This window comes from Salmo salar, chromosome 06 (assembly GCF_965601325.2).
Source record: "Salmo salar chromosome 06, fSalSal1, whole genome shotgun sequence".
NCBI lineage: Eukaryota > Metazoa > Chordata > Actinopteri > Salmoniformes > Salmonidae > Salmo > Salmo salar.
Window position 1 is genome coordinate 49,233,077 of NC_138296.1, and position 72,089 is coordinate 49,305,165.

Genomic DNA, 72,089 nt, shown 5'->3' on the forward strand with positions numbered 1-72,089 from the left:
CCCCATCTAGGATCTCCAACCAGGTCCAGTCCTCTTGGTCCGTTGGTGGTGGTAGTCCTGTCACAAGGGTCGTCTAAAGGGGACCAAGGCGCAGCGTGTAAAGTTCTCATATTTCCTTTATTAATGATAACACTTAAACAAAATAACAAAAACGACAGCCAACAGTTCCGTCAGGTACATAGACAAAATGGAAAACAACTACCCACACCAACACAGGAAAAACAGGCTGCCAAAGTATGGCTTCCAATCAGAGACAACGATAGACAGCTGCCTCTGATTGGAAACCATACCTGGCCAAAACATAGAAAACAAAAACATAGAAATAGAAATCTAGAAAACGCCAAAAACCACCCAAAACACCCCCCTGTCACGCCCTGACCACTCTACTACCACTCTACTACTCTCCGTTACAGTTCTGTCTGCTCTGTCACTGTTCCCTGTCTCCAGTCCCACGTCTCGTCAGTCCTGCTACCCTGTCCTGGACCCCCTACTCTACTGCTTCCTTGGATTCCTCTCTAGACCTGCTTACCCAGCCCCATCTCCCCTCACTCCAGCCTCAGCCTCAGCACCTGGTTCCCTGCAACCCGCCCAAGGTTTCCCTGGCCTGCACCCCGTCTTCCTTATGTTTTTCAATAAATACCTTGGTTACCTTATCCCAGTCTCCTTGTCTGAGTCTGCTCTTGGGTTCACCTGCTCCGCACCTCATAACAGGTAGAGCACAAAGCTTGGAAGAAAACATATCTGTGGTAAGGGGTGCTGGAAGTGCTGCAGATACATTATAGAAATGTTCCTAATTATACAATTACTCCTGTCTGTACAGAAATAAATGAAATCATTGAAATACTACACCAAAGAACATAATTTAGCCACAGATGATCAATAACTTCTTTTAAAAAAATGCTGTTGATTGTGTTTTGTCACATCATCAGTGCATAAAAGCCTACAGTCGGTAATCCGGCAATTGGGCAGCCTGCGGGAAATATCAAACTGCTGATTGTTGATTTGTGGCTGTCAATGTGACTGTCAATGAACAGAAGGCAGCAGTTAAAAGGTCTTTCACAATATTTCAAAATACAAAAAACTGTGTGTATGAGTGAGTGCCACTGGAAAGTTGGTGGACTATAATTTTCTCATATTGTGCAATCTGTACGTCTATTATTTTTCCTTAGCCTATATGCTATTAGTTGCATTTAAGACAGGGTTGTTCATTTTATTGATCTCAGTATGTCAGAGTGGCCTGTCATTTTGATCATTTGTGTGATATTTAAAAACATACTTATAATGTCTCCATGTCATGTAAAATTATGTAGAATTGCATGAAATTATTTTACAAAAGGCATTTTTTCTCGAACCTGCAAATACAATGATATGCAATGCAAGGACTGAGCCCCGAGTGTTATGAAACTCTGATGCCACTGTTGGTGGAGCTGGGAGTGAGTCAGTCATGTGGTAGAGTAGGAAGCTAGCTAGATAATCACCCAGGCATTTCCTTAACAACTAATGAGGATTGCAAAGCAGCGGGAAGAGTTCAGGGTCATTCCACGTTAATGAATGGCTATGTTTCCCTTACCATGCCACAGGGGTGTGTTTTTCTAACTCATTCTATGAATAGGAAGGGGGGGCGTGGGGAGGGGTAGAGTTGAATGATCCCGATTCCAGTTGTCTCTATTACATGCACCATCACCCACCCATTTGCCCACCTTCTCCTGAAAGTGCAAAGTTAATGTCGTGTCCCTTTTAGAAGTGACTCCAATAACTATTTTAGACAACTATCAAATATCTCTCCTATTAACATTTGAGACTGTTAATTCCGCTCCTGCTGCTCCTGACATCTAAAAAAAATAACATAACAATTCAGGGTTGATGTTGGAAAAAGGAAACGGCGTCTGGTGTTGTCTATCAACAAACAAATCTTATTTTGCCATCCAGTGTCACTTCTGGAAAGGTTTCATCTGCTCCCGGTGGACCATACATATCCAAAGCTGCCGCAAATAGGCCTAGGCTATACAGAGATTATGAATTAGATTAACGTAAGAGTTAGTTGTTACTTAAAGTTGTTTTCTTAAACAACCTATTAAGGATCAAACCTTTTTCCGCCTAAAATGACATACCCAAATCTAACTGCCTGTTGCTCAGGACCTGAAGCAAGGATATGCATATGCTTGATACCATTTGAAAGGAAACACTTTCAAGTTTGTGGAAATGTGAAATTAATGTAGGAGAATATAACACATTAGATCTGGTAAAAGATAATACAAACAAAAAAACATTTAATCTCTGGGACCCTCAGGATGACAAATCAGAGCAAGATTACTGAATGTAAGTACATTATTTAACTCAGAGGTGAATGTATCAAACCAGTTGCCATGATAAAAGTTTTTTGTTGTTGTGCACTCTCAAATCAAATCAAATCAAACTTATTTTTATATAGCCCTTCGTACATCAGCTGATATCTCAAAGTGCTGTACAGAAACCCAGCCTAAAACCCCAAACAGCAAGCAAAGCATGTGAAAGAAGCACGGTGGCTAGGAAAAACTCCCTAGGAAAAACTCCCTAGAAAGGCCCAAAACCTAGGAAGAAACCTAGAGAGGAACCAGGCTATGAGGGGTGGCCAGTCCTCTTCTGGCTGTGCAGGGTGGATATTATAACAGAACATGGTCAAGATGTTAAAATGTTCAAATGTTCATAAATGACCAGCATGGTCAAATAATAATAATCATAGTAGTTGTCGAGGGTGCAACAAGCACGTCCGGTGAACAGGTCAGGGTTCCATAGCCGCAGGCAGAACAGTTGAAACTGGAGCAGCAGCACGGCCAGGTGGACTGGGGACAGCAAGGAGTCATCATACCAGGTAGTCCTGAGGCATGGTCCTAGGGCTCAGGTCCTCCGAGAGAAAGACAGAAAGAGAGAAAGAGAGAATTAGAGAGAGCATATTTAAATTCACACAGGACACCGGATAAGACAAGAGAAATACTCCAGATGTAACAGACTGACCCTAGCCCCCCGACACATAAACTACTGCAGCATAAATACTGGAGGCTGAGACAGGAGGGATCAGAAGACACTGTGGCCCCATCCGATGATACCCCCGGACAGGGCCAAACAGGCAGGATATAACCCCACCCACTTTGCCAAAGCACAGCCCCCACACCACTAGAGGGATGTCTCCAACCACCAACTTACCGTCCTAAGACAAGGCCGAGTATAGCCCACAACGATCTCCGCCATGGCACAACCCAAGGGAGGGCGCCAACCCAGACAGGAAGACCACGTCAGTGACTCAACCCACTCAAGTGACGCACCCCTCCCATGGACGGCATGGAAGAACACCAGTAAGCCATTGACTCTTATCCCCTGTAAAAGCGTTAGAGGCAGAGAATCCCAGTGGAAAGAGGGGAACCGGCAAGGCAGAGACAGCAAGGGTGGTTCGTTGCTCCAGCCTTTCCGTTCACCTTCACACTCCTGGGCCAGACTATACTTAATCATAGGACCTACTGAAGAGATAAGTCTTCAGTAAAGACTTAAAGGTTGAGACTGAGTCTGCGTCTCTCACATTGGTAGGCAGACCATTCCATAAAAATGGAGCTCTGTAGGAGAAAGCCCTACCTCCAGCCGTTTGCTTAGAAATTCTAGGGACAATTAGGAGGCCTGCGTCTTGTGACCGTAGCGTACGTGTAGGTATGTACGGCAGGACCAAATTGGAAAGATAGGTAGGAGCAAGCCCATGTAATGCTTTGTAGGTTAGCAGTAAAACCTTGAAATCAGCCCTTGCCTTAACAGGAAGCCAGTGTAGGGAGGCTAGCACTGGAGTAATATGATCAAATTTTTTGGTTCTAGTCAGGATTCTAGCAGCCGTATTTAGCACTAACTGAAGTTTATTTAGTGCTTTATCCGGGTAGCCGGAAAGTAGAGCATTGCAGTAGTCCAGCCTAGAAGTAACAAAAGCATGGATAAATTTTTCTGCGTCATTTTTGGACAGAAAGTTTCTGATTTTTGCAATGTTACGTAGATGGAAAAAAGCTGTCCTTGAAACAGTCTTGATATGTTCTTCAAAAGAGAGATCAGGGTCCAGAGTAACGCCGAGGTCTTTCACAGTTTTATTTGAGACGACTGTACAACCATCCAGATTAATTGTCAGATTCAACAGAAGATCTCTTTGTTTCTTGGGACCTAGAACAAGCATCTCTGTTTTGTCCGAGTTTAAAAGTAGAAAGTTTGCAGCCATCCACTTCTTTATGTCTGAAACACAGGCTTCTAGCGAGGGCAATTTTGGGGCTTCACCATGTTTCATTGAAATGTACAGCTGTGTGTCGTCCGCATAGCAGTGAAATTTAACATTATGTTTTCGAATGACATCCCCAAGAGGTAAAATATATAGTGAAAACAATATTGGTCCTAAAACGGAACCTTGAGGAACACCAAAATTTACAATTGATTTGTCAGAGGACAAACCATTCACAGAGACAAACTGATATCTTTCCGACAGATAAGATCTAAACCAGGCCAGAACTTGTCCATGTAGACCAATTTGGGTTTCCAATCTCTCCAAAAGAATGTGGTGATAGATGGTATCAAAAGCGGCACTAAGATCTAGGAGCACGAGGACAGATGCAGAGCCTCGGTCTGACGTCATTAAAAGGTCATTTACCACCTTCACAAGTGCAGTCTCAGTGCTATGATGGGGTCTAAAACCAGACTGAAGCGTTTCGTATACATTGTTTGTCTTCAGGAAGGCAGTGAGTTGCTGTGCAACAGCTTTTTCTAAAATTTTTGAGAGGAATGGAAGATTCGATATAGGCCGATAGTTTTTTATAATTTCTGGATCAAGATTCGGCTTTTTCAAGAGAGGCTTTATTACTGCCACTTTTAGTGAGCCGTTTATTATGTTCAACATAGGAGGGCCAAGCACAGGAAGCAGCTCTTTCAGTAGTTTAGTTGGAATAGGGTCCAGTATGCAGCTTGAGGGTTTGGAGGCCATGATTATTTTCATCATTGTGTCAAGAGATATAGTACTAAAACACTTTAGTATCTCCCTTGATCCTAGGTCCTGGCAGAGTTGTGTAGACTCAGGACAATGGAGCTTTGGAGGAATACCCAGATTTAAAGAGGAGTCTGTAATTTGCTTTCTAATGATCATGATCTTTTCCTCAAAGAAGTTCATACATTTATTACTGCTGAAGTGAAAGCCATCCTCCATTTGCGAAGGCTGCTTTTTAGTTAGCTTTGCGACAGTATCAAAAATAAATTTCGGATTGTTCTTATTTTCCTCAATTAAGTTGGAAAAATAGGATGATCGAGCAGCAGTGAGGGCTCTTCGATACTGCACGGTACTGTCTTTCCAAGCTAGTCGGAAGACTTCCAGTTTGGTGTGGCGCCATTTCCGTTCCAATTTTCTGGAAGCTTGCTTCAGAGCTCGTGCATTTTCTGTATACCAGGGAGCTAGTTTCTTATGACAGATGTTTTTAGTTTTTAGGGGTGCAACTGCATCTAGGGTATTGCGCAAGGTTAAATTGAGTTCCTCGGTTAGGTGGTTAACTGATTTTTGTCCTCTGACGTCCTTGGGTAGGCAGAGGCAGTCTGGAAGGGCATCAAGGAATCTTTGGGTTGTCTGAGAATTTATAGCACGACTTTTAATGCTCCTTGGTTGGGGTCTGAGCAGATTATTTGTTGCAATTGCAAACGTAATAAAATGGTGGTCCGATAGTCCAGGATTATGAGGAAAAACATTAAGATCCACAACATTTATTCCATGGGACAAAACTATGTCCAGAGTATGACTGTGGCAGTGAGTAGGTCCAGAGACATGTTGGACAAAACCCACTGAGTCGATGATGGCTCCGAAAGCCTTTTGGAGTGGGTCTGTGGACTTTTCCATGTGAATGTTAAAGTCACCAAAAATTATAATATTATCTGCTATGACTACAAGATCCGATAGGAATTCAGGGAACTCAGTGAGGAACACTGCATATGGCCCAGGAGGCCTGTAAACAGTAGCTATAAAAAGTGAGTGAGTAGGCTGCATAGATTTCATGACTAGAAGCTCAAAAGACGAAAACGTAATTTTTTTTTTTTTTTGTAAATTGAAATTTGCTATCGTAAATGTTAGCAACACCTCCGCCTTTGCCGGATGCACGGGGGGTATGGTCACTAGTGTAACCAGGGGGTGAGGCCTCATTTAACACAGTAAATTCATCAGGCTTAAGCCATGTTTCAGTCAGGCCAATCACATCAAGATTATTATCAGTGATTAGTTCATTGACTATAACTGCCTTGGAAGTGAGGGATCTAACATTAAGTAACCCAATTTTGAGATGTGAGGTATCACAATCTCTTTCAATAATGGCAGGAATGGAGGAGGTCTTTATACTAGTGAGATTGCTAAAGCGAACACCGCCATTTTTAATTTTGCCCAACCTAGATCGAGGCACAGACACGGTCTCAATGGGGAAAGCTGAGCTGACTACGCTGACTGTGCTAGTGGCAGACTCCACTAAGCTGGCAGGCTGGCTAACAGCCTGCTGCCTGGCCTGCACCCTATTTCATTGTGGAGCTAGAGGAGTTAGAGCCCTGTCTATGTTCGTAGATAAGATGAGAGCACCCCTCCAGCTAGGATGGAGTCCGTCACTCCTCAACAGGCCAGGCTTGGTCCTGTTTGTGGGTGAGTCCCAGAAAGTGGGCCAATTATCTACAAATTCTATCTTTTGGGAGGGGCAGAAAACAGTTTTCAACCAGCGATTGAGTTGTGAGACTCTGCTGTAGAGCTCATCACTCCCCCTAACTGGGAGGGGGCCAGAGACAATTAATCGATGCCGACACATCTTTCTAGCTGATTTACACGCTGAAGCTATGTTGCGCTTGGTGACCTCTGACTGTTTCATCCTAACATCGTTGGTGCCGACGTGGATAACAATATCTCTATACTCTCTACACTCGCCAGTTTTAGCTTTAGCCAGCACCGTCTTTAGATTAGCCTTAACGTCGGTAGCCCTGCCCCCTGGTAAACAGTGTATGATCGCTGGATGATTAGTTTTAAGTCTAATACTGCGGGTAATGGAGTTGCCAATGACTAGGGTTTTCAATTTGTCAGAGATAATGGTGGGAGCCATCGGCGTCTCAGACCCCACAACGGGAGGAGTAGAGACCAGAGAAGTCTCGGCCTCCGACTCGCTTAATGGGGAGAACCGGTTGAAAGTTTCTGTCGGCTGAATAAGCGACACCGGTTGAGCATTCCTACAGCGTTTCCCTCCAGAAGCCATGAGAAAAATGTTTATACTAACGTTACTATCTGTACTTACTGGTGGCACAGACGCTGTTTCATCCTTTCCTACACTGAAATTACCCTTGCCTAACGATCGCGTCTGAAGCTGGGCTTGCAGCACAGCTATCCTTACCGTAAGGCGATCGTTCTCCTGTATATTATAAGTACAACGACTGCAATTAGAAGGCATCATGTTAATGTTACTTAGCTTCGGCTGTTTGAAGTCCTGACGAACCATGTCCAGATAAAACCTCCGGGGTGAAAAAGTTGAGTGAGGGAAAAAGTAAAAATATACGGTATTGAAAAAGTAAAAAACCGTCAGGTAGCAAAGTAAGATCAGCAACAAAACGCACAGCAGCGTAAACAAGTCTGCTCAAATTCTCCTCAAACAATAGCATGGTATTTTTTCACTGTAATAGCTACTGTAAATTGGACAGTGCCTTTAGATTAACAAGAATTTGAGCTTTTTGCAAATATAAGACATGTCTATGTCCTGGAAAGTTTGGTGATACTTACAACGTCATGCTAATCACATTAGCGCACATTAGCTCAACCGTCCCGGTATAGGGACACCGACCCTGTAGAGGTTTTAAGCTAAAACATTTTGTGTGACCCTTTTGAAGTAGCTTACATTTTTGCTACATTTGTAACATCTGTCCCCTACACTAGAATAAGTGGTGACTCGAGAAACACTGGAGATCTTCAAGGAACCTCTGGAGTTCCCAAAGAAACCATTGTTAGTAAATGGTTCATATTTGCGCCTTTGTTTAGTTGATGGGTTCATGGGAGGAACCTTTAATGGTTCAATGTAGCAATGGGTTTCTTGAGGAACCCTGGAGTGGGGGAGTGGCTTAGTAAGGGTGTGGCTTTTTTGGGGAGGGGGCACCCGTTAGAGTAAATGTCATTCCTGTTCATCTATTCTGTTGTATTTTCATCACATGTTAAGTTTGAACACTGACAGTTTTGTAGCTTCAATGAGTTCCTCAAGAGCCTATGGAAATCCCAAAGTTGGAATAGTTACCACTTTATTACTGTATGTAATCATCAATGTTAATATTATCAATGTTATATTACAATATGTAATATGGATAAATATTCAATGGACATTTACATTTGCAGTGTACAAACTTAATATGATGAACAGAAATGACATTTACGCGGGTGATGATAAATAATTATCTGAAAGCCCGCCTCCAATCTAATAAGATGCCACCTCTACAATAAATTATTAAAAAGGAAAACATTTTCACCCCTCCCATCACTAAAAGGTTCCAGTTTGAGCCTTTAGAGATGGGTTCTTTTAAGGCCCTTTAGGAAACTCTAGGAACCTTTTTAAACTGGAAAGCAACCCAAAAGTTTCTTTCAGGCACTTTTACTTCTAAGAGTGAGTGTAAGGTGTATCATAGCTTCACTCCACAAAGTCAATTGTTACTGTACTGTAAGTATTTTATATTTTCTATATGTTTTTTTTAATATTTGCCCCTAATTCGTAGTAGACATGTGGTTGGGTTATAAATGGTGTCATGTTTTATGGCTGCCATTTTTACGTCTCATCAGAGCGGCGGAATGGTACCTACAGTGTGTACCATGCACTAGCTGGTTGACTTCTGACCCTAATTGCCATCGGAGATCTAGGACTGGGCACCAGCTGGTCCCAGAGGGGGCATACCCTCGTACCCTCTCCTCTGATCCTCTCACCCCTCCTCACTAACACCCCCCCCCCTTCTCTCTCTCTCCCTCCCGACTATAACTCACATTAGAACGCTTGATCCCTTTCTCTTTCCCTCTCCACACCCTAACCTTCCTCCCACTGGTCTGCCCCCCTTCCTCACCTCCCTCCCTCGTTCCCTCCCCCTCAGTCTTACATCAAAACACCTGTCTCCTCTCATGTTGCGACTCCCGGGAAGCTGCTGGGACTCTGGTTTGGAGAAGATTCCACGTGTTGACAGGACAAGCCCTGCCAGTGCTTCACTAGTTTCACTACATTGGGCGAAATCCACGCCACCCCCCCAATCACATACACACAAGCATGTATGCACACTTACACACTTACACACACACGCATACACTTACACGTCAGCGTAACGCTATAAAAACGTAAAGTACATCAGTGGGGCCGTGTTCCCACCCATCCAGGAGATCTACTAAAACAGTGCCATAGGAAGTCCCGCAGCATCATCAAGGACCCCACACACCCCAACCACAAGCTGTTCACTCCCTCATCCTCGGGGAGACGGTATCAGAGCATGAGGTCTGATACCAACAGGCTTAGAGAAAGTTTCTATCCACAAGCCATCAGACTGTTGAACACTTGAACTGACCATCTGTACTCACTCTCCACACCCTTAGCACACATGCAATCACACACGCACACACATCATAATTGCTGTTACCAACCTCTTCTATTGCACAGACTCAGATTTAATACTGCACAATTTAAACATTTCCCCCCCCAATACCTTCTTTCTCTCATACATGTGTAAATATTGTACTTTAAATTGTGCCTTCCTGCATTATACTTACGCTAAAATATTTATTATAGTCTACTGAGCCATTTACTTTATGTTCGTATTCTTGTCTTTTGTTCTTTCTTATTCTTGTTACATTGTCGAGAAGGAACCTGACCGTAAGCGTTTCGTTGGATGGTGTATACCATGTTTATTCTGCACAAACCACTAATAAAACTTGAAACTAAACCTTGTCCTAAGTGAGTTTAAGGAAAAGTCTCACAGCTCAGTGACTGTGAAGTTAAAACATATAGACTACTCAAACAAAAGTTACACTGAATTGGCTTTCTCTAACCCTTTATAGAGCACTTATACATTACATATTTTGCAATAGATTCTTTAAATTAAATGATAACATGATAATGGCACCTTTTTTTGTATTTTGAAACACATTTATGACACTATCAGATAGTTAGACTAGTAAGTTATATAAGCTGGCAGTTGTGATGTGATAGAATTTGAGTGAGCCTCTATTTTGCTCATTATGGTCACCACACCCAAGCCCCTTCCCTCCAGTCATCACAAGCATGTAGATAACATCTGTAGCTAATCTCCTTGACCTCCTGGTCTGTCATAGGGCCAAGCTTGGCATGTGTAACAGGGATTGGTCAGTCAGTGTGAGGAGTGAATGGGTGTAACATTATAGTCGTGGTCCCACTCCTGGTCTTGCAAACTAAAGAGAGACATGCAGAACACACAGACCCTCGCTGTCTTAAGGTCGTTACGCACCGATGACCCCTGACTTGTGCTGTATGCTTGGAACTTGGTGAGGAATAGTCCGGCAGACACTTCCAGCCAGATGCCCCATTGCCCCCGCCAGTCTCCTAAAGGAAGGGCCTGGTTAGAGAGAGAGAGACCAAAAGAGAGAGTGTGTGTGTGTTTGTGTGTGTGTGCGCTCATGCGTGTGTCTGGGGAAGAGGGGAGGGGTTGTGCTTGGTTATTGGAGGGCAACTGCTCCAAACCCAACGGGTTCTGATTACAGTACTGCTGCTGCTGCAGTTATATGCCTGCTGGGTGAGACGTCCTGAAGGCACAGCTTTAATGTTTTTCATGTGAAGTGAACACAACCAAAGATCAGCACTTGGAACACAGCGTTCTGTTTTGTTTTTGAAACGTAATGCTGCATTGATAGTGTTGGCAGGAAACAAACTAAATGTTCTACCACTGTTTAATTATAAATCATGTTTCTCTTGAGTTGAGTTATACATTCATCATATGCATAAGGTATTTTTACAACATTTAGTGCATCTGTCACGTCCTGACCAGTGAAAAGGGTCATTTTGCCATAGTAGGGGGGTTGTTTTGTGTGTTTTGGGGTTGTTTTGTTTCTAGGGGAATTTGTTCTAGTTTTCTGTTTCTATGTTTCATTTTCCATGTGTGGCCGAGTATGGTTTCCAATCAGAGGCAGGTGTCTTTCGTTGTCTCTGATTGGAAGCCATACTTAGGCAGCCTGTTTTCCTTTGGGTTTTGTGGGTGGTTGTTTTCTGTTTAGTATGTTAGGATACCTGACAGAAATGTTTGGCTGTCTTTTGTTTTTTCTTTGTGAAGTGCTTTTTCATTAAAAAATAAAAGATGAGCACTCAACACGCTGCGCCTTGGTCTGTTCACTACGACGCATGTGACAGCATCTTGTATACTGTAAGTCTTTTACATGACAGATAAAGCTATGGTATGGCTGTGAGAACAATCTAATCAATGTCTTTGAGGCACGATAATAAGGTAAAAGAGTATTTATGGACTGTGAACTAAGTCCTAACACTATAGGTTTAAATAGATATCTGACTGCTGGTTAAGCACCACCCACAGGAAATAGAAAAATGAACAAAAGCTTGGCCTTCCCTGTAGCTCAGTTGGTAGAGCATGGTGTTTGCAACACCAGGGTTGTGGGTTTGATTCCCATGGGGGGCCAGCACAGGGAAAAAAAAAAGAAAAAAACATGTATGAAATGAAGTGTATGCATTCACTACTGTAAGTCGCTCTGGATAAGAGCGTCTACTAAATGACTAAAATGTAAATGTAAAATGTACATCTCAGAATTCACAAATGCTTAAGGGATTACATATATTCTTGTACTCCAGAGGAAAAATGTCACATCTGGGAATTGCTATTGATCATAACTGGGAACAAAGATGTCGTGACTGGTAAAAGTGAGATAACTGAAAGCTACTCATGTCTGGCAGTCAAGTTGTGATATGTATAGTTCTCCAGCAGATGGCATATACAGTATGCTTGTGAACAAAGACATCATAAAGATCCCTCCAAAATATTTTAGAAATACAATACAACTGGCAGAGCACCCAAACACATTTTTCTTTTTTATTTAAAATGTATTAGAATTGTTAGAAAGTAAAGCTTTAAAGCATAATATGTACCGCTGTATATTTGCATTTATAGTTTATCATTACATTAATTAAATGCTCTTTATATCGATAATACAATCTACAAAAACCTCCACAATTGAGCATTGAACATACAATATTTACAGGCCACGCTGACAGCACGCATTCAGCCTCAGAAAAAAATACAATATAACATCCTTCTCTATTTCTTTCACACAGTATTAGTTTTGTAAACAATGGTGCATGATATCTATATAATTTACATTTCACAATTCCAAGGTCCTCTGCTTGAATGTTCACACTGTGCATAGAACATGATTTAGAGGCAAACCCCTCTCCCTTTGGATGAACTGCTGTTGTAGGTAGCACTTACATATAGGCACACTTGGCTTAACAAACATGGAAGAGCTTGTACAAAAGTAAGCAGTTGCTAACTTAGTATTTGTCCTTAATTCAAACTCAAGACCCCTTGTAATGAAATACTAATTGGTTAGAATTATTGAATCACTGAAATAAATAGAAAATGTATATATCTTATCTAAATTGTCCTCCACACATTGTTTTCAAAACGCAAACGGACACACATTTGATGGTGCAGTTAGGAATTGTAGTAGTAACTCAAGCTGGTTCCATGCATGTGTAGTTAATCCATGCGTTTCTCATACAAGTTTCCAAAGAAATCGCAGTGTGGTCGATTGTGCTAATCGGAGTGTATTAGTATCAATAGTCAAATGTGCCTCTCCAAACAGAGATTGTGTAAGATACTGTACACACATTTAGGTGAGATTGATATTAAAGTATCATTAAAAAGTAGTTAACATTACACTTTTTAATGAATAAACTGCATTCCTAACAAGGCTTCATTATCCAGTACAAATTATGTTTCAAGGTGCTATCCTACTGCATTCCCATGATTAAGACATTTCTGTGTTAAGACTTGTATGGTAATTTTAGCTGAAGCTGTTATCCGAAGCGACTCAGTTAACACATATAGTATGTGCCCCTTGTGAAAATCAAAACAACAACTCTGGTGTTACAAGCCCCATGTTCCAATAAACGGACCAGTACATTTTCAGCATGTGCACCTATTGTGAAGATATGTAATTATGAATTTCTATCATCATACTGCTTAATACCATAAATAATTGCAGATTAAAAACCGAACACTGTTAGTAGTACTTGTGTTACTACAGTAGGTTACTTGTGTTACTACAATGAAAAAAAATAAAGTCAATTTCCTTAAAAATAAAATCAAAGGAAATATACAGAAAATTAAGAAATTCGACAATAAAAGAAAAACGACCTTATAAAAATTGGACAAATTAAGTGTTATTCAGCAGAATTAGTTGATTATTGCAAATGCAAATAATTTCTCCATCTGTTTTCTAAACCTGTTCCTTCATTAAAGTGTTTTCTCATTTCATATGTTAAAGGCACAGGTCATATTTATTATTAAATGTATTTTGGGTAAAAAAAATATATAAAATACTTTGTATATACTGTACATATACTGTACATGAGTATTTGCTTTAATACCTTAAAATGAACACACAAAAGTGTTGGCCAAATACGTCAAACCAAACAAATAATAACTTTTCAAAATACAATTGTATTCATTGAAAAATCTATTTAACATTTTTATTTGACATTCTTGTACCAGTTTTTGGAAAATGATAAGGCAGTAATAAAAGTTTAGATTAAAATGACAGATGTACCAAAAGTCATAATTCCATATGAAAAAACTATAATACTTTTTGAGAATCCTGTTTTTGGAGTCATATTTAAACTTTGAAGATACAGCTGAGAATATTGTTGGCCTTTTTTGTTGCAATTGAATACTGCAAGTGCAGATTTGATTTGAAGAATACATCTTGAATAAAAAAGGCATAAAAATACAAAAAGGAACATATTTATTAAATTACTTTCAGGGGACTGAAAGGTATATTTTTGTGAGATGGAGTTTTATTGAATTATTATTATCTTACACATTTCTACCTATCTCTTAGGTTATTTAATTCTTATTTAATTACAAGGGGTCTGTTACCACAACTGGGCTTACATCCATAAATGGGCCCAAAACTTTCAGCTCAGGCTTTGGTGATTGTCTTGCCAACAATAGCTATGATTTCTCAGTCAATACATTCCAGGTTAACATCATCAACATCAATTAAATTGACTGCTATATTCGTTATATCATCATCTCTTTGATTCAGTGGGCTGGGCTCAATGTGTCCCTCAGAGTCTTAGTTAGCGAGAACCCTGTCTCTGATCCAAGCCAAACATACCAAAGTTGGACTTTGGAGATGAACAAGCAGTCTCATCGTCAAAGACAGAAGACCATGATGATGCAGTGTTTATCCATTGGTTGCACTAGTTATTCAAACATTGGACTCTTTCAGCTGTGAGTTACGGATTGAGACAGGGATGACAAATGGGGCAGAGTGCAAGATGATCTCGTTCTGAAGCTCCACAGGTAGCGGCTCTTCAGTAGTCTCCACAGGAGGTTGTGTCTCTGTCAGTTCTTTGCTCTCCCGTTTTTCATGAGAATCCATATCTACAACGGTTTCATCCACTCCGAGTGATTGTTGGCTTCCATACAGTTTGTTCATCCTGATGGCAATCATTCCCTCCGTCTCTGGCGGCGCTTCGTCCTCCTTGGTTAACGCTTTCTTTTCGCGGTACTTGTAGGAGGCGAGTTTCATCGAACGTCTCAGCAGATGCTTACGATAGGCTCTCTGAATAACAACAGCTGCTACCTCCTCCTGCTTTCGCCTCAGGGTGGTGGTGATTGGCTCGTATGACACTTTAGAGGGGTTGTTGGCCATGAACTTCTCCTCCATGCTTTCTTTCATGGCATCCATCTCCGCTGACTCTCCCAGCACCTCTGTGGTCAGCGCCAGCAAGATGTCTAGACAGTGGATCTTATCCCCAGGGACAATGGGAAGGTCCATGGTGATCAGCTTGATTGCGTTGGGTTTGGGGATCCTGAGCGGGTCTTTAAGCGTATCACAGAACTCCGACAAAATGTCGTAGGCGATGAATTGTGACGCGTCAGGGTCGAACTTCTCCCAGGTCTCGTAGAACATCTCGAAGTCTTCCTCACACAGCGGGTCGCCACTCTCCTCTGTGGCCACATTGAAGTTCTCGAGGATAATGGCAATGTACATGTTGACCACAACAAGGAAACACATGATGATGTAGCTGCAGAAAAAACAAATTCCCAAACCAGGGCTGCCGCAGTTGCCTCTTACATCTGTGCCGGGATTTTCCACGTCCGGGTCACAGTCCGGAGGTCTACTATTCAGAATGGGTGAGAGGAGACCATCCCAACCGGCTGAGGTTGTGATCATGAACAGACAAATTATACTGTTGCCAAAAGTTTCAAAATTGAACATATCGTCTATTCCGGCCTCCTTCTTGACATACGCAAAGTTGGACATTCCGAAAATGGAGAAGATAAACATGATAAGGAAGAGCAGAAGCCCAATGTTAAAGAGAGCAGGAAGTGACATCATCAGGGCAAACAACAGTGTCCGGATGCCTTTAGCTCCTCGGATGAGTCTCAGAACTCGACCAATCCTGGCCAGTCTTATGACACGGAAAAGGGTAGGTGAGACAAAATACTTCTCTATGAGGTCCGCCAGCAGTAAACCTGGAATGGAAAGAAAATAACAACATTTTAGTTTTCATTGTAATTACTATGTTCTTCAATCATGTTTCATTTCAGAAAAAATAAAGAATTCTGTAGCTACATGACTAATGAATACAATAATTTCTTGATATTCACCAACGATGGAGAGAATGACGACGACAAAATCAAAAATATTCCATCCGACGGAAAAGAAATATTGTCGCAGTCCGATCAACTTGAGGATACACTCTGTGGTGAAGACGATGATAAACACCAGGTTGATGAGGAAGAGTATATCCTCCTTCTCCTTGCTCTGGCCGTCCGTCTCCACCATCATCGTTACCATGTTGAGGCAGATCAGCACCATGATGAAGATGTCGAAGAATTGTTGGGTGATCAGGTCGAAAATAAGGCCTGCGAATTTGTTCTTCAACCGCCAATCAATAGAGACCAAGAGAAGGAGAGGATAAAACAGACTGAATTAGAGGTATGTTAGATCAATGACATGCACATGAAAATAACAGTATGTCTCTATACTTTGGAAGGAAAGATATTGTCATGGGGGAGGAACAGAAGCGGACAAGAGCAGATAGTGATAAAGTCTGGGCAATACCTTCTCATTGAGTGGTACTGTATTTAGCTGAATGTTTTCCTCTTAAACATCGGTGATGATACACTTGTATTTGAACTAAGACTACTGTCAATGAAATGATGTGTAGGGGCGGGAATATACACTATTTTGTTCTTAAGGCAATTAGCCAGTAACCCAAGCAGGTGCTTACCTGGGGTCTAGGAATGGGTTTCTGTGGCTTCTTGGAACCAAGCTTTTTCATGGCATTGTAGTATTTCTTCTGTTCCTCTGTCATGAAAATGTCTTTCCCTCCAAAGTATAGAGACATACAGTTATTTTCATGTGCATGTCATTGACCTAAAATATTAGTAATTTATATGTGTATCGTATTGTGGTGATAATATGTTTTAGAAATGTATTTCATGCTGTGTTTGGTATTTAGTGATATTAGGCTGTAGGACGGCCACTTATCTTCTTTTTTTGTTGGTTGAAGTTGTCGATAATGACACCAATGAAGAGATTCAGGGTGAAGAAGGACCCAAAGATGATGAATATGACAAAGTAGATGTACATGTAAACATTATCCTCATATATGGGCTGGTCTTCCACCTTGTTGGAACAGAGAGTATAAAATCACAAGAAATTAGTTGGTTTTCATACTCATTTCAAAGTGTATAATTATTATTACAGTATTAAGAAGGAAGTGTCTTACAAAACGTGAATCCACAGCGCCATACATTATATCCATCCATCCTTTAAACGTTGCCTGGACATGAGAAAAAAATATATGCTGTAAGAAACAGCAGTGGTGTAAAGTACCTTAGTAAAAATACTTGAAAGTACTACTTAAGTAATTTTTGGGGGTATCTGTACTTTACTTAACTATTTATATTTCTGGCAACTTTTACTTTTACTTCACTACATTCCTAAAGAAAAGTATGTACTTTTTACTCCATACATTTTCCATGACACCCAAAAGTACTCGTTACATTTTGAATACTTAGCAGGACAGGACAAAGGCTCAATTCGCGCACTTTTCAAGAGAACATCCCGGGTCATCCCTACCGCCTCTGATCAGGCGGACTCACTAAACACAAATGCATCTTTTATAAATTATGTCTAAGTGTTAGAGTGTGCCCCTTGCTAGCCGTACATTTTAAAAACAAGAAAATGGTGCCGTCTGCTTTGCTTAATATAAGGAATTTGAAATTATTTATACTTTTACTTTTGATAGTTAAGTATATTTAGAAACAAATACTTTTAGACTTTTTCTCAAGTAGTATTTTACTGGGTGACATCAGCTTTTACTTGAGTAACTTTCTATTAACCTCTCTAGGGTAGGGGGCAGTATTTGCCAAAAACCTGAGAAGATTCCTTACAGGAAGTGCCCTCTCTGGCCATTTCTTGGCCTTCTACACTCTCTTTATTGAAAACTGAGGATCTCTGCTGTAACGTGACACTTCCTACGGCTCCCATAGGCTCTCAGAAGGCGGCAGAACATTGAATGATGACTTTGCAGGCCATGGCTGAAAAACTGTAGCACATTTGGTAAGTGGTCGATCAGAGAACAATGAGACTGGTGCGCGTGTGCACAAGAAGAGTCCATTTTAGATTTTTAGTCTATGAACGAAAACAGGGTTTCCAGGTCGGAATATTATCGCTTTTTTACGAGAAAAATCGCATAAAAATTGATTTTAACAGCGTTTGACATGCTTCGAAGTACGGTAATGGAATATTTGATTTTTTTTGTCACGATACGCGCCGACGCGTCACCCTTCGTTACCCTTCGGATAGTGTCTTGAACGCACGAACAAAACAGAGGATATAAGAACATAACTATGGATTATTTTGAACCAAACCAACATTTGTTATGTTATGTTTTTTGTGAACGTTTATCGTGAGTAATTTAGTAAATTCACCGGAAGTTTGCGGTGGGTATGCTAGTTCTGAACGTCACATGCTAATGTAAAAAGCTGTTTTTTGATATAAATATGAACTTGATTGAACAAAACATGCATGTATTGTATAACATAATGTCCTAGGAGTGTCATCTGATGAAGATCATCAAAGGTTAGTGCTGCATTTAGCTGTGGTTTGGGTTTATGTGACATTATATGCTAACTTGAAAAATGGGTGTCTGATTATTTCTGGCTGGGTACTCTGCTGACATAATCTAATGTTTTGCTTTCGTTGTAAAGCCTTTTTGAAATCGGACAGTGTGGTTAGACTAACGAGAGTCTTGTCTTTAAAATGGTGTAAAATAGTCATATGTTTGAGAAATTGAAGTAATAGCATTTCTAAGGTATTTGAATATCGCGCCACGGGATTCCACTGGCTGTTGAGTAGGTGGGACGATTTCGTCCTACATACCCCAGAGAGGTTTAAGGCATCTATACTTTTACTCAAGTATGAAAAATTGGGTACTTTTTCCACCACTGAGAAACAGTAGGCTATGTACATGTAACACAAGCCAACACCCGTATTACCACTTTAAACAACTTCAACTATAGAATAGTAGTAGGCTATATGATTAGTAAGCAATCTGTTTTGAAACTCACTATTTGCAGGAGGGAGAGGTAGCCCATGGCCACGTTGTCATAGTTGACCTTTGCATTCATCCAGCGCACGTCGTCATTACCCTCCATTAGTTGAAAGCATTCGGTCTTGTTATTCACAACGTCAGCAGAGAACCTCTCCTCAGACGTGGTGTTGAAGCAGTAGTAGTACTTCCCAGCAAACAGGTTGACTCCCATGATGCTGAAGATGAGCCAGAAGATGAGGCACACTAGAAGCACGTTGAAGATGGAAGGAATGGCCCCCACCAGAGCATTCACCACCACCTGTGGAAAGGGTTAGGGTTAATTTTAGAAAACCTACAAATCAAATCCCTAGTAAAGGAAGAGCTTGTACAGTATGTAAAAAAGGGATTCATGTTGAACTACTGAGACTCATTGGAGTGAAATACTCATTGGATTGTTGATCAATTCTCGAAAATGTATCAGCAAATGCATTTCATTTCTAGGGCCACAGATTTACATGTTTGGGACTCATCAAATACACCAGCTCTTTTAAATACAAATACAAACCCAAGGGCTCTTTTAAATGTAACCAGTGCAACCATTGCAGAAATATTGCACAGAAAAAGTATTTTGTTGATACAGCTTCCAAAATGGAGTGTTACGTCAAGCATTTCATTAACTGCAAAACCACTCATGTCATCTATAGATTGGAATGTCCACAGTGCAAGGTGTTCTACATTGGACGGACCAAGAGACGCCTTCAAGACCGCCTAGCGGAACACAAGTACGCCGTATGGGTAGGCAATGACGACTACCCCATGGCAAGGCACTACACGTCCTTACACCATGGCAACCCTGCCTCCCGACAAGCTATGGGTATTGATCATATCCCGGCCTCTATTAGAAATGGGTCAGTTAAACCAAAGGGAAGGTTTTTGGATTTACAAACTACAGGCCACTAAATACCCGGGTTTAAATGAAGATATGGATTTCTTACCCTTCCTGTAGGGTTGTGATGGGTCCATTTGCTGTCATCTAATGGACATTTTGCTCAATTGCCCTCAGCTATGTTTAGACTCTTGTTGTTCATGTTTTGCTGTGTTCTAGTGTACTATGGAATATATTGCTTTCTTATTCTTGATTCTTTATTCTTATTCTTATTTCTTATTCTCCCAGCCATATTTAAGGTTAGAACTACCTTTCTAAGTGTTCTGATACTTCTAGCTTGGAGTTGTATTTTTATGATAACATAGCTACAGTATTTCACTTTAAAGTGTGTATAGTATTGCTTCCTAGGTATGTCCAATCAATTTTGTAACCACTCCCTCTTCAAATTAGGGCTAATTGGAAAAATTGTTCAAAAGAGAACATTGTATTATTTCTTTGTACTCCCTGACGAAGGCCATGCAGCCGAAACGCGTCGGATTTTTAAAAACATTGTTTCTATCGAACATGCCATACTAATAAAGGCATTTTAATCAATTATATGAAGAGTGCCTTGGTCCTCCTTTCTTTTTGAACACCAGCTCTCTTGTTTCGGTTTTCTCGACTTATGAAAGACTACTCACTCACCCTCATTCCCTCAAATCTGGACAGGGCGCGGAGGGGCCGCAAAGCCCTTAAAGTTCGAAGAGATTTGATTGGTCCAAGTTCAGCATAGCCCAGGATGTTAGCCGTTAAGCTAATCAAAGACACCTTGGAGATTTGGGATGTGACAATAACATGTGAAGATTAGCTTTCTCAAATGAACTGAAATATTGCTCATTTATATTGATTAAATATGACTTATAAATGTTGATCAAATAAAATATAGCTTATTATGATGAGGATGCACTACACAGATGGGCTGGGGTTACTACTTTGACTTACATCCACAATGAGGAAGTCCAGCCAGCACCATGCGTTTGTGAAGTAGGCCTGGAATCCGTAAGCCACCCACTTCAGGAGCATCTCAATAATGAACACGTAGGTGAAGACTTGATCAGCATATTCCAGGATGATTTTTATGGTCCTGCGCTGTTCAATGTATATGTCTTCAAAAGCCTGTGAAGGATTGAACAAAAGATTATGGACAGCTGTTTCAAAATACCGTATGTTAGTTATTTGCGTTGCACTGAAAGAAGGCATCACTCTATCTCACCAAAGCTCCACTACTCATTAGGATCATGAAGATGATAAAGGTCTCAAAGTAGTTGTGCTCCACAATGAGGAAGCATGTCTTCCTGAAGTTCCACCAAGTCTTTCCTTTGCCCGTGGTGATGTCAAAATCAAGGCAAGGGCATCGTCCAATGCATTCTACCAGAGATTTGAGGAAGGAGAACATATTAGTAAGATTAGGCAAAACAAACCTCGCACCCCATCTACCAGTACTATCCACATTTGTCAAGTCAGGGATTTCAGAATTACAATCAATGCATGGGGAAGAAAAAATAATTAATTAATGGAGATGAGTGGGGTGCTAATGAATTCATATTCACTTAAAGTGTATTCTACCATTTGAACCATACAGGGAACCTCAATTTAAATAGGCAGTATAGCCATTGTTATATCAACCAGGGAAATGCAACATGACTCAAACAAATCTACACTAAGTAAGCGAGCCCTGCTCTCTTTCCCTCTCTCCTCCTGAACAACTAAGTAAATCATTGGAGGCTGATGTAGGTTAACTACAGTATACTGAACAAAAATAGAAACGCAACATGCAACAATTTCTAAGATTTTACTGAGTTACAGTTCATAAAAGATTAACGGCACGGCAATGAGCCTCAGGATCTCATCACGGTATCTCTGTGCATTAAATTGCCATCGATAACATGCAATTGTGTTCATTGTCCATAGTTTATGCCTGCCCATACCATAACCCCACCACCACCATGGGGCACTCTGTTCACAACGTTGACATCAGAAAACCACTCGCCCACATGATGCCATACATGTGGTCTGAGGTTGTGAGGCCAGTTGGACAATTTCTCTAAAATGACATTGGAGGCAGTTTATGGTAGAGAAATTAACATTCAATTCTCTGGTAACAGCTCTGGTGGACAGTCCTGCAGCCAGTATGCCAATTGCACGCTCCCTCAAAACTTGAGACATCTGTGGCAAAACTGCACACTTTAGAGTGTCCTTTTATTGTCCCCAGCACAAGGAGCACCTGTGTAATGATCATGCTGTTTAATCAGCTTCTTTATATGCCACACCTGTCAGGTGGATGGATTATCCAAATCTGTGCACAACATTTTAGAGAAATACGTTTTTTGTGCATATGGAACATTTCTGGGATCTTTTATTTCAGCTTATGGAACATGGGAACAACACTATATGTTGCATTTATATTTTTGTTCAGTGTATATTGACTCCCATGGTAGCATCAAGCCTGTAAGTGGGAGATCCTCTTACTCTCGGTCCAGCAGTTCTCAGGGCTGGTGGGGTCTGCCTCTTCTTCCTCCTCTTCCTCCACTTCAGGGGGATTGTCCACTGTGCTGCATATTGAAGAGGCATTGTCTGGTGCAATAGGTTTCTTTAACTGTAGTGGGAGAGACATCTGTATTAGATAATATGGGATATCCCATTTGTAGCTAATCTTATAGCAAAAAATAAATAAAAAACATCAAATGTGAACTATCCCTTTAAATAAATTGTATCTTGAAATCAGAGGTTAATCATGCCCACTGGGTTGGATTGAGAGACATGAAATGTAATTCTATATCCTCAACTTACTATGACCTCTATTTACTCACTGTTTTGAGCAGATTGTATAAAGATCTGGATGCATTTGCTGGGACACAGCACAAAATGATTTGGTTTAGTAAGAGGAGGAATGATTTAAGTTACCTATGTGTCTATAACTCTTTGCCCAGTCACAGATTCATATGGTATCTCTCTTTCACATACAGTGCCGCTTGTCACATTAGACTAATGAGTAAACACACTGTGGGAAAAAAGTAGGACATAGCAACTGTTGCCCGACAGTCTCTTTTAAAGTTTGTAAACATGTCAGCTCCAAAGAATTATTCAACCCCTGCACTGAAGAACATAAACTGTAATTCAATAATGTTATATGTTAACTGCGAGTTAATCTGAACAAAGACTGGCTTTTTTTATTTATACCGTGCGTCAATATGCACTGTCTGATAATTTGACAAGATGTAGTGTCTTATTTCATGTTTTGTTTGTGTGATCAAACTATTTATTTACCCTTTTATAATGTATTTACACCATATTCTGAGAAATGGGTCTCAGCTGGGGTAGCTAAAGCAGAGGTCAGAGTTGAAATGCCATGGGTTTAGCCGTAAGCGGAGCTGTCATGTGAAACATGTAATTTGATCCATTTTAGAGGCACGCCAAAGGTATGCATTACTCAATCGTTCAGGCTTTAGCTCCTGAATGAAACAAATGTTATATGATTTGGCCTGCTGAGGAACTGACAAAGGCATGCCCTGTATTTACCAGACACTAAAACAAATATACGAGGTATATTATTATACGAGGTATATATATATATATATATATATATATATATATATATATATATATATATATATATATACCTTGTATAATAATATACAGTACCAGTCAAAAGTTTGGACACACCTACTCATTCAAGGGTTTTTCTTTATTTTTACTATTTTCTACATTGTAGAATTATAGTGAAGAAATCAAAACTATGAAATAACACATATGGAATCAAATACATTTTACATTTGAGATTTTTCAAATTAGCCACCCTTTGCCTTGATGACAGCTTTGTACACTCTTGGCATTCTCTCAACCAACTTCATGAGGAATGCTTTTCCAACAGTCTTGAAGGAGTTCCCACATATGCTGAGCACTTGTTGGCTGCTTTTCCTTATCTCTGCGGTCCAACTCATCCCAAACCATCTCAATTGGATTGCGGTCGGGTGATTGAGGAGGCCAGGTCATCTGAAGCAGCACTCCATCACTCTCCTTCTTGGTCAAATAGCCCTTACACAGCCTGAGGGTGTGTTTTGGGTCATTGTCCTGTTGAAAAACAAATGGTAGTCCCACTAAGCGTAAACCAGATGGGATGGCTTATCACTGCACCAAGCTGTGGTAGACATGCTGGTTAAGTGTGCCTTGAATTCTAAATAAATCACAGACAGTGTCACCAGCAAAGCACCCCCACACCATCACACCTCCTCCTCCATGCTTTATGGTGGGAACCACACATGCGGAGATCATCCGTTCACCTACTCTGCGTCTCACAAAGATGCAGAAATCTCAGATTTGGACTCATCAGACCAAAGGACAGATTTTCCCCGGGCTACTGTGCATTGCTCGTGTTTCTTGACCCCAGGAAGTCTCTTCTACTTATTGGTGTCCTTTAGGTTTCTTTGCAGCAATTAGACCATGAAGGCCTGATTCACGCAGTCTCCTCTGAACAGTTGATGTTGAGATGTGTCTGTTACTTGAACTCTGCGAAGCATTTATTTGGGCTGCAATCTTAGGTACAGTAAACTCTAATGAACTTATCCTCTGCAGCAGAGGTAACTCTTGGTCTTCCATTCCTGTGGTGGTCCTCATGAGAGCCAGTTTCATAATAGCGCTTGATGGTTTTTGCGACTGCACTTGAAGAAACTTTCAAAGTTCTTGAAATGTTCCTTACTGGCTGACCCTCATGTCTTAAAGTAATGATGGACTGTCATTTCTCTTTGCTTAAATAATATCACCTCCACCTTACATCATATCACCTCCACCTTACCGGCCACCCTCGACCCACTTCAGTTTGCATACTGCCCAAACAGGTCCACAGACTATGCAATCGCCATCACACTGCCCTATCCTATCTGGACAAGAGGAATACCTATGTAAGAATGCTGTTCACTGACTATAGCTCAGCATTCAACACCATAGTACCCTCCAAGCTCATTATCAAGCTGGAGGCCCTGGGCCTCAACCCCACCCTGTGCAATTGGTTCCTGGACTTCCTGACGGGCCGCCCCCAGTTAGGAAACAACATCTCCACCTCGCTGACCCTCAACACTGGGGCCCCACAAGGGTGCGTGCTCAGCCCCCTCCTGTACTCCCTGTTCACTCACGACTGCGTGGCCTTGCACGCCTCCAACTCAATCATCAAGTTTGCAGACGACACAACAGTAGTGGGCTTGATTACCAACAACAAGACAGCCTACAGGGAGGAGGTGAGGGCACTCGGAGTGTTGTGTCCTCAAAACAACCTCTCACTCAACGTCAACAAAACAAAGGAGAATGATCGTGGACTTCAGGAAACACCAGAGAGAGCACACCCCTAACTACAACGAAGGGACAGCAGTGGAGAAAGTGGAAAGTTCTAAGTTCCTCGGCGTTAACATCAACGACAAACTGAAATGGTCCACCCATACAGACAGTGTGGTGAAGAAAGCGCAACAGCGCCTCTTCAATTTCAGGAGGCTAAAGAAATTTGGCTTGTCACCCAAAACCCTGACTAACTTTTACAGATCCACAATCGAGAGCATCCTGTTGGGCTGTATCACAGCCTGGTACGGCAACTGCTCCGCCCTCAACCGCAAGGCTCTCCAGAGGGCGGTGCGGTCTGCACAACGCATCACCGGGGGCAAACGTCTTGCCCTCCATGACACCTACAGCACCCGATGTCAGAAGAAGGCAAAAAAAGATCATCAAAGACAACAACCACCCGAGCCCCTGCCTGTTCACACCGCTACCATCCAGAAGGCGAGGTCAGTAGAGGTGCATCAAAGCTGGGACCGAGAGACTGAAGAACAGCTTCTATCTCAAGGCCAGCAGACTGCTAAACAGCAATCACTAACTCAGAGAGGATGCTGCCTACATGGAGACCCAATCACTGGACACCTGTTGGGGCTAGGGGGCAGTATTTTCACGGCCGGATGAAAAACGTACCCAATTTGAAAAGGTTACTACTCTGTAAAATGCTGTTTTTGGATATAAATATGAACTTGATAGAACAAAAAATGCATGTATTGTCTAACATAATGTCCTAGGAGTGTCATCTGATGAAGATCATCAAAGGTTAGTGCTGCATTTAGCTGTGGTTTTGGTTTTTGTGACATACATGCTTGCTTTGAAAATGGCTGTGTGTAATGTTTTGTCTATGTACTGTCCTAACATAATCTAACTTTATGCTTCCGCCGTAAAGCCTCTTTGAAATCAGACAACGTGGTTGGATTAAGGAGATGTTTATCTTTAAAATGGTGTAAAATAGTTGATTGTTTGAGAAATTGAAATTATTCGATTTTTGCTGTTTTGAATTTCGCGCCATGTATCTTGTCAAGCAATCCCGTCACAGGGATCAGAATGGGAAGGGGTGGCCCCAAGAGGTTTTAACGAATGGATCACTAGTCACTTTAAACAACACCACTTTAAATAATGCCACTTTAATAATGTTTACATATCTTATATTACTCATATCATATCATATATACATATATAATATATATATATATATATATATATACCATATTTTATACCATCTATTGCACCTTGCCTATGCCGCTCAGCCATCGCTCATCCATATATTTATATGTACATATTCTCATTCTCCCCTTTTAGATGTGTGTGTATTAGGTGGTTCTTGGGGAATTGTTAGATTACTTGTTAGATATTACTGCACTGTCGGAACCAGAAGCACAAGCATTAAGCTACACTCGCATTAACATTTGCTAACCATGTGTATGTGACCAATAACATTTGATTTGATTTGAGCTGATCTTGCTATAATATGGACTTGGTATTTTACCAAATAGGGCTATCTTCTGTATACCACCGCTATCTTGTCACAACACAACTGATTGGTTTAAATGCATTAAGAAGGAAAGAAATTCCACAAATTAACTTTTAACAAGGCACACCTGTTAATTGAAATACATTCCAGGTGACTACCTCATGAAGCTGGTTGAGAGAATGCCAAAAGTGTGCAAAGCTGTCATCAAAGCTACTATGAAGAATCTCAAATCTCAAATATATTTTGATTTGTTTAACACTTTTTTGGTTACTACCATATGTGTTATTTCATAGTTTGGATGTCTTCACTACTATTCTACAATGTAGAAAAAAGTTAAAATAAAGAAAAACCCTGGAATGAGTAGGTGTGTCCAAACTTTTGACTGGTACTGTAAATAGAGCATAAATATATTTAGCTTTCATAGATTTTGATTTGTACCCCGACACAGTAAGCGTATGAGTGGTGTGAAGTGTTTCCTTTAGGAGTTTGTGTGAGTACGCAGGTAGCTGTGTGTGTCAGGTTTGCTAAACATGCTGCGCTGGTCTTCTTTCCCACGCTCCGTTTTACAGTCACATGGTCTCTCCTCTCTTTGCAACCAGACGATCAGAGATAGATAGATGTTCTCTCTGTAGCAGAGGCTGTATGTGATCTTTATGAGCTTCTATCTGGGTCTGATGGCGCTGATCCCAGTAAATTGTTTTGCAGTCTTTACTGCAGTATTCACTGTAGTGTTTTTGTGGACTAAAGTCTGCTGAAACAATACAGTGAATACTGTGGTGTATACGGTTAACTATAGTATAATTAATGTAGTTAAAGAAAACTGTAGTATATAGTATAGTAATTAATGTTGTGTTTTTGCGGATTGTAGTATACTGTAGTATTTACCGTAGTGTTTTTGATGACTGTAGTATACTGTAGTATTTACTGTAGTGTTTTACTTTTATCTTTAACATAGAAGTGAAGGCTTTCTCCTTGAGGAAACCTACTGGAGAAATACTAAAAGAGCAAATTTTCCATAACCTGTAGGTAAGTCGGCAGGACTGGTGTCTGAACGGATAGTTCAGAGCTTCTGCTCTTTTTTATAACTTATAGGGAACATAATATATGACCTATACTTGGCATGTAGGGGGAGGGGAATGGGCAGGGTAATTGCAAATTAAATACTGTAGTATTTACAATAGTCGTGTTTTTGCGGACTGTACTGTTTTTGCAACCTCTGGGGTAGCTAGCTTTAGCTTGGTACCTAGCTAGCACCAATACAACCAGCCTGAAAACAATGACCAGTAGAAACTGAAGTCATTTTGATTATTCTTAGCAATGATTTAGGAATCTTTGTGAGTAAGTATTAGCTAGGTTGCCACTTGTTGTTCGCCTATTGAAATTGAACTTCCGTTCATGAAAATAAATCGCTAGCCAGCTACTTAACCCTGTTGCCCGAAGCTAACATTATAAGCAGCCAGCTAGCTTCATCTGGCTAGTGAGGTTCGACCAGACCGGGTTATGTGTTGTGAAGCTAGACACAATAATGATTAATCACAGTAGTGGAATTTGCAGTTTGCCTTCAAAATAAAAGAATGTCATTGACAGTGATGCAAATGAATACAAATAGTAGAATTATGCCATACTTTTATTTTGAAGGCTAATCGCAAAGTCCACTATTGTGGCAAATCCTTATTGTGGATTTTTACTATAGTATTTGTTGGTGGATAATATTGTAGTATTTACTATAGTATTCTACAGTATACAATGCTACAACATTCTATAGTAAGTACTACACATGATCGGGGGATACTACAGTGTGTAGTACAGTATTCAACAGTATAATACATATTACTACATCATTCTTTGGTAAGTACTGTAGTATTATATAGTAAACTGTAGGATTTTTTATGTGGGTAGTCTACCCTGCATGTCAGCAGCAGACAGAATAATTTTTATTGTCACCGCAGAACAAAAATACTGTAGTTTTCTTAAGTGATTTGGCCATGACTATAAGAAACCAAAGACCTCATAAAATGTACCAAAAGGAAAATGTTCTTTATCTTATCAGTATTAAAATAATACTGATATTGAATAGAATAATACTAGTACTAGTACTGATAACAATATATGATGTGCATGTGCTTGTATATTGGTTATTTCTCTTGTCAGTATGAATCCTTAGTCTTGATAACTCTCTATGTTGCTTGTAATGAACGCTCAAAATATAACCCACTGGGCACAGACATCAATTCAACATCTATTCCACGTTGGATCAACGTAATTTCATTGAACTGACATGGAAACAATGTCGATTCAACCAGTGTGTGCCCAGTGGGAACAGATGTCTGTGTCATGTTTTACTCATCAATAATGCAAAGGTCTTACCTCAGTATCCTCTTTAGCATATCCATTTGCACCTTCTCCTTCTTCCTCTTCAGAGCTGTCATCCTCATCATCATCAGACTCCATTTTGGCAATAGGTACATCCAGGGTCAAATTGTCATTTGTAAGAAATCCACTTGGGTTAACATCGTCTATCCAAACGTCCAGCATTCTGAGCTCTAAATCAGCCTTTGGGTTGTCACTGGAGTTGATATTTTTCAAAGCCAAGCTGTCCTTTGGGAGGCCATCCACATCCCCATTACTGCCCTCATTACCGTCAGCCCCGTCTCCATCCTCCTCAGGCTGCTTCCCTATGATAATCCAGAACTGCTTGATGACGTAGGCCTTGGCCCAGTCGATGCCCCTGGTGATCCTGCCGGTGGCGATCTGCAGGTTGTTCATCTCCCCGTCCTCCTCTGGAGCCGCCAGGTTGTCACCGCTGAACGAGCTCAGCAGCAAGGCCAAGAAGAGGTTCAACACCTGGATGGATAGTTAGAACAACTGGATTTTAGCACATAGTATTTGTTATTATTGTCCCCTATGCTCTTGAACCAGGGGTAGTGAAATTATTATTTACCAAATTCTTTTCTGGTTAATATTGTCAAAAGTTTTCTAAAACTTTTTCCAGAGGTCAGTTAGACAGTAACCGTGTAACTTTACCTCTCAATACTATCTAACAGTGGTATTAGACTAACCTCAAACGCCTGTTACATCATCTGTAGACTTAAGGCTGCCCCCTCCATGATTCCTGTAAGCCCTCTGCTATTTTCTCTATGCCACCTGCCCCAGTGGATCCCCAAACACCCCAAGGTCAGAACTGCTGGCGCATATCATGGAGCTAATAATAGCCCCTCCATTGAGTGAATGGTGTGTATCCTATTCGATGCCCCTGTTAGTCTACGGGATTCTCCCGGGAGTTCAGACAGAAAGCCCTGTTTGTCTTTGGCACATCGTTTGTTGTCAGGCTTTCGCTACCTCAACTGACATAGCTATTTCCTCTCTTCGTCCTCTGAATAACCAAAGAGGAAACACAACCAGTTTCGTTTACAGTGAACCGCCTGGTATCCATCAAAAGAATGGAGCTGGCATAATCTACTCATTATTTAACAGCAACATAAGAGCTGCATCTGTGGTATGTGCACTGTATGCATGGAGCACTCCACCGAACACTCTCCCTGATCTTTCATTGTATGTGCATTACACCTTTTGAGAAATCCATTAATTAACTAAACACCAAAATACTTCAATGCCCACCCTCCAGTGCCCACATCCCATGGTTCAATGCATCACTCACCACTAGGTTACCGATGACCATGACCATCATGAAGACGACGAGACACATGCCCTGTCCGGCCACCTCCATGCATTCCCACATGGTCTCGATCCACTCTCCGCACAGCACCCGGAAGATGATGAGAAAAGCGTGAAAGAAGTCATGCATGTGCCAGCGGGGCAGCTCGCAGTCCAAGGAGATCTTGCAGACACACTCTTTGTAGCTCTTGCCGAAGAGCTGCATGCCCACCACGGCGAAGATGAACACGATGATGGCCAGGACCAGGGTGAGGTTACCCAGTGCGCCCACTGAATTACCGATGATCTTGATTAGCATGTTGAGTGTGGGCCAGGATTTGGCCAGCTTGAAAACACGCATCTGCCCCCAAAACAATCAGAGACATTATTAGGTTACATAGGGCTGGTTTCCTAGAAACTTGATTTTCCATTGAGAAAACTGGCCAATAATTAGGTTTGTAGAGTTAGTATCACTTTACTTGTGTCTAATGTGATGTTAATCTTGCATAGGGTTGCAAAGGGAAGGTATATTACTGGTAACTTTTAAAGTTTACCAGTAAACTACCAACATTTTTGTAACTTTCTTTTTTTTTAAAGTTTTTTTTAATCACATGACATCTAGTGATCTTTTTGGGTACTTCAGATTATCACAGGTGTCTGGAATTATTTATGGCCCTCTGTGTTGCTTTCACATGTAAACTATTTACTGAACAAAAATATAAACGCAACATATAGTGTTGGTCCGATGTTTCATGAGATGATATTAAAGATCCCAGAAATGTTCCATACGCACAAACAGCTTATTTCTCTCAGATTTTATGCACAAACTTGTTTACATTCCTTTTAGAGAGCGTTACTCCTTTGCCAAGATAATCCATCCACCTGGCAGGTGTGGCATATCAAGAAGCTGATTAAACAGCATGATCATTACACAGGTGCACCTTGTGCCGAGGACAATAAAAGGCCAATCTAAAATGTGCAGTTTTGTCACTGTCACGTCCTGACCAGTATGAGGGGTTATTTGTTATTGTAGTTTGGTCAGGACGTGGCAGGGGGTGTTTGTTTTGTGTTGTCGGGGTTTTTGGGTTGTGTTAGTTGTTTCGTGTATGCCTTACAGGACTGTTTGTCGTCGTTGTTTTTGTATAGGTGTGTTTTGTTTTGTTTTTCCTTCTTTCTGCCAATAAAAAAGAAGATGAGTGTACAGACTCCCGCTGCATTTTGGTCCACTTTATACGACGGCCGTGACAGAACTACCCACCACCAATGGACCAAGCAGCGGAGGAAGGAGCAGCAGCAGGAGTTTTGGACTTGGGAGCAGATACTAGCGGGAGAAGGACCATGGAGGAAGGCTGGAGAGGACAGAGAACGCTATGCTGGGACACGGTTGGCAAGGAAGCCTGAGAGGCACCCCCAATAAATGTTTTGGGGGGGGCACACGGGTAGTTTGGCTGGGCCAAGGGTGAGCCCTAAACCAACTCCCCGTGTTTATTATGGGGAGCGTGTGGAGTGGAGAGTGCCGGTGTGTGCGGAAGTGCGCACGATCTCGCCCATGCGCACGCACAGTCCAGTGCGAGTGATCCCAGCCCCTCGCAAGTGCCATGCTAGAGTGGGCATCCAGCCTGGAATGAGGATGCCTGCGCAGCACATCTGGCCACCAGTGCGCCTCCTAGGCCCAGGCTACCCTACGCCTGCTCTACGCATGGCAGCCATCAGGCCTCTTCACAGCCCAGTTCGCCCTGTGCCAGCACTCCGCTCGTGCAGGGCTACTATTACCATCCAGCCAGGACGGGTTGTGCAGGAGGTGCGCTCCAGACCTCCAGTGCCAACTCATGGCCCGGTGTATCCAGTTCCTGCTCCTCACACTAGCCTTGAGGTGCGTGTCTCTAGTCTGGCGCCTCCAAAGCCAGAACCACGTACCAGGCCTCCAGTGCATCAGCCCAGTCTAGTACGTCCTGTTCCCGCTCCTCGCACTAGCCTTGGGGTGCGTGTTTTTTCTATGGGATTTGTGGGTAGTTGTTTCCTGTTTAGTGTTTGTTGCACCTGACGAGACTGTTTTCGTCATTGTTTTTGTTCAGTGTTCATTTATTTTAATAAAGAAGATAATGAGCATTCACATTCCCGCTGCATTTTGGTCCAATTCATACGACGCCCGTGACAGTCACACAACACAACGTCACAGATGTCTCAAGTTTTGACGGAGCATGCGATTGGCATGTTGACTGCAGGAAAGTCCACCAGAGCTGTTGCCAGAGAATTTCTCTACCATAAACCACCTCCGATGTCGTTTTAGAGAATTTGGCAGTACGTCCAACCAGCCTCACAACTGCAGACTATGTATAACCATGCCACCTCCACATCCGGCTTCTTCATCTGCGATATGGTCTGAGACCAGCCACCTGAAGAACTGATGAAACTGAGGAGTAATTCTGTCTGTAATAAAGCCCTTTTGTGGGTAAAAATGTATTCTGATTGGCTGGGCCTGGCTTCCCAGCGGGTAGGTGTCACGACTTCCGCCGAAGTCGGTCCCTCTCCTTGTTCGGGCGGTGTTCGGCGGTCGACGTCACCGACCTTCTAGCCATCACTGATCCATTTTTCATTTTCCATTGGTTTTGTCTTGTCTTCCTTCACACCTGGTTCCAATCCCATCAATTACATGTTGTGTATTTAACCCTCTGTTTCCCCTCATGTCCTTGTCGGAGATTGTTTGATTGTATGTTTGTGTATTATGTGTTGGTGCGCGACGGGTTTTGTACCCACTTTTTATTATTTTGTATTTTGGTTTTGGAGTTTTGTGAAGCACTGATTAAACAACTCCGTTTATACCAAGTTCGATTCTCCTGCGCCTGACTTCCCTGCCACCAACACGCACCCATTACAGTAGGCCTATGCCCTTCCAGGCCCACCCATGGCTGCGCCCCTGCCCAGACAATGTGAAATCCATAGATTAGGGCCTAATTCATTTATTTAAATTAACTGATTTCCTTATATGAACTGTAATTCAGTAAAATGGTTGAAATTGTTGCATTTATATATATATATTATTTTTCTAACTGAATATTTAAAACATGCAGTGAAGCCTCTCAACAACTACATCACATTAGTAATCTAGCAGACTCACATCCAGAGCGACACACAGAAGCATCCAGGGTCAACTCCCTGCTCAAGGGCACGTCGACAGAACTCCCAAAAGGTTAAAAACAGGGACCCGAACCAGCGAGCCATCAGCCACCAGCCCAAGCTCCCCAACCGCAAGGTCATCAGCCCGTTTATATATTTTTTGGTATATATAAAATAATAAATAAGATACTTTTGTTATAAAAAAGGTAATGACAAAGCTGCAAAACATTATCCTAAATATAAACCATCAACTTAGTGACATATGTTTACAAAAGATTTTCACACCTATTTATTTGACTATGTCAATACATAGTGTTTTACTACATCTTTATTGTAAATGTTGTAGCGTCAAACTGATGTGAAAAAAAGTCAATAGTTGGAAGAGTTGCAGAGTTGATAAAAAATAATGCCATTGTTTATTAGACGCTTCTTTCATTAATTAGGCTATTTTCTATTCAACCATATAGTCTATCCACTAGAAATTCATGGACAGTATGGACACAGATATACAAAATGAGTAATATGAATACATAATATATATAGTGTTCAAGTATAAATGACCAAAGTTACCACAGATTGCCATAGATGACCTGCTAATTACCCAAATTACAGAAGATTCCGGTAACTTTGGTAATTTACCCAGTAGTTTGCAACCCTACTCTTGCAACTATTTTATGAAAATGCTTTGATCTATCGGGATCCATTCTCACTGCACAGTTACACTGAGAGAGTGTGTTCTAAACTTTGGGTGGAGTTACTCTCACCAGACGGAAGGAACGGAGCACGGACAGACCCTCGACGTTGGCCAGCCCCAGCTCCACCAGGCTCATTGTCACAATGATGCTGTCGAAGATGTTCCACCCGACCTGGAAGTAGTAGTACGGATCCATGGCGATAAGCTTCAGCACCATCTCTGCTGTGAAGATTCCTGTGAAGACCTGTACAAGAGATGAGAGAGGGGGGGCCTAGTGAATTATATTGAAAACTGTGCCATGTGTAGATATGCAGATTCTGCACTGTAACCCTGCATTTTTAACATGATCAATTTGAGAGAGAGATTTCTAAGGTATCCTTATCATGGCTTCAGAAGAGGTGAAGTGGAAGAGCATCATTAAGGAAGGTAACTCACCAAGTTCCCCACACTCAGCACTTCTTCAAACTCTGGTGTCATGGGGTAGTGCTCCATGGCCATGAACATGGTGTTGAGTACAATGCAGATGGTGATACCCAAATCCACGAATGGGTCCATCACTATGAAGTACATCCACTTCTTGAAAGTCACCCAGGGCACACAGCAGTTCCATTTCAGGAATATGTCTGAACACTTGTACCAGCAAGGCGGACAAGGTCTCAGTTCCTCCTCCAAATCTGTTGGAATGAGGGTAAAGGAGGAGGCTGTTAGTTATTTTGTACACAACCCTTCACGATAAGGATTTTTTATGGGTTCATGATTTGTTTTCAACCTTTATTTATTGTTTGCAGCAACTAAAGTTCAAAAATATTATTAAGGTCTATGTAGGTCTTGAAAAGTATTACTTATCTTGAGCACCTAAAGTTAAAACGTGTAAGGCCTTGGGTTGTAGGTCTTATAGCTAAAGAAGCTGACACAATGCGCCATCAGTGCATTAGATGGGAAACTTTGATGATGAAACTCTGCATAACTCATAAAATAATATAAAAGAAGCCGTTGCTCTAATACAGTAGCCAATTGGAACACAGGTATTGGTGGATATCACAGTCCTATACATCACATTCCAGTCCCACACAAGGATTCCTTAGGACATTTCATTTCTCGTATACAGATCCATTGCGATTTGTGACAGTTACCGTCCATGGCATCTTGGCTGTAAACACTGGATGAACTGGGTGTCTTCTTCTGCAGGCCTACTACTTCCAGCTGGTCGTTACTCCCCTTCAGACCACTGGCGCTCTTCAACACAACAGCAGACTGTAGAACAAAGAGAAACAAGACACACTTAACCATCAGGCGCATAGCAACACACTTAAAAAATATATCTATATTTTACCCCTTTTTTTTCTCCCCAATTTCGATCTTGTCTCATCGCTGCAACTCCTCAACGGGCTTGGGAGGCGAAGGTCGCGTCATGCGTCCTCCGAAACATGACCCGCCAAACCACGCTTCTTAACACTCGCCCGCTTAACCCGGAAGCCAGCCGCACCAATGTGTCGGAGGAAACACCATTCACCTGACCACCGAGGTCAGCTTGCAGGCGCGCGGCCCACCCCAAGGAGTCGTTAGAGCGCAATGAGCCAAGAAAGTCCCCCCGGCCAAACCCTCCCCTAACCCGGACGACGCTGGGCCAATTGTGCGCCGACCTATGGGACTCCCGATCATGGCCGGTTGTGATACAGCCCGGGATCGAACACGATACAGTGCCTTAGACACTACTGCGCCACTCGGGAGGCCAGCAACCCACTTTTTCAGAGCCAAACCGAGCCTAACCAAACCAAGCTGTACTGAGTTGGTTATGCATTCATCATTGTTCCTAAAACCGTCCTGAAAAGGAAAATGTGAATAAACAATATCCGAGCCAGCACAGTTTGGTTCAGGTCGGCACATTAGTGTGAAAAAGGTAATAACATCAAGAGCACAGCAATCCATCTGAGCCATGCAGCTCACCTCCTGGTCTGCCAGGACCTTGTGGGCGTTGGCACTGATCATGAGGCCTCCATTGGAGTCCTTTATAGCCTCGCTATAAAGGCTGGAGGATGTACACGCCTCATCAGCAACCTCTTGATCTGCCTTTTCACCTTTCTCTTTCTTAGACGTTCTACTGGACAGTGACGTCTGACTGCCAGCAATTTCAGCGTGTTCATGGTGTTCATGATGCCTGTCATGTCTCTGTCAGTCAAATAATCAGTCAATCATTGACCAGAATCAAACAAACCAAGGACGAGAACGACCAACATGAGCAATAATCTGCAAATTAACACTTAGTATGATTACTAGGTATTTTTTGTATTCATCAAGTTCGTTAGACATTTGAATCTAGAGTTGAATCGACTAACGAAATCTTACTCTATCAACGATCATCTGATCAAAGAGTGCAATTTATTGTTTGTTGATTGGATTTATATATAGGGACTTTTCTTCCCAGATGCTCAAAGCACTTTACATACATAGTAAGTTGATCACACCTCTTTGACCTCTGCGTCTCTCCTTTCCTTCAGTTGCACCATGATCATGGCATACTCCTCCTCCTTCTCCTTGGCCTCGGCCATGGTGGCCTCATTCTGCTCAGCATACGCCATGGCCACCACAGCCAGGATCAGGTTGATCAGGTAGAACGAGCCCAGGAAGATCACCACCACAAAGAAAATCATATAGGTTTTCCCTGCTGAGCGAAGAGTCTATGGGTAAGGGGGGGGGGGAAACGGCCAGTTAACTCACCATGAAACCGAGTGAGTACTCTTTCCGTATCAATATCCCTGATGACACATAAGATTGCAATCTCTCAAATTCAATCCTGGTCTACCGGCTGATGTTACAGATGTAAATTTCAGGAAATGTCAGAAGCAAATACATCTCTATGTCGTTGTCATCGAAGCACATGATGTATACGCACCAGCTGGAATAGATTTTCCCAGAAGTCCTGTGTCATGAGCCGAAATAGGGCAAGGTAGGCCCATCCAAAACTGTCGTAGCTTGTGTATCCATAGTTGGGATTCCCTCCGGCCTTCATACACGTGTATCCTTCAGGGCAATTTCTGTCAAAATGCCAATGAAGTGGCACAACACATTGAATGGGACTTATGATCTTCAGCATTCAAAGATATGTTATATTTTAATTATGTTAAAATACTTTACACCATATATTGCTTTATCAACAGAGACAAGGCAAGATTATAAAGCTACCCATATGCTCAACTCTGATATCCCGAAAAACCTACCCAGCATCAGAAGCGTTTCCACAAAGAAGAGGGTCTAACATTCCAGGAAGGAAGTAATGGTTCACTGGAGGAAAACAGAGAAGGGACCTCCATTAGAGAGTGCATCAAGTTGATATACAGTGCATTCGGAAAGTATTCAGCCTCTTTGACTTTTTCCACATTTTGTTACCTTACAGCCTTATTCTATAATTGATTCAATTGTTTTTTTCCTCATCAATCTACACACAATATCCCATAACGACAAAGCAAAAACAGGTTTTTAGATTTTTTTGCTAATTTATTTAAAAAAATATATCACATTTACATACAGTGGGGGAAAAAAGTATTTGATCCCCTGCTGATTTTGTACGTTTGCCCACTTACAAAGAAATGATCAGTCTATAATTTTAATGGTAGGTTTATTTGAACAGTGAGAGACAGAATAACAACAAAAAAATCCAGAAAAACGCGTGTCAAAAATGTTATAAAATTATTTGCATTTTAATGAGGGAAATAAGTATTTGACCCCTCTGCAAAACATGACTTAGTACTTTGGTGGCAAAACCCTTGTTGGCAATCACAGAGGTCAGACGTTTCTTGTAGTTGGCCACCAGGTTTGCACACATCTCAGGAGGGATTTTGTCCCACTCCTCTTTGCAGATCTTCTCCAAGTCATTAAGGTTTCGAGGCTGACGTTTGGCAACTCGAACCTTCAGCTCCCTCCACAGATTTTCTATGGGATTAAGGTCTGGAGACTGGCTAAGCCACTCCAGGACCTTAATGTGCTTCTTCTTGAGCCACTCCTTTGTTGCCTTGGCCGTGTGTTTTGCGTCATTGTCATGCTGTAATACCCATCCATGTTATTCTGTCTCTCACTGTTCAAATAAACCTACCATTAACATTATAGACTGATCCTTTCTTTATCAGTGGGCAAACGTACAAAATCAGCAGGGGATCAAAAACTTTTTTCCCCCACTGTAAGTATTCAGACCCTTTACTTTGATGAAGCCCCTTTACCAGCCCCTTTACCAGCAATCACAGCCCTGAGTCTACTTGGGTATGACACTACAAGCCGGGCACACCTGTATTTGGGGAGTTTCTCCCATTCTTCTCTGCAGATCCTCTCAAGCTCTGTCAGGTTGGATGGGCAGCGTTAATGCACAGCTATTTTCCGATCTCTCCAGAGATGTTCGATCGGGTTCAAGTCTGGGCTCAGGCTGGGCCACTCAAGGACATTCAGAGACTAGTCCCGAAGTCACTCCTGCGTTGTCTTGGCTGTGTGCTTAGGGTCGTTGTCCTGTTGGAAGGTGAACATTCGCCCCAGTCTGAGGTTCTGAGCACTCTGGAGCAGGTTTTCATCAAGGATCTCTCTGTACTTTGCTCAGTTCATCTTTGCCTCGATTCTGACTAGTCTCCCAGTCCCTGCCGCTGAAAAACACCCCCACAGCATGATGCTGCCACCCCCATGCTTCACCGTAGGGATGGTGCCAGGTTTCCTCCAGACATGACACTTGGCATTCAGGCCAAAGAGTTTAATCTTGGTTTCATTAGACCAGAGAATCTTGTTTCTCATGGTCTGACAGTCTTTAGCTGCCCTTTGGCAAACTCCAAGCGGGCTGTCATGTGTTTTCTACTGAGGAGTGGCTTCCGTCTGGCTACTCTAGCATAAAGGCCTGATTGGTGGAGTGCTGCAGAGCTGGTTGTCCTTCTTGAAGGTTCTCCCATCTCCACATAGGAACTCTGGAGCTCTGTCAGAGTGATCATCGGGTTCTGGTCACCTCCCTGACCAAAGCTCTTCTCCCCCTATTGCTAAGTTTGGCCAGCTCTAGCAAGAGTCTTGGTGATTCCAAACTTCTTCCATTTAAGAATGATGGAGGCCACTGTGTTCTTGGGGACCTTCAATACTGCATAAAGGTTTTGGTGCCCTACCCCAGATCTGTGCCTCGACACAATCCTGTCTCGGAGCTCTACGGACAATGCCTTCGACCTCATGGCTTGTTTTTGCTCAAACATGCACTGTCAACTGTGGGACCTTATATAGACAGGTGTGTGCCTTTCCAAATCATGTAATCATGTAATCAAATCATCAGAGCAGCTCACAGATCACTGCACCTGTACATAGGCCATCTGTAAATAGCCCATCCAACTACCTCATCCCCATACTGTATTTATTTATTTATCTTGCTCCTTTGCACCCCAGTATCTCTACTTGCACATTCATCTTCTGCACATCTACCATTCCAGTGTTTAATTGCTATATTGTAATTACTTCGCCACCATGGCCTATTTATTGCCTTCCCTCCCTTACCCTACCTCATTTGCACACACTGTATATAGACTTTTTCTCCTGTATTATAGACTGTATGTTTGTTTATTTCATGTGTAACTCTGTGTTGTTGTATGTGTCGAACTGCTTTGCTTTATCTTGGCCAGGTCGCAGTTGTAAATGAGAACTTGTTCTCAACTAGCCTACCTGGTTAAATAAAGGTGAAATAAAAATGTAATAAAATGTCAAATCAATTGAATTTACCACAGGTGGACTCCAATCAAGTTGTATAAACATCTCAAGGATGATTAATGGAAACAGGATGAGCTCAATTTCGAGTCTCATAAGTAAATAAGGTATTTCATTAAAAAAAATAAAAATTTAAACCTGTTTTCGCTTTGTCATTATGGGGTATTGTGTGTAGATTGCTGAATAAGGTTGTAAAGTAACATTACGAAATGTGGGAAAAGTCAAGGGGTCTGAATACTTTCCAAAGGCACTGTACTTAATATCATATAGTACTGTGACAAAATCCCAACTAATATATAGTTAACGGTTCAGTAAGTCATTATCAATTCCCTGAATCAATGTGCCATCAAAAGCCTGTCACTACCTTAATCATTGATGTATGCATTGTCCCACGTGCTGTTGCCAAGCTCTGTGTCATTATAGCCCATAGTTTTACTGAAGCATGCATTTTTTCTATTTCTTATTGAAATGTGTATACTACTTACAGAAATGTATATACTTATACAGATTTATATACTTATTTAAAACTATCATACAGTAAGTGCCATGATAAATTCCCAATTAATATAATATAATGGTTCATTAGGCCATTATCAACTCCCCTTCCACACATCAATGTGCCATCAAAAGCCTGTGAATACCTTTATCGTCGATGTATGCCTTGAAGTCCCACGTACTGTTGCCGCTGTTTGTGCCATTGTAGCCCATAACGTTATTAAAACCATCAGTGTCGTTGAAGGCCATTGTGATGTTGTCCATGTTGGTAGAGTTTAAACGCCATTCCACAGGGGGCCAGTAAACACACTTCTGCTTCAGGTTTCCCATGAACAGTTGAAGGCCGACCAGAGCGAACACAGCCAGGCAGAACACTGTTAGGATCATCACATCAGCCAGCTTCTTCACTGACTGGATCAAAGCGCCCACAATGGTTTTCAGACCTTAAAATAACAAAAAAAATCATTCAAATAATCTGTGACCTGAAAACTATTTGTCGAAGAATGAATAACATAACGTTGAGAATATTTGATTGTGCTTGATATCCTTGTTCTCTGTATGGTGTCATTAATAACCCATTTTTTTATTGTGTAGCTTGCAGAGCATTGTGCTTATAATATAATAACAGATGCCATTTAGCAGATGCCTTTTATCAAGGTGACTTACAATACAGTGCGGGAATATAACCCAAAACAACCCTAGGGTTGCTAGCACCACACACTTTCCAACTGAGGTACACAGGACCCAAAGCAGGTGCTCAAAAGCAGGTGGTGCAGTAAACAAACACACCCCAGTGGGATTTGGACCTTCTTATGTGACACGTACCGGGAATTACTGTGATTGTTTTAAGGGCTCGGAGCACACGGAACGTCCTGAGGGCAGACACGTTGCCCAGGTCAACGAACTCTGTGAGGTACCTGCCGAGCACAAAACATGACAACACAACCACACATTAGAATAGAGGAGTTGGCAGTTGATGTGTCAGCTGAACAAAAATCTGTTCAGTTTCATGGACTTTAAATGTACATTTAATACCATTGGCTCAGTTGTTATTCTAACATAGAGGATCAGAGGGTTGCTATGGTAAAAGATATGGTTTAGCGGAGGATATGTTTAGCTCAGGGTAACTGTCTACTTCTAGAGCCAAATGGCAGTGTTATCTGTAAACTGACTGCAGAAGGCAGGAGTGTGACTAGACTAGTAAGACACCATATGGAGATTTGGTTATGAAGTGGCATACGTCATGATGTGGCTGGGACTCACCAGCAAAAGTTTCAATGTTTGAAGAAGGATGACACTTACAAAAATACATTTGAAAGAAACTAGATCACACTGGGCTCCACAGAAACAAGCTCTGTTTCAGATTTTGATAGTAGGATCCTTAACCCACTTATAAGTACAGTAACTCAAATATTTGTAATCTTATATTTACATGATTGAAACTAGCTGGATGAACTGTATGGTGTTGCTTTTCATCGGGGCTCCAAGGCCATATACAGTACTGTCATAGTGCAGCACTTTGGACCGCCACAGACCTTCAGCCATTTGGTACTGGGACAAACAAAACCCGGGAAGGAGGTGAGCACCTATAAATAGACCCAGAGTGTGGTGTGTGACCGTCCTTTGCAAGTGGACAAATATTTTCATTCATTGGGGCTCCATGATGAAGCGAGGCAAGCGGTGTAGAAGGGCATTATGGAGAGAGAAAGAGTGAGATAAAGGGATGGAGAGATATATTTTATATTTATATTTGAGTCATTTTGCAGACGGTCTTATCCAGAGCGATTTACAATTAGAACTACTTAGCCAAACAAAATGAAAACTTTGCTGCTTTAAAGAAAAGGAAATACACGCAAGCTTTGTACTGTTTACAAAAGACTAGTCGATCTGAGTCACAGAGTTCACACTTTTAGCAAATTTCTGACCCTGGACGAGACACGGGGCAGGGAACATGTCCACAATAATGACAGGGAAGTGTCATGGTGGCAGAGAGTTCCATTTCAGTCCAGTCAATTCAGGAAATGGATTGACATTCCCGTTATGAATTAAACGTTTCCCAATATTTCAACTTTGGTGAGTACTGAATTTCACCTCACTTCCTGAATTGACTGAGTTGAAATAGGACTCGACCTAAGGTGAGTGCACAGGTGTGAGGATCGGAGGCAGGGGGGACTAGTCCTTTCTAGGTGGTTTTGAGCAAATAAAGTTGTATTCTAGGTGGTTTTGACCAGGTCGTGGACGTGGAAGTCATCGTCGTATTTGATGTAGTAGACAGAGGGTTTAGAGAGAGAGTGAATGGGGAGAGAAAGAGAGAGTACATGGGGTGCTGGGGCCTGGGGGGAGGAGAGATAAGGAAGCAGACAAGGCCAGGGTCAAACTCATTAAGCCATTGGAGATGTCCTTTGACCTTCCTGACCTTTGACCTTACTCATTCACTCATGCACACAAAGAAACACAAATACACACACACTCTAACACCTGCCCCCGTGTCTAATAGTACTGCGCTGACGACTGACGGCAATCACTCTCCCAATACTCACGCCATGCTGATCACCATAAAATCCAGCCAGTTCCATGGATCTCGAAGGAATGTGAAATCTCCAACACAGAAGCCTCTGGACAACACTTTAATTGTTGCCTCAAAGGTATAGATACCAGTGAAAACATATCTGTAATGTAAAAAGAGGGGAAGAGAGAGAAGCTTTATAAAATAGCTTTTGGTGAAACTTTGTAGTGGTCAAAATTACTCTCAATAATGTTATGACCAACCTTTTAAATAATGACAAAAAATCACTAATATTTATATGAACATTTACATATTTTTTTTAAGTGCCCCCACCCCAAAATGTAGGTACTGACTTGAAAATACATGGGATGCTGAAGCAGTCAATATAGTTTTCACAAAACATTAATAATCTCCTACGTAGGTTTGAAACTTACTCAACAGTTTTACTCCATGCCGGGGGGTCACTCATCGTCATGAACACACAGTTGGACATGATTGTTAACATGATGAACATGCTAAATAATGTACCCATATTAAGGAAATAACATGGCATTATAATGGCATTCAAATCTAATTCTATGGACCAATTTAATTAGTCCATTTTTTTATAACAATTATTTTATTATTATAATTATATTTTATTATATCTTTGATTCATATGAATATAGTAATCAGTAGTCGCTAATGGGTGACATACTGGATAGTAAAAATCTTTAATACTACTAAAATCCCATTATAAAATCACTACCATTTTCCATCGAACGGCAGCTTCTGATACGAGTAGGGGGAGAGGTATGTTTCCTCATCAACAATTCACGGTGTAGCGAAATTGAAAACATCTCGAGCTCCTGTTCACCCGACCTGTAGTTTCTGATGCTAAAACTCATTCTAATTAGATCAATTAGGTGTGTTGTAACTGTTGCCAAATAATGACATTAATGTATATTGCTAAGGATGTGTGAGTAGGGTGACTCGCCTAGCAGGTCTCAAACCCAAGCCACCAGCGCCAATGACGAACACCCTAACCACTGTCCCAATAAGGTATATCTCTAAGGCATGTGCTTATTGGGCCAGTATAGTTAGGCCCTGTCCAGAACAAACCCTAACCCCTCCTCCCTAGGCACATATGTAGATCTGAAATAACTTTATATGCATAAGTAATAGGCTGAATGCACTTTGAAGCAAATCTCAGCTCTGTTAAAAGTACACCCAAGACAAACTTTCATTGATCCTAGTGATTCAGGAGTATCCTTAAAAAAGGTTAATATGCCCCACCAACATCAGACAACTATGCAGAAAACCCTTACATTTTGAAATAAGTAAATCAAATCAATAATGAGAGAATAGTCAAATTAACTGAGAACTGACACAGACATGATGGTGTAGCAGGAAGATCTGAACGCCGTGAGCCATGAGGTTGTGAGTTCAAATTCCAGGTGTTGAATAATAATTACTGTATACACTGAGTGTACAAAACATTAAGGACACCTGCTCTTTCCATGACATAGTCTGTCCAGGTGAAAGCTAGGATCACTTATCGATGTCACTAGTTCAATCCCCTTCAATCAGTGTAGATTAAGCGGAGGAGACAGGTTAAAGAAGGAGTTTTAAGCCTTGACAATTGCGACATGGATTGTGTATGTGTGCCATTCAGAGGGTGAATGGGAAAGACAAAAGATTTAAGTGACTTTGAACAAGATAAGGTAGTAGGTGCCAGGCACACCAGTTGGTGTCAAGAACTGCAACGCTGCTGGGTTTTTCACACTCAACAGTTTCCTGTGTGTATCAAGAATGGTCCAGCACCCAACATACATCCAGCCAACTTGACACTGGGACAACTGTGGGAAGCATTGGAGTCAACATGGGCCAGCATCGATGTTGAACGCTTTGGACACCGTGTAGAGCCCATGCCCTGATGAATTGAGGCTGTTCTGAGGGCAAAAGGGCATTCCCATGAAACGTGTCTAGAACATTAATATTGTATATACCATGGCATTGTTCAATACTCCTTTCTGATTGGCTTGAAGGACATTCTAGAGCATTTATTATTTCCCTATAACGCACTGTATATTTGCACGGTAGAATTCAATGGATATAGTTCATTCTTACATGTTCTATGTTTGAGCTGCTTTTGAAAGCAAAAGTCGAATTGAAAACAGTATTGGTATTGTTGAATTCGATTTTCATAATAGCAAGCTAGGGCTGATTGTTTGGTTAGCTAAACTCGCAAGTCTGTTTGTTTGGTTACCACGCAACAATTGCAGCTATCTAGTTGAATTGCTAGCTACTTCAGTGAATGTTGAACACATTTCTACCAGTAAATGAACACATTTCTAGTGGCAAATCTGTTCAAATATAGCCAGGGTATAAAAGGGATAATCAACTCGGGGCTCTATGCGTTGTCTAGAAAATAATGTAACTCCATGGAGTATGTTTTGTGGGACATTGATGGAAAATTCTCCTAACCCTCAGAAAACTGGACACATGAATGTTCTTGCAACGTTCCATAGAACACATCTAGAAAATTAACGTTAAATATTCTGTAACCACGTTATAGATATGTTCTGTTTGACATTAAGTTAATGTTCTCCTTACTCTACCATCAAAACATGCCAAAAAGATTCTCAGAAGGTTTTTGCTAATATAAATTGAATGTTCCCCTAACTAACAGAAAACTGGACACTCAAACATTATGGGAACATTACGGGTAACATTACAAAAACGTTCTTTCTCCCTAGAATTGTTAACTGGGATGTAAATAAAAATATCTTCGATAAGTACAAAGCCATCCCCCTTCCCCACTTCAGGCAATTAGATCACGTCTCTCTGTTCCTACTCCCTGACCTACAAGCAGCAACTCAAGAGGGGGACACCAACACAGAGAATAGTGGGGAGCTGGACAGAGGAGGCAGACTCAATGCTGCAGGACTGTTTTGAGAATACTGATTGGAATATATTCAAAGATTAATCCACTCAGGACTCATCCACTGACATTGAGGAATATAGACTACCTACTCATTTCTTTATTTGTACTATTTTCTACATTGTAGAATAATAGTGAAGACATCAAAACTACACTGCTCAAAAAAATAAAGGGAACACTTAAACAACACATCCTAGATCTGAATGAAAGAAATAATCTTATTAAATACTTTTTTCTTTACATAGTTGAATGTGCTGACAACAAAATCGCACAAAAATAATCAATGGAAATCCAATTTATCAACCCATGGAGGTCTGGATTTGGAGTCACACTCAAAATTAAAGTGGAAACCACACTACTGGCTGATCCAACTTTGATGTAATGTCCTTAAAACAAGTCAAAATGAGGCTCAGTAGTGTGTGTGGCCTCCACGTGCCTGAATGACCTCCCTACAACGCCTGGGCATGCTCCTGATGAGGTGGCGGATGGTCTCCTGAGGGATCTCCTCCCAGACCTGGACTAAAGCATCCACCAACTCCTGGACAGTCTGTGGTGCAACGTGGCATTGGTGGATGGAGCGAGACATGATGTCCCAGATGTGCTCAATTGGATTCAGGTCTGGGGAACGGGCGGGCCAGTCCATAGCATCAATGCCTTCCTCCTGCTGACACACTCCAGCCACATGAGGTCTAGCATTGTCTTGCATTAGGAGGAACCTAGGGCCAACCGCACCAGCAAATGGTCTCACAAGGGGTCTGAGGATCTCATCTCGTTACCTAATGGCAGTCAGGCTACCTCTGGCGAGCACATGGAGGGCTGTGCGGCCCCCCAAAGAAATGCCACCCCACACCATGACTGACCCACCGCCAAACCGGTCATGCTGGAGGATGTTGCAGGCAGCAGAACGTTCTCCACGGCGTCTCCAGACTCTGTCACGTCTGTCACGTGCTCAGTGTGAACCTGCTTCATCTGTGAAGAGCACATGGCGCCAGTGGCGAATTTGCCAATCTTGGTGTTCTCTGGCAAATGCCAAACGTCCTGCACGGTGTTGGGCTGTAAGCACAACCCCCAGCTGTGGACGTCGGGCCCTCATACCACCCTCATGGAGTCTGTTTCTGACCGTTTGAGCAGACACATGCACATTTGTGGCCTGCTGGAGGTCATTTTGCAGGGCTCTGGCAGTGCTCCTCCTGCTCCTCCTTGCACAAAGGCGGAGGTAGCGGTCCTGCTGCTGGGTTGTTGCCCTCCTACGGCCTCCTCCACGTCTCCTGATGTACTGGCCTGTCTCCTGGTAGCGCCTCCATGCTCTGGACGCTACGCTGACAGACACAGCAAACCTTCTTGCCACAGCTCGCATTGATATGCCATCCTGCACTACCTGAGCCACTTGTGTGGGTTGTAGACTCCGTCTCATGCTACCACTAGAGTGAAAGCACCGCCAGCATTCAAAAGTGACCAAAACATCAGCCAGGAAGCATAAGAATTGAGAAGTGGTCTGTGGTCTCCACCTGCCGAACCACTCCTTTATTGGGGGTGTCTTGCTAATTGCCTATAATTTCCAACTGTTGTCTATTCCATTTGCACAACACCATGTGAAATTTATTGTCAATCAGTGTTGCTTCCTAAGTGGACAGTTTGATTTCACAGAAGTGTGATTGACTTGGAGTTACATTGTGTTGTTTAAGTGTTCCCTTTATTTTTTTGAGCAGTATATTAAATAACACATATGGAATCATGTAGTAACCAAAAAAGTGTTAAACAAATCAAAATATATTTTATATTTGAGATTCTTCAAATAGCCACCCTTTGCCTTGATGACAACTTTGCACACTCTTGACATTCTCTCAACCAGCTTCATGAGATAGTCATTTCATGCATTTCAATGCATTTCAATTAACAGGTGTGCATTCTTAAAAGTTAATTTGAGGAACTTCTTTCCTTCTTAATGCGTTCGAGCAATCAGTTGTGTTGTGACCAAGTAGGGAGGCATACAGAAGATAGCCCTATTTGGTAAAAGCCCATATTATGGCAAGAAAAGCTCAAATAAGCAAAGAGAAATGACAGTCCATCATTACTTTAAGACATGAAGGTCACTCAATCCGGAAAATGTAAAGAACTTTGAACGTTTCTTCAAGTGCAGTCACAAAAACCATCAAGTGCTATGATGAAACTGGCTCTCATGAGGACCGACACAGGAATGGAAGAGCCAGAGTTACCTCTGGTGCAGAGGATAAGTTAAATAGAGTTACCAGCCTCAGAAATTGCAGCCCAAATAAATGCTTCACAGAGTTCAAGTAACAGACACATCTCAACATCAACTGTTCAGAGGAGACTGTGAATCTGTGAATCAGGCCTTCATGGTCAAATTGCTGTAAAGAAACCACTACTAAAGGACACCAATAATAAGAAGAGACTTGCTTGGGCCTAGAAACACGTGCAATGGACATTAGACCGGTGGAAATCTGTCCTTTGGTCTGGAGTCAAAATTTGAGATTTTTTGTTTCAATCGCTGTGTCTTTGTGAGATGTGGTATGGGTGAATGAATGATCTCCGCATATGTATTTCCCACCGTAAAGCATGGAGGATGAGGTGTGATGGTGTGGACGTGCTTTGCTCGTGACACCGTCTGTGATTTATTTAGAATTCAAGGCACACTTAACCAGCATGGCTAACACAGCATTCTGTAGCGATACGCCATCCCATCTGGTTTGCGCTTTGTGGGACTATCATTTGTTTTCAACAGGACAATCAACCAACACACCTCCAGGCTGTGTAAGGGCTATTTGACCCAGAAGGAGAGAGACAGAGTGCTGCATCAGATGACCTGGCCTACACAATCCCCCGACCTCAACCAAACTGAGATGGTTTGGGATGAGTCGGACCGCAGAGTGAAGGAAAAGCAGCCAACACGTGCTCAGCATATGTGGAAACTCCTTCAAGACTGTTGGAAAATCATTCCAGGTGAAGCTGGTTGAGAGAATGCCAAGAGTGTGCAAAGCTGTCATCAAGGCAAAGGGTGGCTATTTGAAGAATCTCAAATAGTTTTGATGTCTTCAGTATTATTCTACAATGTAGAAAATAGTAAAAATAAAGAAAAACCCTTGAATGAGTAGGTGTTCTAAAACTTTTCATCGGTAGTGTGCATCGTCAGTCACAGGTTTCATTTGGAAATGTTTTGATGATATTTGTACCCACAATAACAATAGGGACATACCGAACCCAAAAACCTTGGATGAACAGAGATATCTGTACCATGCTGAGTGCCCGTACTGCAGCATTCAATGTCAGCAGAACAAACCCAGATGACTCGGTGGCTTGCGACACGTACAAGGCAAGAAGATACGAGCTCCGCAAATCCATTAGGGAAGCAAATAGATAATACAGACTCAAAATGGAATTGATGCTTGACAACTCAGACTCGTGACGCATGTGACAAGGACTAGACTATCACGGACTACAAAGGCAAATCCAGCAGTGTGGTGCCCACCGAAGCCTTCCTCCCAGACGAGATTAACACCTTCTATGCTCGCTTCGAGACAGACAATACCGATCCATCCAGGAAGAGTCTAGCTGCTCCGGACGACCAGGTGCTTTTGCTCTCCGAGGCTGACGTGAGGAAAACTCTCAAAAGAGTGAATACTCTGGCCTGGATGGCATTCCTGGGAGTGTGTGCTGACCAGCTGGCAGGTGTCTTCTCTGACATCTTTAATCAGTCCCTGTCCCAGGCTGTAGTCCCTACCTGCTTCAAAGAGACTTCCATCGTCCCAGTGCCCAAGAAAAACAAGATGACATGCCCAAATGACTATCGCCCCATCACGCTCACCCCGGTCGTCATGAAGTGCTTCTAGAGGCTGGTCATGGACCACATCAAGGCCAGCATGCTAGGCACAGTGGACCCATTCCAATTTGCCTACCGCTCCAACAGATCCACAGAAGATGCTATTTCCATTGCTATTCACACGGCCGTAACACATCTGAACAAAAGGAACACCTATGGGAGGATGCTGTTCATTGACTACAGTTCAGCATTCAACACTATTGTTGACACCAAGCTCAGAACTCTGCGTCTGGACACCACTCTCTGCACTGGATGCTGGACTTCCTGACGGGCAGACCACAGACTGTGAGGATTGGCAACAACACCTCCTCCACACTGACTCTTAACACAGGGGCCCCCCAGGGGTGTGTCCTCAGCCTTCTGCTGTACTCCCTGTTCACAAAAGATTGTGTGGCTTTGCACGACACCAACTCCATCATCAAGGTTGTAAGCCTGAACCAACAATGACGAGTCAGCATATAGGGAGGAGGTAAGTGAACTGGCATTGTGGTGCCAGGACAACAACCTCTCCCTCAAAGTCAGCAAAACAAAAGAGTTGATTATTGACTTCAGGAAGCAGAGAAGGGAACATGTCCGATCCACATCAACAGGACTGCAGTAGAGAGACTCAGCAGTTTTCAGTTCCTCAGTGTTCACATCACCAAAGACATGACATGGACCAACAACCCCACCACTCTTGTCAAGAGGGCGCAACAGTGTCTCTACTTCCTAAGGTGGCTGAAGAAATTTGCAATGCCACCCGGGTCCTCTTCATATACTACTGCTACACCATCGAGAGCATCCTGACTGGTTGCATCACGGCCTGATACAGGAATTGCTCCATCCATGACTGCAAGGCCCTCCATCCAGGACATCTACTCGAAATGGTGATGAGGAAGGCCAGCAGCATCATCAAGGACCCCACACACCCCAGCCTTGAGCTGTTCACTCCCTTACGGTCGGGCACATGGTATCGGAGCATGAGGTCTGATAACAACAGGCTCAGAGACAGTTTCTATCTACAGGACATCAGACTGCTGAACACTGCTGAACTGGACTAACCTGCTCTGATTCTCAACACCTTTGCGCACGCACGCATGCACGCACGCATGCACCATGCACGCACGCACCACACACACACACACACACACACACACACACACACACACACACACACACACACACACACACACACACACACACACACACACACACACACACACACTTCTTGGACTCTGAACATTCAGCAGGATCCTAAGTTATATTTATTTATAATGTAGATCAGTGAGATACTTGTATTGAAAGGATATGAATGTATGAGAATTTTGATGGATCCTCTCCTGAGAATACTGAAGGGTGTTAGAATATAGCAGGCAGGCTCAGCATTAAACCTGAAGATTGTATTCCCTTTGGTGATGACAATAAAGGTCTGAAAAACAAGAAGTAAAGATTAGTGAAGAAGTATTTGAAGTCCAATATTATCTTTACTTTAATTGAATGTATTGATATTAGCAAAATAGAGTTTGTTGTAATTGTTGTAAATCAGAGGGCATTTACCCTCTGAATAATAACAATATAATAATATTACTTGGAAAGTGTAAATACACATCTGATTTGAGCTTATTGTAAAGGAAATAACTTTGTGATGATGTCTGGTTATGTGGACACTCAGTCCTCAGGCCACTAAGGGACATGGGCTGCAGTGCTCACTTTGTGTGATTTGTAGAAAGGATCCAGTTCCTCCAGAGGCGTGTTGAACAGCTCAGGTGGCGGGTCTCCGTAGATGAATGGCAGGGCCTTGCCGGCCTCCAGGTCGACGGCTGGCTTTGGCAGGTCCTCCTCTGCCACCTCCGAAAAGGTAATAAAAAAAACACGATTACAAACACTTTACCATTTGTTACGAGCACTGATTTTGCGGATAGCAGCTATTTTGAAAGAAAGTTTTACTTGCAATGGCTTGACTGTGATATATGGTCATTTTAACTACCTTATTTAAATCCACTGATCGTAAAGTCACTCTGGAATCTGGATAAGTGTCTGCAAAATGACTAAATGTTAAATGTACCTCAATGTTCAGGGCCTTTTTTCTCTCCTGCTCCTCTGCTTCCTCGGCCATCCGCCTCTCGATCTCCGCCAGCGACTCAAGGGTGAAGCGGCGAAACACTTCGGTGCCTGTGGGAGGGAGCAGGGCGACCATCTTGGCATTCTGCTGGGCGAGAAATGCAACCACACCGGGGTCTCTCAGCAGGGTTTTTTTTTTTAATGTAACCTTTATTTAATTAGTGTGCTGTGAGTTGGAGGGATGGATCAGGAAGATGAAAAGATATTAGGCATGAAAATATACATCTTTAAAATGCATTATAACATGTTTTGGCATATTGTTTCATAGGGGTATTTCATGGAGAGGGACAGGTACAATGAGAAAAGACTGGGTGAGGACACTGTGCAGCAGCTTCAGCTGAAATGTGAACTCAGACATGTGGGTCCTTTTCTGTGTTTTTGAGCAGCCAAGCCTTCATCTGCACTTTTTACAACAATCCGTAGCCTTGAAACCACTTTACAGAATCCTCTTCCCTTTCGGCAACGGAAACTCATTTACAATGACAAGACGACCTCTAAATAATACTATTTTGACCATACCAAGCAGTGTGGCTGGTGGCTCCACAGGTGTGCACGTGTTCTGTCACTCATGGGGACACTACGTCACCGCCAAATCTAAGGGTAGACCTAGAAAATTAAAGCCACTTGGGTGCTGCCATAGAGTTACTTTAGAAGTGCCCATCCAAGAAGGCTCAAGGTCATTGGCCACAGATAAAATTACGTCAAATCAAGTTATATGTACAGTAGCTTTGATTGGACTGATCATGTCAACATCATACTTTCAAAATCTTAGCTATCAGTCATCATCATGAATCAAGTCAACAATCTACTGGCAAATGAAGAGAATTAATGAAGAGAAATTATAGATAAAACGTATCGGTGCTCATCGGCCATTGGACATAAAAACTGCACAAAAACTTGGAAATCACAAATTCAACAATGAGTGGTTTGGAAGGAATCAGTGACAGTGGCTAACTCTGCAAGTATTGCAAAGTAATCACTAGCCTGCAATTCAGTGGAGTGGCTGTGTGGTCCCAAATCTGGGATTAATGGTTTAAAATTATAAACATTTAACATTGTCCATTCTGTCAATGTAGCATGATGTGTGCCGCACTCAAAATAACTGTTAACTCGGAACTGCGAAAACTTGACTTCAGTGAGTTCAAGACAAATGAGAAGTCGGGAATAAACAAGCTCCGACTGGGAAAATACGTTTTGAACGGTCATCCAACACGAAAATGTAAATCTGGCATCTTTCTAGAGCTACGACCTGAAGTTCAAAGACGTCATCATGATTCAACCTTGTTTTTTTCCCGAGTTCCCAGTTGTTTTGAAAGCACCGTAAATCCAGACAATGCCAGACGTTGATGACAAAATTTGCCCACGAAGGACCGCCTAGTCACCTTCCTGTTCAAGTGAGCACAGCACAAGAAGGTGACTCCAAAAATATATTGTATGCTGCTGCATAAATGATGTAATATACCAGGGAGATATGTAAACTGTAGCCAGGATATGCACATGTAGCCTATAACCTGTTTTAGAGAAATGTAATCATTGAATATTGTAAGAGGTTTCATTGTCTGCTTATTTGCCCCCTTTATTTATTGTAAAGTGGTTGTTCCACTGGATATTATAAGGTGAATGCACCAATTTGTAAGTCGCTCTGGATAAGAGCGTCTGCTAAATGACTTAAATGTAAATGTAAATGTAAAATTTATCCTACATTTCTGACTTGGTGTACAGGGAGAACACAGTAAGAACGGCCCATGTTCTGAATTCTGTCGCTGTACATTTCAAAAGTGCTAAACAAATAGTTATATTGACTACATCCGTCCTAGCTTGCTCATTAATGTCATAATCAAAATTACGGATTGCCTCTTATCTGCTTGTCGCCCCCTTATGCCATAGTTTGTACATCTCAATTGTCATTAGAAACCACAATCGTTTAAACAAGTCAGCCATATCAGCTATGTTTTTTTAAAAGGCAGTAAATGAGGCTGAATGAAGTGTTTCGCTGCCAGACAAGGCTCCGCTGATAGCCAGGTGTAGCAGTGGTAAGATGTTGGGACTGCTGTTGGGACAGCTTTATGTAGGCCCTAGCAGTTTGTAACTGTTATAGTGCAATTAATGTATTGATTAGTGTTGTGTTGTGGCTTTGCTGGCATGCATCCCACTTTTATTTGTATTATTTGCCCCACCAAGATTTACAGTTGAAGTCGGAAGTTTACATAGACCTTAGCCAAATACATTTAAACTCAGTTTTTCACAATTCCTGACATATAATCCTAGTAAAAATTCACTGTCTTAGATCAGTTAGGATCACCACTTTATTTTAAGAATGTGAAAAGTCAGAATAATAGTAGAGAGAATTATTTATTTCAGCTTTTATTTATTTCATCACATTCCAAGTGGGTCAGAAGTTTACATACACTCAATTAGTATTTGGTAGCATTGCCTTTAAATTGTTAACCTTCGGTCAAACGTTTTGGGCAGCCTTCCACAAGCTTCCCACAATAAGTTGGGTAAATTTTGGCCCATTCCTCCTGACAGAGCTGGTGTAACTGAATCAGGTTTGTAGGCCTCCTTGCTTACACACACTTTTTCAGTTCTGCCCACAAATTTTCTATAGGATTGAGGTCAGGACTTTGTGATGGCCACTCCAATACCTTGACTTTGTTGTCCTTAAGCCATTTTTCCACAACTTTGGAAGTATGCTTGGAGTCATTGTCCATTTGGAAGACTCATTTGCGACCAAGCTTTAACTTCCGACTGATATCTTGAGATGTTGCTTCAATAAATCCACATAATTTTCCTTTCTCATGTTGCTATCTATTTTGTGAAGTGCACCAGTCCCTCCTGCAGCAAAGCAACCCCACAACATGATGCTGCCACCCCCGTGCTTCACGGTTGGGATGGTGTTCTTCGGCTTGCAAGCATCCCCCTTTTTCCTCCAAACAAAGATGGCCATTATGGCCAAACAGTTCTATTTTTGTTTCATCAGACCAGAGGACATTTCTCCAAAAAGTACGATCTTTGTCCCCATGTGCAGTTGCAAACCACAGTCTGGCTTTTTTATGCGGTTTTGGAGCAGTGGCTTCTTCCTTGCTGAGCGGCGTTTCAGGTTATGTCGATATAGGACTCATTTTACTGTCGATATAGATACTTTTGTACCTGTTTCCTCCAGCATCTTCACAAGGTCCTTTGCTGTTGTTCTGGGATTGATTTGCACTTTTTGCACCAAAGTACATTCACCTCTAGGAGACAGAACGCATCTCCTTCCTGAGCGGTATGACAGCTGCGTGGTCCCATGGTGTTTATACTTGCGTAGTATTGTTTGTACAGATGAACGTGGTACCTTCAGGCGTTTGGAAATTGCTCCCAAGGATGAACCAGACTCGTGGAGATCTACAATAATTTTTCTGAGGTCTTGGCTGATTTCTTTTGATTTTCCCATGATGTCAAGCAAAGAGGCACTGAGTTTGAAGGTAGGCCTTGAAATACATCCACAGGTACACCTCCAATTGACTCAAATTATGTCAATTAGCCTATCAGAAGCTTCTAAAGCCATGACATCATTTTCTGGAATTTTCCAAGCTGTTTAAAGGCACAGTCAACTTAGTATATGTAAACTTCTGACCCACTGGAATTGTGACACAGTGAATTATAAGTGAAATAATCTGTCTGTAAACTGTTGGAAAAATGACTTGTGCCATGCACAAAGTAGATGTCCTAACTGACTTGCCAAAACTATAGATTGTTAACAAGAAAATTGTGGAGTGGTTGAAAAACTAGTTTTAATGACTCCAACCTAAGTGTATGTAAACTTCCGACTTCAACTGTACATGCTAAAATCGCCACTGATGCACGCACACACAGACGTCACGCTGGGTTACTGAACAACTAATAAAAAAAATATAAAAAGTTATGTTCCAGTTGATAAATCAAGGAAATACAAATTTGTATCATATCATTTCTCAAAACTTCCAGTTGCAATAATTGTAAAATAATGCTTTGAATATCTGCTTTGCTGTACTCTTCACAAAATATTGACAAAATCCAGGATAAAATCATCACAATTGAATATATGTAGATAAAATGTTACTTAGCACAACAAAACCTGTCGACTCTGGCTGAAACAATCAAACCCATTCCCTCTTGCATACAACCACCCATGTGGTCCATTCAATTTAGGACATTATTAGCAATTGAATTATGTTTAATTTTATTAAAGTTATTTTCTGAGTGTACTGACTACCATCACATCTTTAAGGACAAACAGAGAACGTTTAACTCACAACCTAACATTGAGACCGTGAACCCCAATCAACACCCTCCTTCTTAAATGTGAATAACCACGAGGACATATTTTCAGGTCTTTAGCTTTCTTCCTCAGAAAGGTCCTGTGCCTCTCCCAGGCTTCCAGTAGTGTTATCTTTCGGGTATACCCTCCGCTATACTTTCACACTATGGTTGTGCCTTTCTTTACACATAGACCATTTCTGAACTAACCTCTTTGCTGGTAGTCCTTTTTAGACTGCTGGACGTTTTGCTGGATTAAGATGAAAGTTCAGCCTCACGCAGGTCGAATAAAAGTTCACATTCTAGTTGCACACCCGTCCCCATAGTCTAACTTCTCTACCCATGTGGATGTGTCCTAGCAGGGGCACAAGGACATTGTTCTACTGAATGGAGCCACTTCATGATGGATAGTTCTTAGAGAAATGAATGCCAGTGGATCACTGGGTTACATTCAAGTCACTGAACAGACACAGTCTAGAATGTAAATAGTGAATTGTTGCAGAAAGCTTCCTATATTATGGCTAGTTAAGTTGTCTTTAATGTTTATTACTACAATTACTATTTCTGTTAATTGCAGCTGCAAGACTTATTGGACATGACAACAAAATGTGTATAAAATCTCAGTAGTATCTAGTTCAAAGGAAACTACATGTTCACGACCGCAGCACTTCGAGGTGACTGTATGAGAACTAATTACAGAGCTGTCAGACTGTCCCATATTGTCCACAACTCGAGGACAGTGATTTTGTCCTTACTTGGACTGTCCCTAATACTTCCTATCGACTTCACAAGTACGTGATTCTATCCACACAAGGACTGTGCTCAGTGTAAAAGCCTGCCCTGCGCCAAGCTCAGCTTTGGATCACAGGAGGATCAGAGATCAGAATTGCAACACTATTGGACATGAGGGATTGCCTCGATGAGTTAAATCAGTCAGCTAATTATTTTATGCAGTTTGCATAGCTATGATGACAGATGATGAGCTTGTTCTACATCATTATTCTAATATTTGTTTTATGTATAATCTTTAGACTACAGACTGATCATTTGATTAGCTCCCCAAATCTATTTACCAGTAAGCATGTTAGGAAGATAACAATTGTGTGAGGTTAAATCCAAAGCCCCAAGTCTATGCAGAAAACCTCAATAATAACATTCTGTCCCTCTGCAACAGGGAGGCTCATGGTTCTCACCCCCTTCCATCGATTTACACAGTAATTATTAAAACTTCCCGGAGGACGTCCAGCAACCTATCAGAGCTTTTACAGGATGAACTGACATGTTATCCACCCAATCAAAGGATCAGAGAATGTCTAGTACTGAAAGCATAAGATACAGCTAGCTAGCACTGCAGTGCATAAAATGTGGTGAGTAGTTGACTCAAACAGAGAGAAAGACAATAGTTTTCAACAAATTAATTTCTTCCAAAATTAAGGTGAAGAGCGAGAGAGAGAGAGAGAGAGAGCTAACTATATTTCATAGTATATATACACTACCGGTCAAAAGTTTTAGAACACCTACTCATTCAAAGGTTTTTCTTTATTTTTACTATTTTCTACATTGTAGAATAACAGTGAAGACATCAAAACTATGAAATAACACACATGGAATCATGTAGTAACCAAAAAAGTGCTAAACAAATCAAAATATATTTTACATTTGAGGTTCTTCAAAAAGCCAGCCTTTGCCTTGATGACAACTTTGCTTACACTTGGCATTCTCAAAACCAGCTTCACCTGGAATGCATTTCAGTTAACAGGTTTGCCTTCTTAAAAGTTAATTTGTGGATTTTATTTCCTTCTTAATGCGTTTCAGCCAACAAGTTGTGTTGTGACAAGGTGGGGGGGGGGGGGGGGGGGGGGGGGTTATACAGAAGATAGTCCTATTTGGTAAAAGACCAAGTCCATATTATGGCAACAAAAGCTCAAATAAGCAAAGAGAAGCGACAGTCCATCATTACTTTAAGACATGAAGGTCAGTCAATATGGAACATTTCAAGAACTTTGAAAGTTTCTTCAAGTGCAGTCACAAAAACCATCAAGCGCTATGATGAAACTGGCTCTCATGAGGATCGCCACAGGAATGGAAAACCCAGAGTTACCTCTGGTGCAGAGGATAAGTTCATTAGAGTTACCAGCCTCAGAAATTGCAGCCCAAATAAATGCTTCACAAAGTTCAAGTAACAGACACATCTCAACATCAACTGTTCAGAGGAGACTGTGTGAATCAGGCCTTCATGGTCGAATTGCTGCAAAGAAACCACTACTAAAGGACACCAATAAGTAGAAGAGACTTGCTTGGGCCAAGAAACACAAGCAATGGACATTAAAACAGTGGAAATCTGTCCTTTGGTCTGGAGTCCAAATTGGAGATTTTTGGTTCCAACCGCTGTGTCTTTGTGAGACGCGGTATGGGTGAACGGATGATCTCCGCATGTGTATTTCCCACCGTAAAGCATGGAGGAGGAGGTGTTATGGTGTGGGGGTGCTTTGCTGGTGACACTGTCTGTGATTTATTTAGAATTCAAAGTACACTTAACCAGCATGGCTACCACAGCATTCTGCAGCGATACGCCATCCCATCTGGTTTGTGCTTAGTGGTACTATCATTTGTTTTTCAACAGGACAATGACCCAACACACCTCCAGGCTGTATAAGGGCTATTTGACCAAGAAGGAGAGTGATGGAGTGCTGCATCAGATGACCTGGCCTCCTCAATCCCCCGACCTCAACCAAATTGTGATGGTTTGGGATGAGTCGGACCGCAGAGTGAAGGAAAAGCAGCCAACAAGTGCTCAGCATATGTGGGAACTCCTTCAAGACTGTTGGAAAAGCATTCCAGGTGAAGCTGGTTGAGAGAATGCCAAGAGTGTGCAAAGCTGTCATTAAGGCAAAGGGTTGTTTTTGAAGAATCTTAAATATATTTTGATTTGTTTAACACTTTGTGTTATTTTTATATGTGTTATTTCATAGTTTTGATGTTTTCACTATTATTCTACAATGTTAAAATAGTACAAATAAAGAAAAACCATTGAATGAGTAGGTGTTCTAACATTTCTGACCGGTAGTGTATGTTGTAAACTTTCATTCGTGGGCTAGGTTGTAGCAACCTCATGATGGGTATAGGGAAAATTCAAGCATCATGTAGTAGCCTAAACCTATACATTGAGCTGGGTGAATGGAATATGAATGACAGTCATCCAATATGCTGTAACAGAAATAAGGCCATGCACATAAAAACATAATTTTGTCCTCCCTCATCTTAAACGGCACCGACCACCACTGGTTGGGATGTTGTGATGATGAGGGTGAGTGACTGTGCAGATTTGCATGATTTTTTACCCCTGAGGTCAATGTAGGGACCTCACGTTAGAGGATGGAGTGGGCCTGCCTGGATCATATCATGGCTGGCCTAGGAAAGTAAATGGTTCTAGGGGGAGCGTGGTTCTTCCACCAGTACCCCTCTCTACATGGTGGCTGCCCAGCTGCTACAGACAATCATGGTAAGGCGTCGGGTTACAGTACCGGCGATGACTCTGCTCATTCCTCACTCACTAGCCCTCCGCTCCCTCCCTGCCTTACATCGTGCCGATAAACAGGCCGTTGGCATTCCGGCTCAGAGCTTTCTGACAGCTCAGAACTCTGCCACATTCTATTTCGCATGGGGTTAAAATCCTATCCACTCTGTTTACACGTTCTAGCCCCCTCCACCCCCCCTTTCACCCCTGCTCCTCTCCTAGCACTTGACTGCTTCCTTCAACACACACACATACCAACCCCTCCCTCCTTAATGTATGTGCCTGGCCTGTGACAACCCCTCTATCCTCCCCTCCTCTCCTCCTTCCAACATGTCGCTCCCAGTTTGTCTTGCATTTTTCCTGGCAGAGAGAGCTGCCTCTGGTTTCCCACCACTATTAGGCTACACTGCTCCATTCTGGTCCTGGTCTGCTGCTATGAAACAGGTCACTTCCAGATCCTTCACTCCTGTGAAGTCTGCAGCACGCACACAGCACATCAACAAGACGTTTAACATAATCAAATCAAACATGCTTTCTAAAAGAGTCCTATCGGTCTGTGGTTCTGTCTGTCTGCTTGCCACCCTGTCTGTCTGCTTGCCACCCTGTCTGCTTGCCACCCTGTCTGCTTGCCACCCTGTCTGCTTGCCACCCTGTCTGCTTGCCACCTTGTCTGTCTGTCTGTCTGTCTGTCTGTCTGTCTGTCTGTCTGTCGTTCTTCCTTTCTGTCTGTCATTCTGTGGAGCCTACAGCACACACTCTGCACCCAACCACACCTTTAAATAATTCAAATCCCGTTTTCTTAAAGAGGTCTGTCTGTCCACCTGCCTGTCTGTCTGTCCATCTGTGCGTCCGTTCATCTGAGAACGAGCAGTGCTGATGTAAATATTGTGCTGATGTAAATAATATATTATTTTTTCCCAGTTCCACGAAAACTGCAACGATGCACCTATGCAAAGCCCTCACTCTGTCACTCAGATCCGTATTCCAGTGTCTGCCTGCCAGCTGAAAATCTTTTCCAGCATGTGTGATTGTGTAGGCTACCTGCACCTCCAACCTCTCTCGCTCTCTTCCCACCCACCAAAGTTCAGTCGCATCTGCTCCCTACACTTGTCTTTCCAAAGCATGTAAACATCTATAGCTTGCAAGCTCCATAGCAAGCTGCTCGAAGTAATTCAATGTCAAGCTAAATGTTTAAAAAAAAAAAAAGGTTTAAAAAGGAACAGAGAAGAACGATATAAACTTTCATTTCAGAACTTTAATTTACGGGTCGGAACAGTGAAGAAAAAACTCTACTACACAGTGCACTACTTTTGACCAGAGCCCTATGGGCCCTTTCTGTGTCAGGAGGTCTCCTTCGCGGAGTTGTTAACATGTGTAACTACCCTTATGTTGTAAACCCCTGGGCCCCAATGTGTGACCTGCAGCCCAGAGTGCCGGGGGGGGGGGGGCTGTAGACGAAACTGAAGTCATCCAAACTGGGCACTATTTGATACCACAACATTTGATACTGTATGTAACAGCCGAGCAACAGGCAATAAGACAAACAGTGCAAAAACGTCTCTGCCAGTCAGCATCAGTTATATGGGGCCGTCAGCATATGCTATAAGAGGAAGAACAGGCACCTTGCAGAAAGCTTAGACTTTGTGTTCTACAGGGTGGTATTTATGCTTGAGCCAGCCCAGTACTCTAGAGATGCGCTTGTATGAAGTGTTGTGTCTCGTTGTGATGTGTGTTTTGTCCTATATTTGTATTGTATTTTTATTTATTTTTAATCCCAGGCCCCCATCCCCGCAGGAGGCATTTTGACTTCTGGTAGGTCGTCATTGTAAATAAGAATTTGTTCTTAAGTGACTTGCCTAGTTAAATAAAGGTTAAATAAATGAAATAAAATAAATGAAGGGAGATGTTTACACCGTTAGCCAAACGCTTGCAAGCTCTCCATATAGTCCCTCAAATAGACTAAAGATGACAGAAACCAATTTTCCATCCAACTATTTCATGCGGATGAATTACCTGACGCATGAAAAAAGTCATGACGGGGCTGAAGAAACAATTTTATAAATGCTGACAGCCAATTTGTTCCATCGACATGGTGGGATCTTTTTGTGTCGGTAAAATGTATTATGCGAGAAATGGCGTGGAAACACCTTTATGCGCAAATATTGATATAATAACCATCATATCGAAGTAAACTAGGAGTCACGCGATGATATGGTGTGTGGTCCTCCCACTACGGCTCGGGAAACCATGCAGTTTATTAGGATACAGATGGAAAAAGTTATGACGAGCTTCATAGGGTGGTGAATGTGCAAAGTGATGAGCTTAATACTCCTTTCCAATAAATATCGAGGGTCTTATTCTGCTGACATGACGATCGATGCTTGGCTGCCATTTGACAAATAAAAATAACATTGCTTTTATCCATAATAATCTCATAATGTACATAGCCTACCCGCACTGTATCTGCGAGCTGTTGGCTAGAGCACATGTGGCAAGACCAGAGTGGGCACGTTTACTATCAAACGCAATAGTGTTGGTAGTTTACTGGTAAACGTCAAAGGTTTCCAGTAATATACCCTCGCTTTGCAACCCTAGCTGCATACAATGTGGCCTATATACTACTTTCAAGCTAAGAAAATGTACGTAAATGTGTAATTTGAATACAAACCCTTTAAGATATTCTATACCCTAAACGTCATCTCAAGCATGGGCTAAGCACGGAAGTTTGCCTAAGCTATTATATAAACTTCATCTCAAGCATGGAGCTAAGCAGTAAGCACGGAAGTGCACTATACGTTGTGCATGTCAACATGCCGCGGTCTACAGGACTATTCTGACAAGAGACATACCGGAGGGATAGAAGCGGGTGGAAGAGAGGATACAGAGGCCCAATGTGTGTCACACTATCCAGCCAGGGAATGCAGAGTGATGGTATTCCTATCCGGAAACTAAGTTACACAGCTTTAGGCTTCTGGCTCCTGCGCAAAGATAATTTGGTAGACATTAAAGGCTGCCGGCGCTTACACGCAAGAGCGACAGGGAAGGGGGACTGGGGACAGGGGTGGGGGAGAACGGGGGAGGCGCTCTGGAAGGACTGGGTATGTATCCATGTTTCTGAGGCACGAGAATCAGGGTCAACTTCAACCACGTCCAGAAATATCATCCACCAGCCGAAAAAGTTTGATGTTTTCCTCAAGAGCAGCGCCAGCGACTGACCCCTTTACCCCTTTAATACCAAGAAAACTTTCTTTGTTAAAATTTGATTGGACCAAATGCAGAAGTCACTCTCCTAGCTTTTGTCTGTCCTTCCTAACTGTCAAGCGCCAAGTCATCTCATGGCACCCACTCCAGACCCACAAGCCCTCGCCACGCCAGATAACGCATGTGAACTCCATGAGATCATGTCGTCCCCGTTGTTCCACCGCGTGATATGAAATACAGCAGGACCGTCATCTCACAGGGAGCCACCCGTCACCAACATGTCAGAAATCCACTTATCGCTGCGATAAGGGACGCCACACACCATGCCGGGGAGCGTGTCGTGTCGGCCCAGGCTGTAAAGGACACAAACACTGGGAACTATGTTCCTTCTCTCTGTCCCCATGGCTGGCTGGCAGTACTCCCCCCAGGGGGTACACAGCACAGGGGTGGCCTTTCCTGATTTTTTCCCCTCTCCCCTCCCCCCCCCGCCTGTGAGTTTCTCTTTCTTTTCTCCTGCTCTCATGGGGAGCCATATCTCATACCTCTCGTCCCTCTCTTCAACACCCTGTCACCCACTAGTCAACCCCACTCAGCCTCCTCACCCAGCAGAATGTGTTCATCTAGACCAGATGTAGCTGAACAACGAGCTCCAGCACACTCAGGCCAGAGGACACTAAGGCAGCTGCGTACTGCTCTCGAAACCCTTGCCCACCAGGGATTTTAAGTCCCTTCTAGCCTCTTTAATAATGCTGTACTGTACTGTATAGTAATACCTGAACTGTTCTGTGCCGGTTCAGACATGATCTTTTCACATTTGCCTTTCCAGCCTGGTTCCAGCAAATCTAAAGCCTGTAAAAATGTGTAATAACATAAACCTCAAACAGGTGTCACAGTCATAAACAGAACATACACATATCAAAAGGAATAATGAGAATAGCCCGTGGTTGAGTTTGCAAAGTAGCGCCATGATGTGTGTGTAGTGCAGATTATACTGAAGGAGGAGCCATTCATAAATAGGTACAGTAGGTGTGAGGTTTAGACCTCATCTTCAGTTGGTAAACCAATTCTCAGATTCCCCTTTTTCTATGGGGAGCTGACCAGAAGAGAAAACTGATTCCCTAACAAACTCTCACACCCTCTGGGTCCAAGTGTATATGAGGCGTCTGCCACTCTGCATGGCGCCTGCCTGCCTCTCCCGTTACCCCCTCTGACCCTCATCCTCCACCCAGGGGACACACCCTATTCCCACTACTGAGCTGAGCCAAACCAAGCTGTACTGCACCAGCCTGGTTACGCATCTACCATAGTTGCCGGAACCATGCTGGAAAGGACAATGTGAAAGAAAATATTATCAAGCCAGCACAATATTGGTTTGGATTGCCATGAAACCATGAATTGCGTAAGTATCTTTTCTACTCTATCCCACAACAGAGACCAACAGCTACAGGAACCTTAGAAACCGATTCAGGTTATCCCCAAAACCCAAGTACCCCTTCCCAGCACAAGTCAGATGGCCTTCTTTAACTGTCACACACAGCCCACAGTCACCAGAAAACACAAAGTCCCCCTTGGCCCTCCTCGACTCCACAAGCGCCAAATAGTTTTCCCTTACAAACTGACCAAAAACTTGTCTCCGCCAGTGACCTCCACAGAGAAGCCGCCAAATGACAGAACGACGTGTTTTTGCCAACATCGTCCCCTCGAGGGAAGGCGAACAGGCAGACGGCGCAACACAAGAGTCAAGGCCCTAGGACAACTCCCGAGGCCTCTCCACCAGCAATGTAACTTCAACGGAGGGGACAGTGCTGACAGTTAATAATACAAAAAAAGAGTTACAACCTGATCTACTGTACATGTCTAATGAGGGCAATCGGGGAGTGGCGCAAGGCCCCCGGAGACGTGCCTCCGTCAGTCTTGGACGCCAGAGGCTCCGATTTGCATGGTTTGGCATAGAGGGCTGGAGGAGCAGCGGTCAAAGCTTAGACACACGTATGCAGCATCTCTTCACCCCCCTCCCCTTGTGGCTGGAAATGAAGCCATCATCTCTATAAATAAGACAACTGAGCCTAGAGGGGCAGGTGAGACAGGAGCCAAGCTGGGGGAGACAGGTGCAGGTGTCCTCTAGGCCCCCCCAACCCCCTCAACACCTCCTCCTCTCCATCACATGTACCTGTTTGTGGGGGCATCCCGCCAAGCACCAGATACTTCTGAGAAGATCTTACTCACCCATACCAACTTCTGACACTGTCATACTCACTCATACCGCACGCAGACATTTTGTGCGTTTTCATCTTTGAATAACTCTGTCAGACAGACACACACGCCCGAGCACGCACACGCGCACACACACCACACACACACACACACACACACACACACACACACACACACACACACACACACACACACACACACACACACACACACACACACACACACAGAGAGACTCTAGCCCCATACACTTAACTTTCACATCTAACTCTTCTAACCTGTTGCACTGGCAAAGAATCACTCTCAATTTCACTTGCTGTTATCACTCTAAGCCATTGCTGTCAAAATCAGTCAAACCCCCACACATATCTTCTGCCTGTAACAGAAGTACTGCAAAGCACTAACACACAAACACAGTCTAATATGTGCCTCCCTCTGACAACGATGCGATGCGATGCACCAGCACAGCAGCACGGTGGGCCGCAACACAAAACCAAACCACAGAATGCCCGGCAGACAAAGCCAGCTGAGAGGCATTTCCCCTGATGCAAATAGCACCACTGAGATGGACAGAGATTCGATACAGGGTTGTCAGGATATAATGGTATCATCATCAAAGGGAATTCCCCTCCAACCACACACACACACACACACAGTGAGCTCCTCCAGCGAGATGAGATACAGTGTCCTGTGCTTTTAGTGAGCTCCTCTCCCTTCTGATCTGAGAACACACACACACACACACACACACACAGACAGACAGACAGACAGACAGACAGACAGACAGACAGACAGACAGACAGACAGACAGACAGACAGACAGACAGACAGACAGACAGACAGACAGACAGACAGACAGACAGACAGACAGACAGACAGACAGACAGACAGACAGACAGACAGACAGACAGACAGACAGATAGAGGCGGCCATGTCTCCTTCTCCTCCGGTCTGAGATAAAAAAAAAAAAAAAAAAATCTGATGGAGCGCCTACGCAAATATAGCCCAGCTAGCTGCCGAATGCAATAGGATGAGGCGTTAAAGACTTCAAACGACGGACACTGTGTTCTAATGTTCAGCTTCTGCTTCCATCTTTCACATTGCAGAAAGAAACGCGCATGTGACAAATTGGGATTATGCTGTGACCTTTGACTCCTGACCTGTGAATTTGATAAGACCTTGATTGTTTTGATAGAGGCTTCCGGCCTGGGATTTGTCATTGAAATAAAGTAAAGGAGTTTGAAGAGGAAGTAGACATTTTAAATACATTTTCATGATCTATACCAGGGGTATTAAACTTTTACCCTATGAGGCCCGGAGCCTGCTAGTTTTCTATTCTACCTGATAATTAATTGCACCCACCTGGCGTCCCAAGTCTAAATCTGTCCCTGATTAGAGGGGAACAATGAAAACAATGCGGTGGAACTGGCTTCGAGGTCCAGAGTTGAGTTTGAGGGATCTATACTATACTGGAAGTTCCGAATCACAAAGTGGCATGCACTCATCCATCATCTATGACGTACTCTGTAAAACAAAAAGTTAAAACCTAATAAAGGGTACACGCTCACCATATGCAAGTTAAGATGTACTCTAAATTGAGCACGGCCGGCCAGACAACGTTTCCACCATTGCCTGCTCTACATCACGTTAAAGGGAACGTTCTGGTTATTCACTGACTCCAATCTTGATGCTTTTCACACACGCACCGGTAGTAAACTGCTAATTCATTTTCTGTAATGGACATACACAGTTGTCTCCTGTGTCACGGCATAAACGCCGTGCTATGTCCATGGCATGTTAACCTGCTGAGCATGCTATTTCTCCAAATCACAAGTTAAGACGTCCCCACGAGTGTGTGTGTTGTTGTATGTTTACATCCAAAATGAGATTTGTCCTACTGGTAATGAGAGAAACTGCAACAGAATTTTAAATAACGGATTACTTACGGAACTGACAGAGAAATATGGTTCATTCATGAAATTACCAGCAATTATAGGCTATTGCTGGAAATTCTTGGCTAAATCCAAACCTCTGAACTTTGTGCCATTTGGCTTATAGAGGACCTTATTTTGTTATTGATAACACAGTCAACTATAACACATGTTGAAAGAAAAAACATGATCAAGGATATATCACACTCTAAATATTTGTTGATATCCATGCAAGTGGGGTCAGACCAAAAATGTCCATATATTCGGTGTACAAAACTGTGTTGAGAGGACCTACTGACCACAGGTGAAATACTATGAAATACATCACAAGACTATGAAATACATCACAGAGCAAACTTATACTCAGCAAAGTCCAATATGGTTTCACCCCATGCTTATAAAATTGTGTTCAGTATATCCCATAATTAACCAGCAACTGAAGCAACATGGTTAGGCTATGAAGCACTGGGAAAGTAATGACCCATGGATGACTCCTTATGTCTTTAGGAAGCTTAATAATATACATTTTCAATATAAATGACCAATGTGTCAGTAATTTAAATCATGATATCATAGAACTGGATCACATGACTAGTAAACTAATCGACTGTAGCCTACTTGGGTGAGACAGGTGTAGGCTTGGCTATGTAGGAAACCGGCAATAGCCAAGGCACTACACTTGTTTCTATAGATAGGCTATAAAAATTACTTCAAGATGTCAGTGATTCAATTATTTACTTGGCAGGAATAAATTCAATCTTGTAAAGCCACCGGCCATGTTGTCATGATCGCACCACACTGTAAACATAGCAAGAAGATTATGTGAAGTTCAAAGCCCCAACTGACAGACTGACTTCAAAAAGTTCAACGGCACTTTTCCTCCCACGCAAACGAACCGCTCAGTGCCCCCTCAGCAAAAGACCACCGCGGCGCTAAAAGATGACCGACAACTCGGTGTTTCTGTTTACCCAACCTGGTTTACCTTGTCCTGTAACAAAAAATATATGTATTTCCACAAAAGCCAAGTAACCCGGTGGTAAGTCTTCTTTCAAGCCTTCGCTGATAACCTTTCCTCCTTCTCAGAGACCGTCCACGCTGCAGGACAGCTGTTGCTGACGCATGGGTGTCTTGAATGAAACCTGAGAGTTCTCTCAGGTAGGATCATCACTTAAATCCAAACTTTTCACACTTTGACAGCGGCTCGTTTCTCGTGCTTTAGTAAAGATAGGCTAATGCACTACGAAAGTTTTTTTTTTTTTTTTTTTTTTTTAAATCTATGACAATTGAGGACACGACAGCAACATTTACTACAGGAATAATAACATTGTAATGCAGTCTTGACTTGAGGAGTATTTTAACGCGCTGTTCCCAAACTTTGTGGGATGCAAGAGAACATTCAAGACTATCCATTCCTATGGCTATCCTGAGGTCGTCATTTAAAAATACTTAAAAAATAAAAAACAATACAGGCGAGGAATATTCTGCTGCCTACCACTCTGACTGGCCTGTTCTGCTTTTTCTCTAGAGTGGCCTAGATAGATTGTCTATGCCACTTTTCAAGTGGTAGTCTTTCTAAAGCTATTTTTTAAAGTATTTAAAATGGTGTTATACAATTTAAGGGAAATTTGAGTGACCGGCACTTGAGTTAATGTAATGTTATAACCTACACATGCATGCATATAGGCTACCTGCACTCTAACCTATATAAAATAGCACATGCAGTCAATCACTGCATCCTACATTACACAAATATTATAGAGATTTCTTCAAATGTTATTCATTTTAAGAAGGCATATTTAACTCTGAAAGGCCTAAAACTCTTCAAACAAGGGAGCACTGCACAAGAACGACTGTCTTGTGAAGTGTGTCTGCCTGGCTGGGTGCACAGTGGGAGACATAGCCAGCCGTAAATGAATAAACATTTACACTCTGAACTTGCTTCAGATGGATGTCATTAAATCTGAAGGATAGCTTTATTTCCCAGGTGTTGTATATCACACATTTTGAATAATCATCTTAAATTGTAGTTAATTATATCAATTATGCCATGTCACATTGTGCATAAACACATGTTTGATTGTATGAATTTACATAAAGTTGCTCTATAAATGTACTCAGAATGTCATCAAAGTCTTGATTAATTAAATAGTTTTTTTTTTTTAGTCTATTGCACAAGCGTGTTTTTTCATATAGCTAGCATGGTAAATGAGTAGTTTGAAGATGCAGTCTTTTTCTGTGCAAACAGATAGTATTTAATCTCACGACAAGACAAAGTCACATTGTAACATAGCAATTATCACCAAGCGATCCAAAAATGATGACATAATAATCTTAAACCAGAAATCTAAACACAATATTTATTTGGATCGAGTTGATTTATAAGGAGTCTATTTGTGGATCTGTTATTTGGCTTACATAAATCCTTCTGGTTTGTCAATAACCAACAGCTATTCCCTTGGTCAGTACAACTCCAGTAATATGATCTACCAACATTCGGGTGAGAACATACCCAGTTTCTCACCCAAGAGCAAGACAAAACAAAACTCCATCAAAGGACCTTATGAAAGAAAGCAGTCCAGATATATAAACGGCAATGACACATTTTTATTCCATTTAGTAATGGGTCATGACTGTGCATATTTACCCTTAATCTGTACTGTGTCAGTACTGTGCCAGTATTCATCCCATTATCATTCTCCTTGTGGATAAAAACAGGAATGAGATAATTAGTATGAGAGAATAGATTGCATTGTAAATGGACTGGATGAATTCCTTCACATGGATAACATGTATAACCCATGTATCATGCATATAATCACAGAATGCCTCATCTTGTTTTCTCTTCCAACTGAAAAGTCTTTGAAGGTCAAATGTTTTCTGCATCTCACTATCTTTTAATGTAATTCTCTCTCTCTCTCTCTCTCTCTCTCTCTCGCTCTCTCTCTCTCTCTCTCTCTCTCTCTATCTCTCTCTCTCTCTCCTCTCTCTCTCCCCACTCTCCCTCAGAATCTTTGAGAGTGCCAGAATCTTCCCCCGGCTCCTGCCACAGATAAAGCAGCTGAGCAGAAATGTAATCCTGCCCACCATCTCTCCACATCTGATAATGTTGCCATATCGTAACATAATGAGCACACATATTCTCAGAAGGCCTGGGGCGTTCCTGCATTGACACTTGCTCCTGAAAAGACAGACTCTCTCTCTGTGTGTGTGTGTGTGTGTGTGTGTGTGTGTGTGTGTGTGTGTGTGTGTGTGTGTGTGTGTGTGTGTGTGTGTGTGTGTGTGTGTGTGTGTGTGTGTGTGTGTGTGTGTGTGTGTGTGTGTGTGTGTGTGTGTGTGTGTGTGTGTGTCTGCTGACTCTCTGCCTCTCTCTGGTTGCACAAAGCTGCTGCAGGCATCATGTTCCGAAGAGTAACCGTCTGGCGTCGTGTTGGATACAGACCCATGTATTAGATACAGGCAGACATGTCCACAGGAATTGTGAAGCTGTCACACTACTAGCTGAGGGGTGCTGATTGCAGAGATTTATAGAAAACAATTTTAAATATATTATGCCTATTGCTCGAAGTTAGGAACATGACTAACAAGTCAATCTGGTTATGCTACATGTGTGTTAATCTCATTCAAAGTTGCATCACTGCAAAATGGAAACTTGTTAGAGCAGCTTACAGCATAGACAGAGCATACTCAAAATAGCACAACTCACTGGTGACATTGTAAAGTGCCCTCAGAAAATATTCTAATCAAAGCAGAGAGAAGCTTTTTCTCCCTATAAATTTCAAAGTCTCGAACTTTCAGTTACATCAGATCCAATAGCTTAATCATACAGATATTTCTGATTATTTCTGACTCACTATTACAGGTAATAGATTTAAACCTTTACATTTAAACCTGATTTCCTACCTCCTGTTCATAGCATTTATTTATTTCTTCTTTAGAAAGTAATTTAAGTCATATAAAAGTCATTGTATACATCCCTTTCCTCCAGTTGATTGCCCACTAGTGGCCTCATGGGTGGAATGTTATTCATATTTTTCATAATTAATAAACTATGTCGAACTGTTTTGTTATATTTCAGTCTTCTGGGATGTATAGAAAGTGTAATATTGGGATGCAAACTCAAAATTGAATACATTTCAACTCTATATCTGACATGGTACAGGTGTCCTCTTGTTTTCAACCCATAACCATGTGTGTGAGGTGTATACTTTTGTTTCAAAGTAGATTTGTTTAAGACTACGAAGAAACACTCTGTATGACCCTGATTTAGCCCACTGCAGTAAAAGGTTTAACCAACTTTAATCCATTAACTCTGATGGAACAAACATGTCGCCCGGATAAACGCTGGCCCATGGTGGGTTGAAGCATGGGACTGGGCCCGGTGGGAGGTTTATGGAAATTTATGGTGAATCACATTGCTTGGTGTCTCCTGGGATGGCCCGACACGTCCGCCCCGTTACTGGCCTGTTACCTGGAGCTGATCCCAGAACCAGCTGGAGGGCCAGATCTGACACAGAGCCCACATGCCAGGACCCCAGGAGCCAAACAGAGGCTGAGTCTCAAATAGCACACTATTCCCTACATAGTGAACTAAAAGTAGTGCACTATATAGGGAATAGTGTGCCATTTAGAACTCACAGAGAGAGCAGCAACTGGTGCACCCCGACCCTGCAAGCCGGATAAACAGATGGCTGGATCTCTCACACCTTCCATCCCAGCGGGTCAAGCAGACACGCACACAACCTTTAAAGAGAGCAGAGAGCGGAGATAGGCTCTGTCCCAAACATCATGCATGGAGAGGAAACCATTTAAGAGTATTGGCAGGATGGTAGTCATAGTTTGTAATGATCATGTGAGATATTTAGGAGCCACGAATGGAACAAATTCCATATTGAGTGTAGTATCCCTTAGGGAAAAACCACATGAATTTCACGTGATCACGTGACAACATGTAAAAGCACATGTGAAAGTGCAAATTCGATTTTCACGTGAATGTTTTTCACATAGGAAAATGCAATTCCACAGGAGAGTTAGGTTTTCACGTGAAAGTTCAATATTCAAATTCAAAATTCATGTGAAAATTGTTCACGTGACACTACAAATTCCATGTGAGTCTCCAATTCATGTGAGGTGAAAACATGTTATTCTTCTCACATGAAAATTGTGGTGTTAACATGTGAAGTCTAGATTGAATACATGTGAACACGGTTTAACATGTGTAAAGATATAATGGCGCCAGAGGGGATGGCTGCCGATTTATGGGCTCTTAAACAACGGTGCTATTTTCTTTGTTTTTTCGCATTGTTTGTGACTTATTTTGTAGATAATGTTGCTGCTACCGTCTCTTATGACTGAAATGAGCTTCTGGACATC

General features: G+C 42.2%; 1 protein-coding gene and 1 non-coding gene across 2 annotated transcripts; both read right to left on the bottom strand.

The window, feature by feature from the left end:
* Window positions 1–12,067: 12,067 nt before the first annotated feature.
* LOC106607460 (sodium channel protein type 4 subunit alpha B) lies at window positions 12,068–55,827 on the bottom strand. Its single transcript, XM_014204433.3, has 26 exons — window positions 51,526–55,827; window positions 51,171–51,308; window positions 50,771–50,889; window positions 43,155–43,244; window positions 42,755–42,883; window positions 41,040–41,131; window positions 40,361–40,657; window positions 37,226–37,289; window positions 36,901–37,042; window positions 36,473–36,685; window positions 35,955–36,176; window positions 35,141–35,261; window positions 34,443–34,681; window positions 34,078–34,251; window positions 30,201–30,557; window positions 28,910–29,386; window positions 22,222–22,348; window positions 20,966–21,120; window positions 20,695–20,868; window positions 20,398–20,520; window positions 18,865–19,146; window positions 17,019–17,072; window positions 16,778–16,915; window positions 16,518–16,622; window positions 15,892–16,162; window positions 12,068–15,756 (listed from the first exon to the last, which is right to left on the bottom strand). Exons 1-26 carry the CDS (start codon window positions 51,655–51,657, stop codon window positions 14,483–14,485), a joined length of 5,709 nt encoding a protein of 1,902 aa, XP_014059908.1. The 5' UTR covers window positions 51,658–55,827; the 3' UTR covers window positions 12,068–14,482.
* Window positions 27,502–27,556, bottom strand: LOC123743592 (U7 small nuclear RNA). Its single transcript, XR_006770448.1, has one exon. It is a non-coding gene; the product is annotated as a U7 small nuclear RNA (small nuclear RNA).
* Window positions 55,828–72,089: the final 16,262 nt, after the last annotated feature.

Bases quoted from the DNA above. Each gene is read 5' to 3' on its own strand.
- LOC106607460 (XM_014204433.3), bottom strand. From the start codon at position 51,657: ATGGTCGCCCTGCTCCCTCCCACAGGCACCGAAGTGTTTCGCCGCTTC. The intron at 37,043-37,225 runs GTAGGTTTTTCG...GCATTTTGACAG, and splicing joins GGAAACGCTTCTGATGCTGG to AAATTGCCCTGAAGGATACA. The intron at 16,916-17,018 runs GTAAGACACTTC...TGTTCCAACAAG, and splicing joins GCGCTGTGGATTCACGTTTT to GTGGAAGACCAGCCCATATA.